The sequence below is a fragment of the Myotis lucifugus genome, unplaced genomic scaffold, assembly GCF_000147115.1.
Source record: "Myotis lucifugus unplaced genomic scaffold, Myoluc2.0 scaffold_56, whole genome shotgun sequence".
NCBI classification, from domain to species: domain Eukaryota; kingdom Metazoa; phylum Chordata; class Mammalia; order Chiroptera; family Vespertilionidae; genus Myotis; species Myotis lucifugus.
In genome coordinates, this window is record NW_005871104.1 from 312,496 (window position 1) to 384,584 (window position 72,089).

At 42.6% G+C, this 72,089-nt stretch overlaps 3 protein-coding genes and 1 non-coding gene across 5 annotated transcripts in view; 1 reads left to right on the forward strand and 3 right to left on the reverse strand.

Annotated features, from left to right (window-relative positions):
- Positions 1–8,395, forward strand: part of PWWP2A (PWWP domain containing 2A) — a 34,088-nt gene extending 25,693 nt beyond the window's left edge. The window contains 2 exon segments of the mRNA XM_023754065.1: positions 4,611–4,730; positions 6,964–8,395. Coding sequence (XP_023609833.1) covers positions 4,611–4,730; positions 6,964–6,977 — 134 coding nt within the window. The 3' untranslated portion in view covers positions 6,978–8,395.
- Positions 8,396–15,914: 7,519 nt separating this feature from the next.
- TTC1 (tetratricopeptide repeat domain 1) lies at positions 15,915–48,660 on the reverse strand. 2 transcript variants are annotated; one of them, XM_006089058.3, is made up of 8 exons: positions 48,547–48,660; positions 47,039–47,401; positions 31,957–32,017; positions 30,760–30,872; positions 26,686–26,722; positions 24,652–24,800; positions 21,653–21,707; positions 15,915–16,518 (listed from the first exon to the last, which is right to left on the reverse strand). In XM_006089058.3, the coding sequence occupies exons 2-8, from the start codon at positions 47,369–47,371 to the stop codon at positions 16,385–16,387; spliced, it is 882 nt and encodes a 293-aa protein (XP_006089120.1). In that variant the 5' UTR covers positions 47,372–47,401; positions 48,547–48,660; the 3' UTR covers positions 15,915–16,384. The 2 variants fall into 2 exon arrangements, with proteins under 2 accessions (XP_006089120.1, XP_023609842.1); XM_023754074.1 differs by lacking the exon at positions 15,915–16,518 and adding an exon at positions 18,763–18,822.
- A 10,506-nt stretch (positions 48,661–59,166) lies between these two features.
- LOC111826137 lies at positions 59,167–59,271 on the reverse strand. The gene has a single exon (XR_002829387.1). It is a non-coding gene; the product is annotated as a U6 spliceosomal RNA (small nuclear RNA).
- Positions 59,272–65,308: 6,037 nt separating this feature from the next.
- Positions 65,309–72,089, reverse strand: part of ADRA1B (adrenoceptor alpha 1B) — a 49,771-nt gene continuing 42,990 nt past the window's right edge. The window contains exon 2 of the mRNA XM_023754076.1: positions 65,309–66,436. Coding sequence (XP_023609844.1) covers positions 65,931–66,436 — 506 coding nt within the window. The 3' untranslated portion in view covers positions 65,309–65,930. The remainder of the gene's footprint in view (positions 66,437–72,089) is intronic.

A 72,089-nucleotide genomic window follows, 5' to 3' on the forward strand; every position in this document is an offset into this window, starting at 1 on the left:
TTTTGACACTTAAAAAAAAAAAGATAATTTTATTGATTTCAGAGAGGAAGGGAGAGGGAGAGAGAGAAACATCGATCAGAGAGACTCATTGATTGGCTGCCTCCTGCATGATCCACACTGGGGATTCAGCCCGCAACCCAGGCATATGCCCTGACTGGGAATCGAACCATGACCTCCTGGTTCAGAGGTTGATGCTCAACCACTGTGGCACATTGGCTGGGCTTGGACACATTTATGAATATGGAATCCATTTAAATTGTTTGTTATGAAGTTAATTACATTAGTTTCCAAAACTTAATTTACATTAAGTTACATCACAATTGCCCCATATTTTCAAATTTGTGTACTTTTCATTTTTTTTTTTTAATGTTAGTACAACTAATGGAAAACAAACGTGCCTTGACACAGGTAGAGAATTAGAATACAATTCTAAGATCTTGTGTACCACACTTTGGTAGGAAACAAGAATTTTTATATTATGTCTTTAAAGTCCATGTTGGGATGAATTGAACAAAATTTTCATGCATCTAATTAATCTCTGAAAAAACTAATGACCAAACTTGAATTTTTTTCTTATAGATTCCTATGTTCTGGTACAAATTAAAGATTGGTTGTGGGGAAGTGTAAAGTAAAAGAAGAAACTGTAGACTCAAATGGTATCAGGATTTATCAAAATACTGAATTTGTGAGTCAAAATTCTCATTTTCTAACTGAATGAGATGTTTGTAGTATATGTTGTCTAACTTACAGGCTGCCTTCTGTTGGACATTTGCTTGTAAAACATTTTTTTAAAACTGATGTTGATAACAGGCTTGTTTAAAAATGCCTGGTCTTAAAACTTGGTTTAAACATGAATTAAGTATTTTTTCAATTTTCTTTGTATCATGAGAATGAGACGGTTGACCTCCTTTTATTGCCTTAGATATCTGAGTCTTAACCGGAAATCATGATTTAAAACTTCTTAAAATTTTTTTCTATCCTGTAGTGAGTATTTAGAAGGAAAACCAGGTATTCCATAGCTAAAGTGTTAGGCTGTTATCACTTTTTTTCCTTTTTACACAAACTAAAAAAGTTGTAATTATAATGTATATCAAGCTTTAGCCGGGGTTTCAAAAAAAAAATTAAGATAATTTTGTAATCCTGTGTCCCTTAGTGCCCTCCAACACAGAGATTCACCTAAAAGCTTTTGAACAAGTCCTGAACAAGTCCAGAAGGAACAATCCCTCCCAATGCCCCTCCCGGTGAAATAGAGAAGCATGGTGCTTGCTTGGGGAGAATGTGTTGTAGAAATGTGAGTGTAAAAGATGGAAATGGATAGATAGCTATGAGCGTATAACTTGACTGATGCAGGTGAGTCTGAGCGTTCATGAACATTTTGGCGCCGGTTGTGCTTGACAACATGAGGCTTTTATTGATGAAAGGCAATCTCGTCCACTTTCCAAGCACACAGTTGAAAGTACAGTCTCTTGAGCCAGATTTCCTAGATGCAAAGGCTGCCTTGGGTCTGTCACAAGCTGTGTAATCTTAGGCAGGGTACTCAATGTCATTGCCTGTGAAACGGAAAATAATAGCACTTCCTCATAATGTAATTCCTCATTAAACCAATAAACTGCCTGGTAGAAGACCTATGTAAATACTTGCTGTCATTACCATAACCACCACTTTCTGTGAATGGGATAGAAATTCCTTTCAGGTAGTTTGTTTTTTTGTTAATCCTCAACTGAGGATATTTTTTCTATTGATTTTTAGAGAGCAAAAGGGAAGGGGGAGAAAGAGAAAAATCACATGTCAGAGAAACGCATTGATTACCTCCTGCACGCACCCTGACTGGGGCAGGGTTCAAACCTGCAACCCAGGTAATTGCCCTTGACTGAGAATTGAACCTGAGACCCTTTGGTGCTTGTGCTGACACTCTAACCCCTGAGAAACACCAGTCAGAGCTCAGGTAACTTTTGATATCCTGCAACATACTGACTATAAATGAAAGAAATGTTATAGCAACATTATATGAAAATAACAATAATCATAGTGTAATCATCCACAGATATCTATAAGTAGGTATGAATTATTTCCAGCAGGCATGTGGAGGGCTGCTGGGTTGGAGGTCATGGGACTTATGGTGAAGGGAGAAGTGTATTAACATTTCAACACTTGCCCCATTCATTTGCGGATCACATAAATCCCAGGAGTCTATTACTTGCGGGTTTTCTCCTCTTTTATGCCAAGCACAGGGCCTGACATAGCAGAGATGATAGTCCACTTGTGAGTGAGGAAGAGGGATTCTTGTTCAGACACTGATGTGTACTAAGGACTAGTCACCATTTCAGAAGCCTGGCATTTCCCACATCCTTTCAGAGAGGCTTGAATGAGCAGGTGGGGCTCAGCAGAGTAGAGGTCCTCCTAGGATAGTTTTCCAAAAGTATTAGAACCACAAAGCTACCCTTGTCAGCTCTGGGTACTGTAAACTAGCTGATTTGCACAGATGCTGTTTTCCCCTGGGACCATGGTGTTTCATTATTTTAATATTTTGTGGAATGGTGAAAAGTGGACATGAATTTGAATGTTTCCTCTCATTCCCCCCCCCCCCCACCTCATTTTTTTTTATTGCTGTTGGTATGATTTAGTAAGAGCTGTTTCCCCTTTCTAGGAGGGAAATACTTCACATTCCAAGGTCTTGATCCGTGGCCACATTCTCTGGAGTGTAGTCATTTTTACTCATGGCTCATTTTTGAGATGCTGATTACAAAACTGATTTTCCTCCACAATTTAGCTTTTCGAAGGAAATCTGGCTGGGAGTAGCACATCTAGGTGTGACTCCTAATGTTCTGGTTAGAAAAATACTAAGCCTAGATGCCAGAATGTCTGTTGTGTTGATGCTTTTATCTGTTTGTTCATGTTGCAGCATGCTAAATTGTATTAACACGTTAAGTCGTGTCAGTCACTGGTGACTGACACTATACTTTCCACCGGACCGGTCAGTCACTGGTGCCGCCAGCACATCGTGAAATCGGGTAACGTGGGCTAAACGGAAAGGAAGACAAAACAGGCTTGGCGCTTAAAGTGTTAAGAGAAAATTCATGTTGAGTGCTCAGCAAGATGATAGGTGCATGTACATAATCTTAATTCTTTAGTTTTTCATTCTGGGCTTTGCTCTAAGAGTGTGACCTCCTCTGCTTCCTTCTTTCATGCATCCAAAAAGGAGACGAGTGTTTACTTACCCTGTTCTGAGTTGTCCTTTTATCTCTGCTGCCTCCCAGGAACGGTTGCCTTACATTGTCGCATATAAGCTTTGACTTAATGAACAAAATAAGTAATTCCAATAAAATGGCTTTCAGGAGGGTGTCCCTCCATTTACTGTATCACAGTCAGGGCTCCCTGGCTTTGTCTAATGGATCTTGTAGGTGTGGTCAATATCTAAAGAACCTTGAGACCCCAAAAACCTATGTGTGTGGGGGGGGTGGGGGTGGAGGGGGAGTAGCAATGCACAGGAAAAGATGGTCATTCTTTGATGCAGATTCTTGACTTTGGCCTAGAATGGAATAGGAGGTTCTTTAGAATGATTGTTCAAACCTAAAAGCTGTTACTTATGGAGGGAGAGGTTGAAAAGAAATTCTCTTGTGCATTCAGATTCTTTTTCTTCTTGGTGTGACTGCTGTTGGGTTGTAGTAGTATATTTAAGTTTTCCTGTGAACAAAAGGGTAAAAATCTCATTGTTAAGCCTCATTTAAGGAAATAGTTCTGTTAAAATTCAGAATTATGTTTATAGATTAGGTGTATAAAATTTATCCTTTTCAATGTCAGAAAAGCCTTTTTAAAAGTTTTGATATGTTACTGGTTCTGGTTTAAGTTAGCATTTAAAAAATATTGTAAGGACCAAACATTCTCTAACTCAGTGACCCCAGAGTTAACTATAGTGATTTGATAAATGATCTGTTAATACTTAAAGTAGGGAATTAAGCAGACAAGCAAATACTACTGTGTTAAAAAATAAGGCTTGAAATAGCAATCTTTCTTTTGAAGCTTTCTCACTTAGGCATTCAGAACAGAGACTTCGAATACTATCTTGTTAAACTTGTGTTAAGCAGATATTGAGTCATTGATTCAGGTCCCTGAATAGTATGCACAAGTGGTCATTGGCATTAAAGGAGAAAGGGATTTAGGCACGTTTTGGTCATTCTGCAAAACAGGGTCTCATTAATGTTGTGATGTGGTAGGGATGGAGACTTCAGCCCTTGTTGAATGCTAAGATCAGGACTATTCCAAGACTATTCCAATACTAGGCTAGTAAAATTTTTGTCAGGAACGTTAAGTGCAAGTTAGCATTGGAGGGCAGCATCTTGGTTGTGCCTGAAGGCAGTTTGCTGCTGAATTGACTTGGGCCGGAGAGTGCCCTCGCCTGGCTAAGGCTGGTGTGTATACACCTCCTCTGTTTTCCTTGGTTTACAACCAAAGCTTCACATTTTGTGAAGCCAGTAAGTTATGTAGAATAAATTCATTATGAAAATTCCACTGAATTTTGGTCATATTTAAAATTTTTTTTTTTTGTAAAATGGATTAAAAAGAACTCAATGACTTCTCTACTTTTGTTAACTTGGTTTTTTCTACCATAGGTCTCAACAAATGGCAGCTATTACATCAGACAGTGACGAATCCTGCTGCTCCCTTACAGTGTCTGACAGACCACTGTGGATTCAGACTGGGAGCATTGACGTTAACAGTGAGACGGGCAGGTCTGTCTGTGTTCAGCTCTGCCAGAGTGAAGAGGGCACCATGTCATCACTTGATCATTTCCAAAGTAGATGAGGCTAGATGTAAAAATTCATTAGTTCTTTTTCCTTAGCTTTTCATTGGTAGCTGCGTATCCCTCATGTAGGCGATCGTTTTAATGAGTCAAAATAACTTTTCATTTCGTGTTACCTGCTGTGCTAAAAAGTAGAGCCAGCCTCCTTCGAGCTTCCATGAATTGAGAGGAATTTTTCCTATGGTGGTAGAAGTTGGGTGTCAGATTGTAGAATTATGCCAGATAGCAACTGAGCCTCCGTGGATGGTCAAATAGTGGATTCCTTTATCTTTTCACTATCTCAACCTTTCTTTCTCACTTTTATATTCATTACTTTAATTTTGTAGTCATTTCTTCTTACTGTATATATAAGAATATATATATGTTCATATATATTCTTAGTGAGTTAATCTCAAAACTGTCATTTACAACTCAGTGGGTGGAAAGAGTGTGGCAGTGTAGTTTTAATTTATTTAAGCACATTTATGAAAACTTTGGATAATGCCTGAAAGGCTTATTTTGGTCTCTTAAACAGGAGGAAAGGTTTCGGGATTCCGTTGTGCTGCTTTTGAATTTGTGATCTTTTTTTTGTTTTCCTGAATTAAGGCTATTTGTTGGGCTGTATTGCTGCATGAGCTGTAATGTGCAAGCTGGGTCAGAATGGCACATTTTGGATGAGAGGTTGAGGCTGGGAAATTATGGACTCTTACCTGTATAGGGGTGGCAGCTACCTTAAAATGATCTCTTGAGGGAATAGCGTCTTTGTTTTTATTCTGCATCTGTCATGTGAATAGTAAGATCTGCTACAATCCTTGACTTTCCTGCCAACTTGAATAGGCCTCACTCAGATTGAAGCCAATTATTGACAGTTATAAATAGGAAATGGAAATGTACATGGGATTCGCTAGTTACTATTTTTCTCCTTAAATTTATAAAGGATATTTACTACCAAAGTTCTGAGTATTAGTATAATTCTGAATATTTATTATTACATTAGTATAATATCTTAGTTTTAGAAAATAAACACTGCTCTTAGCTGAATGTGAAATTTTAAGTGTTAATCATTCTGGTTCTTTAGAAGCAAGGACTACACCCACCTTCCACTCTGATGTGTGCTGTGTTTATGGCTAGAAGTAATTTTTCATTGCTTAGGAAGATAGAATGCCCTGTGGGATTTATTTATAGGCTTTGATCCAGTAAGTGAATGAAGCATGGCAACCGTTGGAAATTTACCAGAACTCTTTCTCCATGTTAAGAGTGGGAAAGACATCTACTGTGAAATGTTTGGAAGTTAAATATTGGGAAGAATGGGGATTTTTCTTTTATTTTTGCATTCTGTATTTGTTTTGTCTGTTATCACACTGAAAATACCACATCTTTGGTTTAAAAATACGTTTGACCAAAAAACTCATTGTTCTCTCCACAGATCACCTCTTTTGGAAGTCAAACTCCTATTGATACTGGGGATTGTAGAGGATTTCAGTGGGGTTTTTTCCACTTCTGGTATTAAAGGCAGGTTGGAATGTTAGGCATTCTGGTTATGGTATTGGTAGTAATTTTCATAAGCCTTGTCCTTTCTAATGTTCTGTTCAGAGTCCTGCTTTTTGTAGGAGGACTGGTCAGTCTAACCAGTGTGTACAAGTTGTCTTCTAGGACAAAATGGTGCTCTTTTGATGCCTCTGATGTTCGTGTCTACCTCTGGGGAGTCACCCCCCACCCTCCTCTTTTTTGCTCTTGGTACATGTGTGGACAGTGTGATCTGCAGCGGACTTTGACATAGCCAAGTTTTGTATATAAATGATTCTAAGGTCTGCAGGTAGCCTGTGCTAAAGCCAGGCTGCTGGTGCTTCACAGCAGCTAAGCTGGCTCACAAAGCTTCGTGTTGTAACCTGTGAAATGCAGTGTAAAGAACAAAGCTACAGTTCCCTTTCTTTAGAAATTTTCAAGTGCAGATTGATAATGTGAAGATGACAACCATTTTATTTCTGTTGGAAAGAACACGAATGCTTCTGCTGGTTTAGAGTGGCAGTAAGTTGTTTGGTCAAGTTTAACTGATTTTAAAGAAAAAAAATCAGTTGTGATCTCACAATCTATATAGGGCTTAATTAAACAAGGACATCACTTTTCTTATATAATTACTTGTGCTTAACTACATTTTCTTCCTTTTCTTTACTATATTTCAGCACAAAGACATTAGCAGGCTGCTGGTTTCGTGGACCTGTACCACAGTGACACAGAGAACACCAGAGCACCAGGATTGAATGAAATTGGAGACTCAGATTTTTAAAGCTGCACTAAGAAGTAAATGTTCAGGCAGTGGTTAAAACCAACAGTCTCTAAAGGGCACCTGTAAATTGTGCTGTAGTAAACAGAAGAAAAGGTATTAGGGGAATGTTTTCTAAAACAAACTAAACTATTGCAATAAATTATGCATGAGATGAGGAGAAAAGTGATGTGAAATACGCACACAAGAACTCATTTTATGTGCGAAGACAGTTCTTTTGATTGTGAAGTTCTTTTCAGGAGTTTGGACAGACCTAAAAGGCATGGGATGATGGCAGAAATGTTGAATTATCTTTCATACTAAAACTTTGTTCTTTCTCCAAGGTTTATGTTACTCAGTTCAGATATGAGCAAAGGTATTTCTAAAATGACTCGCCTGTGAAACCAGTGGTCACATGTGCTGAGGCCAGTGTTTCCCTTCAGGGTGCCCCTGGAAACGACAGGAAAGATTTAACATCATCCTAAAAGGATGGTAAGGTACCCCCACCCCACTCACCCTGAAAATTTGGACCTTTCTTTCATAAAGCAGGGCTGTATTACCTTAATACATATTAAGATGTATTTATTTGCCACCAGTATTTTAACATTTTGTGCACATTTTCATAACCCCATTCTTAACTTTTAAATTATGAGTCAGAGTAGATAGGCTAGTGTTGATCTCAGAGTGATGTATATTCTGAGATCTAGTTCTGAAATCTACTGAGCTGAAAAGGCATTTACTCTTCCTATCGTTATTAATTTTATTTAGATCCCAAAAGGTGAAAAATCTGAATTCTGATGTGGCGCTCTCCCCCCAGAGAGCTCCTCTTTCTGTGTAAGTGCAAGAAATTCTTACAGGTGTCAGGTGGGGCTTGTGCCTGGGGAACTGGCAGCAGAAACAGACCCATAAAAGATGGTGTCAGGCTTTTCATGAATTCTTACCTTTGGAAAATACGTATTATAAAAAGAACCCTTAATTTTTCTTTTTTAATGAGCAGAGATAACCAGATTGACCTGTTAGTGCTACATTTTTAAGGTATTTTATATTTGATGGTGCCGTACTTTTAATAATAAATACTGAAGTTTTTTAGTGGCAATACCAATTTATTTTTTAAACCTGAAAGATAATCCTTATTGATTACTTAATACAAAAAAAAAAAAAAGCCAAAAAACAATTCATTTGAAGCAACATAACTGAGCATTTGGCTTAAGTGTTCAAACTTTCCATAATCTTACTGTATAGGTTTGGAATTACTTAACTCCACACTCAGGATTAATAAAAGGTTCTGGGGGGAGTTTTAGAACATTTAATATACCTGACTAAGGACTTGTTTCACAACTCAAAGAAGAAAAGGTAGGCACTCTCATTTCTGTGAGTTGAATACAAATCCTAATTACACTGTAAGTAATTAAAAGTTGTGATTGCATTCTAAAATTGTCTTTTTTGGAAAGTATTTATCATGAAGTCATTATACATATGATGAAATCTGAAAAAGCTCAGGAACTATGCCAGCAGGGAGTCTAAAGATTACAGGCCTCAGTGGCACCAGACTCTCTGCCCATCTTGTCTTTAGCTGTATTACCACCAGCAGTACCTTCCAAACTCCCTTCAAGAACCAGACAACTCATGTCATGTGAGTTGTATAATCAAGAGTTTTAAGTAAGCTTTAGCATTATTTGTGCAGAGTGATGGAAATGATAAAAGGCAAAAAAATTGAGAGATCAGGCTTTAAGGACCTATTTTTTCTCATGATAAATTCTCAAAAGATGTTTTGTTATAAACCAGATTTTTCATTTAAAAAAAATGAAACTTGGTATTTAAAATCTAGGACATACCATGTTGCTATTTCACTTTCATTGCTTTAGTTGCTTAATATTTAAGCTATGCTTCATGCTACCTTTGTATTTCAAATCTTCAGAAGCCTATTTCATTTTGTAGACTTGAATGACAAATTTCTCATCTAAAGTATGCTGAGACATAAATGTTAAAAGAATGTTGTGTAACATCCAATAAAGTCTTGATATTTTTAAAAATTTAGTTTTTAAAAATTTAGTTATTTATAAACTATTTACTTTCTAGGAGTTAGGTTTTAAAGGTTATTGAAATTCAACCACTAGTTGTCCTTTAAGGAGCTGTTTTAAGTAGCATTGCTTCCTTAGGAGAACCTATAAGTTCTTAATCACTGGAGGGATTTTATGGGACTTCTTTATGTCTAAGGCTGGAAGAATGTGAATGATGGAAACAAATATCTACTGGTGGGTTGTTTGTTTAAAGGAGTCCTGCTCTTACGGATAATTGGTTGCTTCTTTAAAAGCCCAGCACATCCAATGTGAAAGTGAGGTCAAGTGTTTGATCAGAAACCACTCAGCTGTCAGGGAAAAAGTAGCCTCTTAAAACTTACCAGACAATTGAAGTTTTTCTGCACTGACCCAAAAACTTAGGTCAGTGTCTCCCGCCCCCCCGCCCCCCCCCCATTTGTGTAAAGCAATCCTTTGGAAGGCTGCCAGTTTTTCCAGAGTATACATGGAGTCTTTAATTGCAAACATTCTCCCATTTCAGCTTATCTAAATGAGTGTAGAAAGGAGGCCACTGGAATCTGGTAATATCTTTTCTTCCTCAAGTTTCTCACTAACGATAAGAGAACCAGGGAAGATAAATAAGCCATGAGCTCAGGATCTGGAAGGCCTACACGAGATCTCTCTCCCCTACCTCCATACCATGGTATCCACCTGATGGTGTCATGACGTGTGCCAGTATGTTTACAGACACAACTACCAGATACAGGGAATGAGGGATGCAACCCATGCATACACTTAGGATCTTATTCATGCCCTGGAATCGTGTGGACTGTACCAGCACCTTCCTGGGCATGGTGGGTATGTCACTGCAAATATGCACTGTGGCTAGAAGCTGTTTTACTGCTTTTATAGCTCATTTTTCTTTCAAGTAATGATGCCTCCCTCAGTAGTCAAATAGAGCATGCTGTGTTTTTAAAGCATACTTTTCTCTAGTGATGTGTCTTGCCAAATCTCTGCTTATTCACAATGAAATTTCATGGCCTAACAACACCTTTGCTTAGATGTCAAGAAGGTAATGAACCTGGGCTGAAAGAAGATACAACTCAGGAATACTGTGCCAGAGGAAGGAAGAGCTGGCCAAACACGGAGGCTAGGTTATTGTCCTTAAGAGTTAAGAACACTTCTGGGTTAGCCCTTTCATTATTCCCTCGTGAGGCATGTGAGTAGAAGCTTCTAACATTGGTGATATTAAGAGAAAGATGACATGGGTTCTAATCTTAGTTCTATCCAAGATCTTCCTGACAGAAGAACCAGGCCTGGCCGCACTGGCTAAAATGGGGTGCGGAAAAGAAGTGTCTCACTCAAGCCCTTCCTTTTCTCCTTAGCTAAGGCCCAAAACATGGGAGACAAGGGAATCTTTACTTGAGCGAAATATTCTACAATCTTGTGTTTTTGAATTCCAAGCTCAGCCCCTAACTCCTGTGGATCCTAAGTCAAAGCAGAAACCTGTGCTCTAAAGAAGATGAATGGGATCAGCAGCGTGAAGAAGTGGAGGGAGATGACTGTGTCCGGCCCCAGAAGAGCATAGCTGGCCTTTAGTAAGACAGAACCACCTTACAGAAGGCAGTGACGGACAATCCCTCACATGTTTAAATGCAGCTGCTTTCACATCTGTAGAAGACGGACTGGAAAAGCTTTTGCAGCAGCAGCTGAAGCTCCAGCCTTTATGCCAACTCCGCCAATGGCAGAACCCAATACAAGTGTTACACAGCCCTAGGAAGTTATCAGACCTTTCCTTCCAGTTGACTTTGCGAGGCAAATAGCATTCTATTTTGGGACCATCAAACCATTCCTACAAGTCTTGTCTACATCTGTCGTGATACCTGAGCATAGCAGCCCCAGTGCCCGATAGGAGTTCCCATTGAGATAGGCCATATTTTTCAGCAAGCCAGAAACTAGTAGCTGGGACTGAGTCATGGCCACAAATTGTTAGCTATGGGCTTCCTTGGCAGTGGGGCAGCAAGCCCTGCGTTTAGCTAAGGGGAAAGAAAATGTGAGCTTCCAGTTTCCCCTTGAGTGAAAGGAAAAAGAAGGTGGGCCGTCCTATTTCTAGTTCTGGCTGACAGAACCCGTGTGATGGAGCCTATTTCTAGATGGTGGATGTGAGGGTTGGAAAATTATAAGAAAATGGCATATTTTTGTTGTGGAATATTTCAGACACTTGTAGAGGTACAGCAGCATAACAAACTCTATGTACCCATCCCTAGTTTCAACCAGCTTGTAGCCAGGAAGACTGAAATTTCTGATGCTTTGAAATATGAGGGCAGCCTAGTCACTACTTTTCATAAACTAATTTTATAACTAGTTTGCCCCTTGAAGGGTTGTAAGCAGTTATTCTTAGGCTCTGTGGTTATTTTTTACCACAGCACTTGGGCTGGCTAGTAGCAAGTCATCCATTTCCCATTCTCAGTCTAGTGTTGGTTAAGGGCTGCTCTCCCCCAACACAGGAAGTGAATGGAAAATGATCGCTTCTCCTCTGTACAGCTTTAATTGTGCAGTTCCCTGAAGGAACAGGTTTTCTAGTCACTTCTGGTAGAACGTGCACACATTTCCTTTTTTAAAGGACCCAGATGACAGGAGGACAGCCTGTGACTTCTGTGGTGCAGAGGGGGCAGGCTGAAAGAGACAAGTTGCTCAAACTGCTCCAAGGAGGTTTTTCTAAGGTGGCAGATATGTACCAAGCACACAACATAGACCGATAGGAGTATTAGAGAAGTCAGGGGTGAATTAGGGAGTGAGAGAGAAGTGGTCACAGAAGGCAACATGAACAGCAGCCAGGCTGGCAGCCACCTTGGCTGCAGGTTCACAGGCTGCACCCACGAGACTGCTGGGGCTCTAGGCTTTCCCTTTATTTAAAGGGCAAGCTTAAGATAACAGGAAGTTTTGCTAAACCAGTTTATAAAAGACAAGATTTACAGATCTGCTTAGCTGGGGCATCAGAGCTGATATATCTTTAGTCAGGTTTACATTTAACACCTGCTGCTGGTTCCCCCAGGAAGCTAATCAAATAGTAAAATGCACTACAAAAGTCCAAGTCTGCTCTTCCTGATTCTGTCTGGATTTTAGCTTAAGAGCTGTTTGAAGCTGTTCAGCAATCGTCTAGAGGTCAACTCAGAGACCAGAGGCACACCACAAATAATCCCAGGCCTAGCAACATTTCCTGGGGGCTGTGCCCTACTTCAACTACACAAAATATTAGAAATACACTCGGCATTTATGAATTAAGCATTTGTGACTTAGACAATACCTGAGCCATCTGAGTGTCCAAGTGTGAGGGCTTGTCATTTTACTGAAGCGCAGATGTGGGCCCAGGGCTGCGATGTCCAAGTCGTTAGCTAGTAGGTTCGGCCACTCCCCAGACTCGCGTTTCCTCACCCAGTGTGACAGTCTCTTCCTATCAGCACAATAACTTGTAAAACCATAGGATATTGGGGGAGGGGTAATGGAGCCAGAGGATAGAAATAACCCAGATGAATTGCTTGTGATGCAAGGGAAACGCATGCAGAAGGTCGTTTCTAGAAGAGGCTGGATTTCAAGAATAGAATTTCGGTTCCAAGATGTGAAGAAAACTACAGAAACCACTAGCTGGTGTGAATTTATAGTAACAGTCCCAGTTTCCTGGGTAAGCCTTGTACAGAGGCTCCAGTGGATGGAAAAGCTGCTCATGTGAAAGTTGGAGAGGTGATTGAGAGACAGTGCGGACATATAGAGGACATGAGATTCAATGGAAATGTGATCTGGGAGAAAGTGGGGAAGCTGACGACACTAGAGGACAAGTTGGAGATTTTTGAAAGTCCCAAGACAAATCCTCACAAATATCGAAGATGCAAAATTGAAAATTTAAAATCAGAAGACATGCTTACAAGCCAGGTTGAACATTTCAGTATCTGAGGACATTCTACATGGCTACACGGGATGGGGCGCACCTGATTTTAAGGGGCTTTCTTTACAAACTCTTCTTTTTTAAAGTTCTTTATTGCTTAAAGTATTACATGAGTCTCTTGTTTTCCCCCCATTGACCTCTCCCCCCGCCACCCTCACCCCCACTACTGTCTGTGTCCATGGGTTTCACTCATATGCACGCATACAAGTTAAGCTGCGATTACTGAATTCACTATTGAGAAATCCTAGCTGAGCCCTCCAAAGTGGTCAGAACTGCACACCTATGCATACAAAAAACTGCAGAAACTGAACACTGGAACCCAAGACAAGGGCCTGACGAGGTGAAGACAACAGGTTGTCTTTCATTGCCTCCCACCACATTCTTTGGGAGGTGAGAAGTAGCACATAAACCTAAGCTGACATTTGAATCACTTGCTGGATCTTAATATTTTGAGAAAAGCTAGTTGCTACTTATCTTGAGATAACATACTGGTTAGCAGCAAAGGAGACATTTTAAAACACAGGTACTAAATAAAGAGCACAGAATCTGAACACTCGGATAGTGATAGTTCACATCGAGACCACTTATTGAGCAATGTCCTTTCAGACTAATTTACTAAGTTTCTAGTAGAGCAGCAGTGCTATTTTGAATGTAAATATGGCCCTTACCTTCTAGGACAGCCGTGGGCAAACTACAGCCTGTTTGAAATGAATAAAACTGAAAAAAAAAAAAAAGACCGTACCCTTTTATGTAATGATGTTTACTTTGAATTTATATTAGTTCACACAAACACTCCATCCATGCTTTTGTTCCGGCCCTCCGGTCCAGTTTAAGAACCCATTGTGGCCCTCGAGTCAAAAAGTTTGCCCATCCCTGTTCTAGGAGCTCTTGGTCTATTCATGGAGGCAGATAGGTTAAAAAAACAAAGTATGTCTTTGAGCCTTCAAAAATACTCTAGAACAGTGGTTCTCAACTTTCCTAATGCCACGACCCTTCAATACCTCATGTTGTGGTGACCCCCAACAATAAAATTATTTTCGTTGCTACTTCATAACTAATTTTGCTACTGTTATGAATTGTAATGTAAATATCTGATATGCTATTTGTGTTTTCCAATGGTCGCGACCCACAGGTTGAGAACCACTGCTCTAGAAGGAGATCCAAAATTATTTTGATCCTTTGCAACAGCATTGGAATAATACATACAATGTCACAGTATGATTACTGTAAACTTTGGCATACTTGTTTTGGTTGGAGGAAGGCATCACTGAACTTTAAATCATACTTTAGCAGCAGAAGGCAAACAGGCTACCTTCCTTCCACTAATATCTACTTTTCAACAGTTTAAAGGTTCTTCTATTGTCAAATGTTTTCAAAATGTTTGAATCTACCTTTTCCCCCCAGATTTTGGAAGTAGAGAAATAACAGTGGTACATAAAAACTTCTAGGATTAAGCAAACTTCATTTCTTGCCATATACATTACTTGGCCCACTCACTAGAGGCATTTAATGTGGGCCTTGTTTGGTATCCTGTATGATTTCAGGAGCGCGCGCGCGCGTGTGTGTGTGTGTGTGTGTGTGTGTGTGTGTGTGTGTGTGTGTGTGGCGGCTAAAAAGCAACACCTCTACACCCTGCAGGAATGGTAGTGTCTTCACCAGGGCTGTTTCTAGGCAAACAAGATTCCTATTCCTTGGAGCTCAGCTAGTCCTTCAGGAATCTCAGTCCCAACCTTTGCTTAGTCTCAGCCATTGAACTCAAGTCAAATCTAAGCAAAATATAGTCCATAATATTTTCATAGTAATATTAAGGGATTATCTGCTTTTTTTCACCATCATTCTGTCATGAGCATGCAGAATTTTCTAGACTACATGATGTGATACTGTGACAATGAGAATCTTCTATCAAGCCTCTTGTTTAAGAGATTTGCAAATATGTAGAATGTCACTCATTAAAATGTGTTTTGATTTGGAAGACCTTTTTCTAGAAATTTTTATATTAACATGAAATGTGTTTACTTTTAAAGAATTGACTAAATATTTAAGAAATTTGTTTTAATTCTAACGTACATATCAACAGAATACTCTTTAAATGTTTTGGAGTGGGAAGGGGTCTGAGCACGACTCCAGCCCGACATGGACGCGCAAGAAGCACTTGTCACTGATGCTGCACCACCCAGTTTTATGTTTCTGTACATGCGCAGGATTTCTCACACCTTTGGGGGAAAATTTACCATAAAAGAATAAAAAAAATAGCAATATTCTTTCTCCCTCTCCCCTAGTAAATTCTGTGGAGAATTTCTTTTCAATCTGGGAGATAAGCTTAGCAAATCAAAGTCAATACTGCGCATAATTCCACTATCCACAAAGCAACAGCCTAAAGGGCTTTGAGAAGAGATCAAAGAACCAGCACAATCCTTAACATGTTACTTAAGTTATGCATGTACTTCATTTCTGAGATGAAGCATGGCACTGCCTTTGTCACAAACCAGTAAAACTGGAAGCTTTTCACCAGCATCAACTAATGAATAAAAAAACCCCAAATAAACACCTACCTTTGAAACCTCTGGGTTCACGTAGTCTAAAAGAATATTTTATTCTGGGATTCACATATCACCATTCCTGAATGAAGCTATTTTAAGTTGAAAATAAGAGATGCTTGGTCAAAAAAAAAAAAAAAAGATTTCATAATATCTGGAAACCTGGGGAGGGCCAAAGCTTGAGGTGGTTTCTGAAGTCAAGTACAGGGTAGAATGGTCAACTCTTTCAAGGTCATCCTCAAGGTGGTAACTAAAACTTCGGGCAAATCTGTGGAGTCCAGTAACAATGACATTGCCTGAACACTGCTCCCAGAGCCAGAGAAGCCTTCTGCTTCAGCTGTCATGGGGACAAAATTCACAGGCTCAGACTGTCACAGAAAGCATTTATTACCACAGAGGAAATCGGGAGCCCACGCCTGGCAGCCTGGGCAGTGCGTGTGATTGGGAGAGGGGGCAGTAGGCAGGACCCCATCAGTCATGTCTGAGCAGTCTCTGACCAGCAGGTTTGCTGGGTCCAGGAGAGCTGGCGTCTGGGCTTGTATGTTTGTATGGCTCAGGAGGTCAGCCTTAACAGGCTCCTCCTGGACAAAACAAAGGACAGCCAGAACCAGGGACAAGAGCTGCACAGACACCAACTTAAAATGGAAATCAGATTAGGTTCATTACATCAGGACGTACATTTCACCCTGATCACAAAACACAAGGAAGGGTGCACTGGACTCTACTGGATGGCCTTTGAGATAAGATGCTTTTAGAACGTAAACATTGGCAGGGCCTTTCCCCTTGCTACCAGCAAGCAGCACACAATTTACTAGCCAGCTTTACAAGTTACTGTTATCTCTGTTATCTGTTATTATTTGGGTTTTGAACAAAATTGATGGAGTAGGAGCCAGTAGAGGAATCCTGTTTGATCTGGAAATTTTCTGTGGAGAGTCCAAAAGGTCGGAGAACCAAGTTCCCAAGATCTTTTAGTTTACCTGCAATGTAAAAGCAAAAACGCAAATAAATATGGGGAATGAACAGAAGCAGGAAGACCCCCATTGAGCTTGCCTTACTATCCGATTACAAAATATAAAGAGCATCTCTTGGTAGTTACAGAAACTCCTGCTTTTAAATGATGAGGCCTCAGTCCCCAACTCCCCCTCTGGAGTGCAGTCACTTCGATGCCATCCACCCTGGAACCTGTGTGTACATGAGCGGGAGGGAACCCAGCTGGCTCCTAGGAGAGCAAAACTTCCTGTCCAAACTGGCCAGACCCACCAAAGGACATAGACCAGTGGTTCTCAACCTTCCTAATGCCGCGACCCTTTAATGCAGTTCCTCATGTTGTGGTGACCCCCAACCATAAAATTATTTTCGTTGCTACTTCATAACTGTAATTTTGCTACTGTTATGAATCAATGTAAATATCTGATATGCAGGATGTATTTTCATTGTTACAAATTGAACATAATTAAAGCATAGTGATTAATCACAAAAACAATATGTAATTATATATGTGTTTTCCGATGGTCTTAGGCGACCCCTGTGAAAGGGTCGTTCGACCCCCAAAGGGGTCCAGACTTTCAGGTTGAGAACCGCTGTCATAGACTCTGGGGTGAGTGGTGGCCGAATCACCTGCTGCTCCCGGGTAAACAAGGGCACCCTGCCAATCCCCACTGCCTGGCGGTGGGACACAGGCCTCTCCATGTCTGTTCTCTAAGAAACAGCAGCAGCCACCTGCTGAGTCTAATTCCACTTAGCAGATTTCTACTGAACCTGATTTCAAATTTAAGAGCCTCCTACTTTTCAACATAAAGCCTCAACTTCCACACCAAACTCATCACTCTCGGGGAAGGGGTGATCTCGTTCATTTGCACAAGCCTGTCAACCTCAATAGTCCAGCCTTCTCTCCCCAAGTTTCAGGCTTTAACTACCGGCGACTTCCTGTCCTAAAGCCAGAACTGAGACACATGGTGTAACCAAGGGATTTTATGCTGATTCTATATACAAGGAAGTCATGGAGCTTGTATGTCAATAGTTGAGGGAGTTTCTAGAACATTTGAGAGATTCTTAGGGATTTATGGGGCAAAGGGATGGAATATTTGAAACCAGGAGTGTTTTGGAAAATATTGGCTAGGATGAGTGAGAAAGCAGTTTCAATCCTTTCTAAAACTGTTCTTAATTTTTCTTGCAGGTCTGCTTCCAATGGAGATGAGAATGGGGGTAAAAGGGAAAGAAACCCCAATCACCAGAGGTACAGGGTCCTCCCACCTTATCCCTGTTAGCAGCTTTGTCCCTCTGAGGCCTCCCATCTTGAAGTAAAGCCCAGGTAAAGAACATGAAGATGTCTGCCCTTCAAATGTCCAGGCCTGCACTAATATCTCATGGAAAGAACTTTTGGTTTCATTCTAAGATTTATCCCTCTGAAGCTCACCACATTCTGAGAAAGCTCCAGGAACGCAGGGCAACCATTCTCCAGGCAGGCTTCCCAAACATAAACCTGGAACGCATGCTCAGTGCTTCTCTTTAAGGAGCATCACTGGCGTAGAACTTGTCCCTGCACACAGGGGGTAGCACAGAGCATGGTCTTGGTAGAGGAATGCAGGAATGGGGGACCACAGCAAGCAGAGACAAGATGGGGCATCCTCAGGAAAGTGTCACCCAGAACTTTGGCAGTCTGTCTTGGCGTTGAGGAGAGGGAGGAAATGAATATTTTAAGAAGCCCAATAAAATGTCCCTGCTGGCATAATCTGTGGCTCCTCTGACACAGCGAGTGAGCATGCATCTTGAGAGTGCCAAGAGGGCAATTTCATTTGGAGGAACCCCTGTCCAGAGCCACTACCTGGGTGGAGGGTTCATTGCAGGCCCCTCCCCAGGTAGGCAGGAGTGAGCAGTGTGTCCAATGGGCGGAAAGGGAGGGGGGAGGGTGCATGGCATCAGGTTTAGGTTCCCACAAGCCAGGCCCAGCGTCTATGGTTCTTGTGTCATAGGGAAGGCCACTGATGGTTAAGTACTGAGCTTTTGGGGTTGTTAGTGCTGTGACCAGAAGAGGAGAGCCTGGAGGGGGCTGACAGAAAGGCAGTGCCACATTGTGGGAAAGAGGCCATTTATTCACTGACCAAACATCTGAATGTCTACGATGTTGGGTATAGCAACTCAGAAATCAGAGGGAGCCAGTCGAACCTAAGGGAACAGCGAAAAACTTTCTGGTTGGACCAACAAGTTTCTAGCATCTGAAAAGTTCACCTTTTGCTGTTTAAGATGATGGCAGAGAAGCACCTTCAGTAACGATCATCCTCCTAAAGAGATGCACAATCACACACATGAGTTTTCCTGCTCTTTAAGAGTCAGGTTGGACACTCAGACAAAAAGCAGCTTCCTTGTGCCTAAGACAAGCTCATTCGCCTGTATGTGCCACACTTTTCATTGGTGGCCAAATTCCACCCCCACCCCGCCATCCGGGCAGTAATCAATAAGGTTTCCCTATTCCCCCTGTAGCCAATCTGGCACCATCACTCAGCCTGACTTTGGGGAGCTCTGTCCAGGACACCTATTTCCACCTCATCACATCACTGACCACATGCCTGAGATCCTTCAAACCTCAGATTCCCTGGCTTTCGTGGCCATGAGGTTAATCTTTCCAGAGAAAAGGACAAAAGCAAACACTCCCATTGTGACCACTTTCCTCAAATATGAAGCCAATCGGATCATCCTGTGCTCAGCAAGGACTGTGGCACTGGGGCTGAGGCCACCTGGGTCCCCACTCCTGTTCTGATGACATTTATAAATGACAGGCTAGGAAGGGAGGGAAGAGTATGTGTTACCCATTCCGAATTTCAATCAGGATTTTTCCCCCTAAGGAGGGGGGTATATAAGTCTTCTTTCTAACAAAAGAAAGTCAAGTTAGAGAGAGAAAAGAAAAACCTGAATAAAAGCTCATTTTGTTCAATAACCACATAACTTCCTACACCAAGCAGTTTTTAAAATCTTTAACTACCAGTGCTCCAGCAGAAGCTATCATTCCCACAGAAACTCGCACAAAAAATCATGCAAGTCCATGGCAAAAGCTTGCTCCCCTTCTAAGGAAGTGACATTATTTTGCACTCAGAATGACCACCCTCCAAGGCTCTCACGGCACACGGACCACAGCCACGCCACCCGTGACAAGGAGGGGAGAACACCCAGAAAGCTCTTGTGGGGCTGAGTCCATGCAGAGTGACTTCTCTCCTCCACACTCCCCGATGGCAGGTAACACCCACAAGCAATACTTTGTTCATGACCCTTATATTCATTAAGAAAAAAGAGTCCAGCTATTAATACTATTCATGTGTAACAACACACCAGTTATTACTTACCAAGCAACTTAAATTGTTTAAGTCGGATGGGAGATTTCATTACCGAAGCAACTGAAGGAATTAATTCAACTTGAATATTTCATATGGAGGGAACAATATAAGTAAAATCCAAAGCCATAAAGATAGGGTTCATTAGAATTTACAGTGACGGGGACAGATGGAAGTTTTGATCCCAGCTGCCATTGACGACACAATCAGGCTCAGTTTGCACTCATTCCTTCACGGTTTTGCACAAAGCCTGGAGAGCACTGCCTAGTTGCCTTTCCCATATCCACTGTGGTCATCCATAAAGCCATCTCTTTCAGCAGGAAGTCTAGCTCAACTAAATGCACTTACTTTTTTTTTTTTTTTTTGGCTAAAATAAAGCATCACTGTTAGGAGAGAAACACTCTTTTTTGACAAAAGAGTATCTCCAAAATAATTTTTCTGCTCAAACATGGTGTAAAGTTTAATTAAATAAGTAAATTAGAGAAAGCCTTTTGGGGAGAAACAGGGGAAGGCTCTAGAAACTGCCAGTCTGAAGCAGCTCTCCCTGGAGCCTGCGTCCAGCCAGCAGGGCCGGAGGGCTGTGGCTCGCCTAGCCCATGGTTGGCAAACTGCAGCTCTCGAGCCACATGCGGCTCTTTGGCCCCTTGAGTGTGGCTCTTCCTAAGCCTTAGGAGTACCCTAATTAAGTTAATAACAATGTACCTACTTATATAGTTTAAGTTTAAAAAATTTGGCTCTCAAAAGAAATTTCAACCGTTGTACTGTTGATATTTGGCTCTGTTGACAAAATACCACGTGCGGGCATGCACGTACAGTGCGATTGAAACTTCATGGCCCATGTGCAGAAGTCGGTATTTTGTGGAAGAGCCACACTCAAGGGGCCAAAGAGCCGCATGTGGCTTGCGAGCCACGGTTTGCCAAGCCGCAGTTTGCCGACCACTGGCCTAGGCTAATGGGCTCTTCTCAATCAGCTCTCCTGTCAGAGTGAACCGTGGGGAAATTTGTTCTCATTCTCTGGATCCCAACACTTACAGCTCATAAAAGGCCAGGCTCAATTTATTATAAAAGATTTTTCCTTTAGGCACATGTGACTGCATTATATTAAATATAAGTCATGTGACAGATTTAGAAAATATTCGTAAGGAAGATCCTATACTCGATCTTGAGTAGGGAAACATCAGGTTATAAGCAGAATATGCTGGGCAGACTGTTCATGAGAGGGCTTCTCCGATTCCAACTATAAATCTGGCAAACAAGAGAACTAACTAAAACATGGATCAAAAGAATCTATTTGCCCTACCCTCCACTCACAGCCTTTTCCCCACATCCCCGTTTACTCCTAATCCCTGTCTTCTCACGTACATTTCCTCAGAGACTCAGTGCATTTTCAAAACAAATTCCCTCGATTCTGCCATGGTATTGGCTGGTAGTGACTGCATCCTAATGAATTTAAAGCCTTAAGCTGTTTACTCAGTGAAGAAACTCAACTGTTTTCATGATACTCATGATCTGAAATACAGGTTGGTGGTATCCCAGGTTGGGAACTGTGTTTGCATTCTTATAGGCAGGGAAATTTTCAAGAAAAATAAACAGCAGTTTGGGTTCTGAAAAGCTGACACCCTCTGTAAACCACAGTGCTCCTCCTGGAGTGAAAACAGCTAAGAGCTCACTAGCCCCACGGAACTGAAATTAAAGGCCCAGAGGTTGTTTCAAACTGTGGTGCTGTCCCTGGGACCCACACTTCCCAGATCCTTATGGTCAAGAGAAATAAGGGAAGCAAACTTACCTAACATCTCTTCCTTCAGTCTTTCATTTCGTTCTTCAATTTGCTTAGGTAATCTCTGAGGGAAAAGAGGAGAAACCGGGATTGGTAAAAAATCCCTCAGCTTTATTTTGAATTTGAGAAACATTAAAAACAAATGTGAATGTGAGATAAGGTAAAGTGAAGATATGTGATATTAAATAAAAAAGCAAGTCTTTGTTTGTGGGTGAGCCACACGAAGATAGGAGTTTTGTTTGGTTCACTGCTCTATGTTCAGTTCTTGGCAACAGTGGCCCAAGGAAAACCTCAATAAAGATGTGACCAAATATATACACAAAAAAATGTCTGAAAGGATACCTACCAGAATTTTACAATGGTATGGATACTTAGGTGGTGGAATTATGGGTGATATTTTAAATATTTTTGCTCATTTATATATTTTTTACCTTGAAGTCCTTTCTTTAAAGAATCTAATTTACTGAGAAAGAATCGGATCGATAATGGATGTTTTTCAACCTTGGCACTATTGGCATTTTGGACCAAGACATTCTTTGTTATGGGGTTGTCTTGTGCACTGTAGGATGTTGAGAGCAACCCTGGTCTCTACCCACTTAAGACGTCAATAGTACCATTCCAGTCATGACAATGTCTCTAGACACTGCCAAACGTCCCTGGGAACCAGATCATTCCTAACTGAGAACCACTGATCTAGATTAGAGTCTCCTCTGGTCCCTTTTAGCTCTGTAATTGGCCCCAAGTACTCTGGGATTCCAGTAATAACTCTATTATAAGAATTAAAATAAATTATTTATACATATAAAAACTAGCATAAAAGGCTTCCTTTCACAGAAGGCTTAAAACTAATATGACAAGGATAAAGGCTACCAAGAATTTGGCCAAGGTTTTAAGTATTCCGTTTCATCATGTCAAAGTTAGTTGATCTTACCACCATTCAGAGATATGTTAAAAGTCAAATAAAGAATTAAAACTGGTTTCAAATTGCTTATGTATTTTAATTATCCAAACCAGGCTGTCTCCCATTACTCCATTTCTAGATAAATAAGAGATCTGTTATTATGGAAGGAAGTATGTATAAAAACAGAGCAAACCACCTAGGATATTAATGCGAAAAGATCAGTCAACACTTCTCAGGTTTGCTCGGTAGAATAATCGTTCCAAGAGATAAGTGAGAAATCCTGCAGAGCTGGGCAGACAGGAAATAGAAACAAGTGAAGGAATCGGCAGAAGGCAGTATGGAGCATGTGGCCAGCAGTGGGATGGGAGAGCTCTAGCCAGATGGTGCATGCAGGAGTTCAAGAAGAACCCTGTATGTCCACATCTTCCAATTTTTAAAAAATATATTTTTATTGATTTCAGAGAGGAAGGGAAAGGGAGAGAGAGAAACATCAATGATGAGAGAGAATCAATGATCGGCTGCCTCCTGCACGCCCCCCACTGGGGATCGAGCCCACACCCCAGGCATGTGCCCTGACAGGGAATGGAACTATGACCTCCTGGTTCATAGGTCGACACTCAACCACTGAGCCACACTGGCCAGGCCTTCCTATTTATTTTCAAGAAGAGTATGCTTTGATTTTTATCTAGTCAAATCTTCCCATTTTTCAATGTTGACAAGTGGCCTCAATTAAAAAAAGAAACAAAAAGCTGGCTCAAACAAAACATGTCTGTAGATCCCCACCTCCTGTCTGCTGGCCCATGCTCTCCCAGGTGGGGCTCAAGACAGGCCTCTCCACCCGAACGGCTCTCTGCAGAGGGTGGCAGTGAAGAGAGCTGTTTAGTTAAAACCAGGTTTCTCAAATTGATTTGAACACCATTATTATGGGGTAATATCATATGCACATCCAATTCAGTAGTACATCCTTTAGAATATATGCTGCTCTATGCATTAGGGACAATCACAGAGTGGTTTTAAAGGTAAAGTACAAACCTGAAGTTGTTTTTAAAGTGGGGAAGCAGTAACATTTAGCTAATTTACAACTGACATGAAAATATTATAACATCTAGCCCAGCTGGCATGGCTCAGTGATTGAGTGTTGACCTATGAACCAGGAAGTCAAGGTTTGATTCCTGGTCAGGAAACCTGCGGGCTCGATCCCCAGTGTGGGTCATGCAGAAGGCAGCCGATCAATGATTCTTTCTCACCATTGATGTTTCTATCTCTCTCCCTTCCTCTCTGAAATCAATAAAAATATATTTTAAAAAAATTATAACATCTAGAAGCAAAAGGAATGCAGTGTCGGGGATAAGATTAGAAGTCATTTTAAGAAAGACAAGAAGGTTAGTTTAGGATAGCGGTTCTCAACCTGAAGGTCTGGACCCCTTTGGGGGTCGAACGACCCTTTCACAGGGGTTGCCTAAGACCATCGGAAAACACATATATAATTACATATTGTTTTTGTGATTAATCACTATGCTTTAATTATGTTCAATTTGTAACAATGAAAATACATCCTGCATATCAGATATTTATATTATGATTCATAACAGTAGCAAAATTATAGTTATGAAGTAGCAACGAAAATAATTTTATGGTTGGGGGTCACCACAACATGAGGAACTGTATTAAAGGGTCACAGCATTAGGAAGGTTGAGAACCACTGGTTTAGGATCTGTTCAATTGCAAATGTGTTAGGCCTATGACAATAAGTAGAAACTTGGTGACTGAATAAGAAAAAGGATGACAGGAAACCAGACATTCCTTACCTACAACACCAAGCCTCACTTTGGTCTGAACTGTACTACAGTGCACAAGACTGTCCTAGTCCAACAATGAAGTAAGATTTCTGTCTGCCCTAGAGACGAAAGGTTTATACAGGTAACACACTGAGAATGGAGTTTAAATGGTTAATGGTGAGTCTCTGGCTACCACTTTCAAGTTCTGTTGCCCATATATTGTGATAGGCTCCTCAAAAGTATAGAAACGGAATGCAGTTGTGTCCCAAGGATGTTTTAAGACTCACTGAGTAGCAACACAAGGAAAAGAAGAAAAGAATGAGGTTTACCATACAAGCTTCCCTGGCTTGGTGCACTGATGGGTCTTTTTCTAGAATGGACTTGTAGTCTTCCAGGGCTTCATCGAGCTTGTCGGTGCTCTCATATAGCTCCGCTCTCCTCAGCAGGGCCCTGATGTAACTGGGGTTGAGCTGAATGGCTGTAAAAGGAGAAGAGGTCATTGTTACCATGAAGGAAAAGGGCCTATACATACTCGGCCATATCAAGTTTCTTAACCCTTTGTACGGCATAAGAGTCTATAGACACAAGTAGGATGGTTTCTGTTTTGGACATGTGGCAATTAACTGGTTAATCAACCATCATTCAGGGTCTAAAGCAGCGGTTCTCAACCTGTGGGTCGCGACCATCGGAAAACACAGAGCATATCAGATATTTACATTACGATTCATAACAGTAGCAAAATTACAGTTATGAAGTAGCAACGAAAATAATTTTATGGTTGGGGGTCACCACAACATGAGGAACTGTATTAAAGGGTCGCGGCATTAGGAAGGTTGAGAACCACTGGAAAGGAAGAGCCATTTGTCCAAGGCTATACCTGGGGCCAGCAAGCTTTTTCTGGAAAGGGCAAGACTAAAGATTTCAGGCTTTGCAGGACAGTCTGTCACAACTACTCAACTCTGCTATTGTAGCATGAAGCAACCAGACAGTGCCTGAGCAAACAAGGCTGGAATGTTCCCATAAACCTTTACTTACGCTGAGATTCGACCTTCATATAATTCTCATGTGTCACAAAATATTATTTCTCATGGATATTGGTTTAACCAAATCCAAACACAAATCTGGAAAACACTGTCTTCCCCTTCCTCTCATTTTCCTGACATGGCTCCTCCTCTTTGGTCCGCAGCTGGAAATGACTGTTGTCCAGTGTATCCCCTGCTAACCAAGCTTACAAGGCATTTTCTCATCATTTGGTTACAGAGAAAGGAACTCTGAAAATCAGCAGTTTGTTCCTAATTTAAATTTTTCAAAGCCACATATCACACTCAGATTAAGGTTAAATTCCTTCTTCCAAACAAAACTACATTCAGAATTAGTTCCAGCCCAAGACAGTAATAGATCAGAAGTAGTTAGCTACATTCTAATGTAGCATAGTTTAATTCAGATACTAAAAAGAAATACAAAATACAAAGAAAAGAAAGCCCCAGTAGAGAAGATGATGAATTAATGTAAAGAAAAAAAAAAAAACCAGAAGAGAGAACTCATGCTTACTATGAGAGTTGGACTAGACAGCATAAGGTTCTTTCTAACCCTATGGTTTTCTCAAAGAAATTATTATCTAAAGAGAGGAAAACAAACAAAAATATAAATTATGAAGAGTAATAATTAGCTAGTAAACCCCATGAGTAGTAAGATGCAAGGGAAAGTGATTATGTATATTCTCCATACCAAGCTGGTTAGAAAGGTAAGAAAAACGCCCGTCAAAAATTTTTTGAAAACAAAACAATAGTGATCCTAAGTCTAGGTGTCTCTAAGTTGGTGGGATGGAAAGAACCTGATAGAACTCAGATAAAAAGTGGCAAAGTCTTGATTCAGTGTGTGGAACCTGAAAGGGTAATCAAAATGATGGCAAGTAGGTTTAGAAGAATTATTACATCTGAAGAGTACCAATTCCCGACAGAAACTGCCCCTTACTCCCCCAGCCTCCAAACACACAGATCCAGATGCCCTGGTAGCAGCTAAGATCTTCCGTTTCAATTTCAAAGTAAAGTAATTTGGACACTATAGGACGTAAATTCTGTTCCAGCAGATTCTGCTGCCAAGGTAGCTCTGAATTTTTCTTCACGTATTTATTTATAAGCCAAGATAAACGGACTCAACTATCCATTCAAGAGCACACTTACACTACGGTGACTACAACATAATACCGCCGAGAAGGGCTAAACCACAAAGCTGCTTCTTTAAAGGCCTCAGAGGAAGGGGGCAAGGTACAGGTGCACACCCAACCCAGAGCCTCTCTCTCTGCTGGGCTAGCTGAGGTGAGGCTCTTAATGTTAACAGGTAACAAGACCAAAAAGTTGTACCTTTGCTGCAGTCACTGATGGCCATCTCTTTCTTGTCCTAAAAGGAAATATAACATTAATACGTGTCACCCTGGTTCTGTCTTAATAGTCCAAAGGCTCAATGAAAAAGCTGATCATTAATAACTGCTTATGGGGATGCAGAATGCTCTTCAAAGAAAGCACACAAAAACATGCAACTTACTTCCAAACTAAAGTTCAAATATGGTGACTTGAAAGTCTTCTGCTAACAAAATATTCAAGTAGCTTCTTCCTAAATATCTTAAAGACTGTTGTCATGGATCTATTTGATTTGCACAATGCTTTATGTCAAAATGCTGATACTGAGAAAACTTTGTGATCAATAAACAGGGCAATGACTAAAATATGGATAACTGAATTAATAACCCTCTTCTTTGGCTAGCTGACTCAAGGTAGGATCTTCTAGAAAGTATACAAATGGTATGTCTACAATAACACAGTGTGGCTTGTCATGCAGTCTCAGTTAAAACCTCAACGTATCCACTGATGAAACAAAGATACACGACAACCTACCAAATGAGACCCCTCGCTGATTGAGATGCTGAATCGAGAAGCATGGCACAGCGGACAGAAGACCAATGTCGAATGAACCTGACTCTTGTTCCAGCTCTGACACCAACCTGCTGTTTAACTCCCCAGTTCTAAAGTATCTATTTCCCCCAATTAGTATTCTATAATATTACAGAAATGTTAGTTCAAATAAATGTTCAACAATTCTGTAATAGTTACTGTAGCAAATACTAAATATTTTGTAGACTATTTTAGAGCAATGTCTACCAAATTGAATTTTAGGATTTAATTAAAAACAGTTCCAGGATGGGGAGTGAAGGCTGAATGGGTGCAGGGTGTCCTTCTGGGGTCATGAAAAAGTTCTGGTACCAGATGGTGATAGTTGCATAACATTTATCAATGTATTTAATGGAACTAAACTGTATGCTTTAAAAAGGTTAAAACGGTCAATTTTTAAAAATATATATATTTTTATTGATTTCGGAGAGGAAGGGAGGAGGGAGAGATAGAAACATCGATGAGAGAGAATCATTGATCAGTTGCCTCCTGCATGCCCCCTACTGGGGATCGAGCCCACAATCTGGGCATGTGCCCGTGACCAGAATCGAATGCAGAACCCCTAAGTTAGCAAGCCGATGCTCTATCCACTGAGCTAAACCAGCTAGGGCTAAAACAGTCAATTTTTTGTCAGGTGCCTTTTACCCACAATAAACACAGAAGGTTCCAGAGTCATCTGGAAAACAATGCATTATATCTCTTCCAATGTTCACAGCAATTCACATATTAAAAGTTCAAAGAAGTCTTGTAGTAAAGAAATCTGTGTAACTTTGTATAAGTCAGGATTTCCCCAATATATTAGCTTTCTATAAATCCAGGACTCACAATTTCATATCTTAAAGTTCTGAAAAGGAGTGGCTCTTTACAACTGATGTGCACATCTGCTGTGATGGTATTCTTTGTGCCCCTAAGTAAGCCTTATTAAGCTGCAGTGCGTCTTAGGAACAGTTGACGCCTTTGCGGATCAGGAACAGTGGCTTTTTACTGCAGAATCCTCTGCTTCAGGCTGAGTCTGCTAACAGCTCAGGGGACCCAGGTGTTGCCTGCTGCTTAGAGTGAAAATCTGCAAAGTGGGGCATGTGGAAAAAAACCAGAACTTCTTTACCACCCTTCCATAACTTCTATTAGTCTATATATATATATATAAGTCAAAGTACATAATATATAAGGAATGTAGTTTTAAAAAACTTAATCTGCTCTTTTAGGGCTCTCTCTTGTGGAGGCAGGCACAGACCTGACACTCTGCCCTCAACCGTCTGCCTTTTCTCTCTCCAGACATGAAATGTAAAGCTTGGCCGGGCGCATTCAGTCAGGGATGCTGAGCCTGCAAACTTGCCTTTCAGAAATTCTTCTTAAAGCAGTGAACCCATCACCTCCGTGAATAAACTCAGAATATGGTCCTTAATTGTTCAAATGCATTAATCCTGGACATTTCCAAGTTACCAATTTTTGAATCTTCTTAAAAATATCAAAGAGTGCAACTTAAAAGAACAAAACAATCACCCATCCACCCCACTGGCAAACCTATCTTTTGTAAAGGAAATGATCACAGAGCAACTCTCTCCTGCGTTCTCCTCGCATGTGACAAAGACCACACATTGCCCTAACTCAGAACCAGGTGATTATACTAGCCCGAGCCTAGCAATACCAATAACTTGGCAACTGTGGAAACAAAGAATCCCAGTCCCAGGAGCCAGATGGGCATGGTGCATTTCCTTTGACACTGAAGGTGCCCTCAATTCCATTTAGCAATGACAACTTCCAGTCTGAGAACGGGACAAGATGTCTCCAAGAAGCAAAAGCGAAATAGGAGAGTTTCCAAGTTAGGTGTGAGTTCTGACTGATGCTGGATATATTAATGAGTAATGTTTAAATACACTTAATTATTTTATTTCCCCTAATATGTCTGTTTATATACTCTAGAATTATTCTCTAATGCCACATGCATCACCCCCAAACTACTTCACTTTGGAGACTGAATCCAATAATAAAACAAACCAAGTTCTGGTTTTAAAAAAACAACATCTTTCTGCACAACTAAACCATCCTGGATTCCCCCCCCCCCCCCCCCCCGCCTTTCTTTAAACCTGGTTATCCAAAGAGACTTTGGTAGCAGCACTAGAGAATTTCAGGCAACGTCAATGAGAAAGTGACGTGGATACCTGATCTAAACAAATAAAAAGACCACTCTGCCCAAGCTAGGGCCTGCTTCGTGGTTGCGTACAGGTATGTTACATAACCCACTCTTTGAGCTTTGGACACAAGTAACCATAGTTAAACAAGTGTAGTGTTTTTTTAAAAAACTCCTATCATTTCAATCCAGCAAAATCTACTATGTTAACTAAATAGGAAATCAGACAAAACTAACTTTTAATACCAACATGGTACAAAAGAAATACAACTACACTCTTTTCTATTCTACATTCACCCTGCTACACCAGGTTCTCGAGCCTTTAGAAATGCAAAATGTTCCTGAACTTTCCCTGACTCCTATCTTGCTGTTAAGGGCACCACTCATTCCAACTGGTGGACATTTTTCTCCACGTCATACTTTCAACAGGAAAATCAGACCCTCTGGAAGAAGCATCGAGAAATCCCAAGTTTTAACCAGTGCTTCCCTCGGGTCTTTATCTAGACTCCCAGAGCCTAAAACAAGCCGTTGTAGCTATTCCAAGCCATGCGCCACTAAGGTCTTTGCTTCATTAACCTTCCCTAGTTTGGTGGAAACTTTGGCAGTCTTCTTTCTGTAAAGTGTTCCCTCAGCCGCTTTAATGAGGAATGTTAACAGTAATCTGACTCAAGCTTTAAAAATACGTTTCTATCTTTCTTGTGCCCTTTATATCAGGGAAATATATGAGCAGGAAAAGGGAGACACCAACGTTAAGGCCCTATGTGAGTTTTTGGAGAGAAGCTATCCTACAAATACACTGCAAGTCCGTGTGCTTCTTAAAAAAAGAAAAGGTCAATGTGTGGCGGGCCGGCACGGCCATAGCATACTCAGCCCCACATTGGGCACCTCATGTGCCACGCCAGCTCAGCCAGGTTCGGTGACCCTGAGAGGGGGCGCTGAGGGATTGAGAAAAGACAGACAAGAGAAGAAAGCTGGGTCTGGGTGGGACGCTGTCCTCTCTGATGGAGAGATAGCGAGAGTGCCACGGACTGCAAGCCGTGTCTTTATTTTATAGCCAAATTCCACGAGGCAAAGTAAGGGCGTGGTCAAGATGTTTACAACATTCTCGTGTGTTTCGATCCTACTCAATTACATGCACCTGAACTCTATCAAGCCTACATCACTCAGACACGTGGGGCCACGTGTGCGGACCACAGGTTCAAGCTTACAACTATAGCTGTTGGCTATAATTGCGCCGGGAGGGCTTTGCCCTCCAAGCTGGGACTTGCACGTGGCCATGAGAGGACTGTGCCCTCTCATTAGTCCGAGGCTTGAACCTGTCCAAACATAGTAGCCACTTTCCACACAATGTCACATACCTGTTTCATCCTTGCAGCAGCTCTATTTGAAAACAGAATAGACCTGTCTTTCTGGAAGCAGGATGGGCACATTTGAAGGGCTTGGCTGTAAGAACGTTCAGCTTCTATGTAATCTGAGAATAAGGTAAAAGGTGAGAGGTTATTATTTTATTCCTGATAGACTGTCTTCCATAGGATCTCAGAGTGCATAGCCTTCCAGTCACAGGACAAAGGTCTCCAACAGAACACTCCAAACGTTCAGCTTCCATATGGCTTATCAATTTAGTAAGGAGCTTTGAGAGGGGTCTGGGAACTGGACAGATGAAAGAGACTGAAGTCTGGGATTAATGGCCTGTTGACTAAAGACCTTAAAAGAGAAAGTGGTAATAAATTTATATATTCATTGCCACACAGAATAATCAGGGTCCTAAAGGAAAATTGTCTATTCACGCCTTTCTCAGGTTAGAAATACTTAATACTAAAATACAAAGAGATACGTTTTCAAAATCAGAACCATTAGTTCTCTTAGAACAACAGAAGTGATGACTGATTAAACCAGGATGTAAGAAACAAATTTTTAAACCTAAAAATAACTAGGGAGAAATGTTACTACTCCTAGATTTTTAAAGCCATCTACCCTTTATGATGTGGCAAAGGCTATCATAAGATCAAACAGTTGCCCAAAGTATTGGAATGAGCCCGACTTATTCCTAAGTCTATGGAGGAAACCCAGAAGGACATGAAGAGCACCTCTCTGCTTACAGCATCCAAAGAAAAAGGCACATGAAAGCGCAGCCCAAGTACAAGCAGGATTCCTCCCTGGGCCCTGCCAGACCCGCGGCTGGTTTTTATAGGCTATTCAAAGTGAGGAATGGGGCCCTGGTTTTGCAGCAGTGCAGCAGAGAGCCTGTTAACATTCCAGGTTAGAGATCTCCAAAGCCACAGCTGAAGAGTTTTCCTCCCAATTTCTGGATTTATAGAGATTGGATTATAGAAAAGAAGAACTATGCCTGTGTCAAGAGACACATGGTAACTGGTCACTGTCAGCTGAGAACGATTTGAACCTGGTAAAAAACAATATTGTAAATGCTGGAAGGCAGAATGTATTGAAAGCAGTTTATTTGCTAGTTGTTTCCAAATGTTCTTTGGGGCTTTCTCCAGACTCTACGAAAGAAAAAGAAGAGTGAGAAGACATCAGTGCTGAAACCGTTCTCTTACCTCCTTTCTTAAATTGCTCATTTCCCTCCTCCTTCAGTCTAGTGCTCTCTTCTCTTCTTTTCTAAAAGAGACCAGAGATTGACAGAATTTGTCACAATATTACTGTAAGTGAACAAAAAAGGTCAGCTTTCTTTACATATCAGCCTATTTAATAGGCAGCAACTTGACTTTTAAAAAAAAGTGTGTATGTATGTATGTGTGTGTGTGTGTATATATATATATGAATATGTATATATACACACACACACACACACATACATATTTATATTTCAGTGAGGAAGGGAGAGGGAGAGGGAGATAGAAACATCAATGATGAGAGAGAATCATCAATCAGCTGCCTTCTACATGCCCCACACTGGGGATCAAGCCTGCAACGTGGGCATGTGGCCGGACCGGGAATCGAACCTGTGACCTCCTGGTTCAAAGGTCAATGCTCAACCACTGAGCCATGCCGGCCTGGCGAGCAATTGACTTTTGAGAATTGGGTCAGTTCTACCTAAATCTCCAACAGATATAGAAAAAAACACATAACTACCTGGCTAATCACCAACACATTCTTGATTGTGTTTAAAATGCAAACCGTAGGTTTCTTACGTTTCTATCTTTTGCACAGAATGGTAATTCAGGTATCATTTAATTTCTATTTATGCATACTGAAACTAAGCAACACATCCACTGGTATACACACCACTGTAAATTCAAAATCCGGATCTGGTGTTTATTGATCGCATGATCTTGGATGACTTCCGGATCTTTCTGAGCCTTACTTTCTTCATCTAAGAAATGAGGCTTTAATACTTTTATGGACTAATGTGATAATGTACATAAGGCTCCCAATACAATGCCTAGCAAGTAAGTGTTCACTAAATATGAGCTATGATTTTTCTGTAAAATAAGTAATTTAATACTTACTTAGCTACAACTGTGGTTTGTGTCATGAAGGAGACACAGGTATGATGGCAGAGTGCATTGTGGGGGGCATGCCTCACCTGCAGGGTCAGGGCAGTATGCTGCCAGCAGGCTAACAGGAGGAAATTTGAAGAGACCTAGATAAACAAATCTCCCTTTTCTTAGCTTCTTCTAACAACTCAGAAATTCACACAGATGGCAGAGCACCCATCAAACTCAAAGGCCAAGTGAATGTTACTCGGCAGAGCAAAGACTACACAGGCCGAGTCTCTGTGCTTCCAGCCCGATCATCGGGGAACACAAGCAGAAGCAGCAGAAGTAGCCCCCCACTTGCCGCCTTCTGACAGTGTTTTTTTTTTTGTTTGTTTTTTTAAAACAAAATCTCCTTCATTCTTGAGTCTTCTGACTAAATAAACATTTCAAAGGCAGGAAACACAGTTAGCAGGACATTTCACTTACAGGAGAAGCCTGGAGCCTAAATAACTGATACTCTTAAGATTAGAAACCAAAGTGAAACTGTTATGTCTCTGGAGATTTGTAAATATGCTGCTGGGTGCTTCCCGATGCCTTGTTGTTATTATACTCCGGATGAAATAGAGCACTTGATGAACCTCAATAAAGAGACTAAACGGTAGGTATACACTGAATTTAATATTTATGGTCTCTACTATGTGCTAGATGCACAGCAGATACAATAACTCATTTTTAGATATAATATATCTGAAGAAGGGCTATTCTAAGGAAGTAGAAAAAAAATAAAATGGGAGGTGGTGATGGAACTCAAATATAAGCATAGAAAACAGACAGGAATCAAGGCAGCTCAGTTAAGTCAAGAAGTAAGAAGACACTAAGTGTCCTTTAGCTGAAGAGTCTGGACAAGACAGGCTTGTAATAGCAGCAAATGAATCCTAACCATTCCTCTTTCTTTGCTCCACCCAGATTCAAAGTCTGGATCAGTGGCATCAAATGAGCCAAGTGTATGTCACATGCCTTGGCTGTCACACAATGGAGTGAGGGACATTGAGTACTGTCACTCAAGATTACAACACAGAAAAATTCCTCCAAATATGAAGGGGGGTTGGATGCGTAAGCCAAGAAAACTCCATAATAAATCTAGTTAAGAGTTATTTCAACCCTGAATAGCTAAAGCAACCTTGAGAAAGAACAAAGCTGGAGGCATTTCACTATCTGATTTCAAACTCTTTTACAAAGTTATAACAATTAAGACAGTATGGAACTGGCATAAAAACACACACATAGGTCAATGGAACAGAGCAGAGACCAGAAATAAACCCAAGCATACATGGTCAATTAATTTATGACAAAGGAACCAAGACTATACAGTGGAGAAAGGACTGTATCTTCAATAAATGGTGTTGGGAAAACTGTATAGCCACATACGAAAGATCTTGGTGTTGATTTTCTGAATCTGACATCAAAAGCAAACACAACAAAAGCCAAAATAAATAAGTGGGTCTACATCAAACTTAAAAGCTTCTGCACAGCACAGGAAATCGTCAACAAAAATGAAAAGGCAATCTACTGAATGGGAGAAAATATCTGCAAATCATGTATCAGATAAGGGTTGATATCCAAAATATATTTTTAAAAGCTCATACAACTTAATGGCACCCCCCCCCCAAATTTTCATTAAGAGAACCCAAACAGACATTTTCCCAAGATATACAGATGGCCAACAGATATATGAAAAGATGTTCATCATTAGTTATTAGGGAAATACAAATCCAAACCACAATGAGATATCACCTCACATCTGTTAGAATGGCTATTATCAAAAAGACAAAAATAAGTGCTGGAGAGGATGTGGAGAAAAAACCCTCTTACACTGCTGGTGTAAACTGGTGCAGCCACTATGGAAAACACATGAAGGTTCTTTAAAAAATCAAGAACAGAACTACAATATGACCCAGAAAGCTTCTGGGATCTATCCCCCAAATTTGAAAACATTTATTCATGTACCTCTATGTTGACTGCAACACTTACAATAGCCAAGACATGAAAACAACCCAAGTGTCCATCGATGGATGACTGGATAAAGAAGATGTGGTACATATATATAATGAATACTACTGAGCCATAAAAAAGATGAAACATTGCCATCTGCAACAACATGGATGCACCTTAGAGTATTATGCTAAGTGAAATAAGTCAGATGGACTCATGTGGGATATAAAACAAAAAGCAACAAATGAACAAACAAAACAAAAATAAACTCATACTTACAGACAACGGAATGCTAGTTACCAGAAGGGAAGAGAGGTAGGGGGAGGGCAAAGTGAGGAAAGGGGGCAAAATGTATGGTAAGGGAAGGACACTAGACTTTGGGGTAAGCATGCAAGAGTATACAGATGTTGAATTAAATGTTGTACATCTGAAATATAACATCCTATCTAATAAAAGAGTAATATGCAAATTGACCATCACTCCAATACACAAGATGGCCGCCCCCATGTGGACACAAGATGGCCTGCAGGGGAGGGCAGTTGGGGGGGACCAGCCCTGCAGGGGAGGGCAGCTGGGGGTGACCAGACCAGCAGGGGAGGGCAGTTGGGGGTGACCAGACCAGCAGGGGAGGGCAGCTAGGAGCAATCAGGCTGGCAGGGGAGGGTTAGGGGGTGATCAGGCTGGCAGGCAGAAGCAGTTAGGAGCAATCAGGCAGGTGAGCAGTTGGGGGCCAACAGTCCTGGATTGTGAGAGGGATCCCAGATTGGAGAGGGTGCAGGCTGGGCTGAGGAACACACCTGCTCCCCACCCCCATGCACGAATTTTGTGCACTGGGCCTCTAGTTTATATAATATTATTAACCAATGTTACCACAACAAATTTAATTTTTAAATTATGAAACAATTTCAATTAAGGTAAAAGTAAAGCCCTATAATTATTAGCAAATTCAGTCCATTAATTTTTAAAAAAATATATTTTATTGATTTTTTACAGAGAGGAAGGGAGAGGGATAGAGAGTTAGAAACATCAATGAGAGAGAAACATCGATCAGCTGCCTCCTGCACACCCCCTACTGGGGATGTGCCCGCAGCCAAGGTACATGCCCTTGACCAGAATTGAACCTGGGACCTTTCAGTCCGCAGGCCGACGCTCTATCCACTGAGCCAAACCGGTTACGGCTCAGTCCATTAATTTTAAATTAACACACACATACACACACCATATATCATTGTCCAATAAAGTTCTAACAGTGAAATGAAAAGTTGGTTTCACATTAGAAAATATATCAATGCAAGGTAACAAGTTAAAAGAGAAGATATGTTCTCATGAATAAATGCACCACAGGTCTTAAATAGATTATTTATTTACTAGAGGCCCAGTGTATGAAATTCATGCACGGGGTGGTGGTGGGGGGGTGTCCCCTCAGCCCAGCCTGCACCCTCTCCAATCTGGGACCCTTGGGGGATGCCTGACTGGCTCCTAATTGCTCGCCTGCCTGCCTGCCTGGTCGCCCCCAGCTGCCCCTCCTGCTGGCCTGGTCGCCCCCAACTGCCCCCTATGCCGGCCTGGTCACCCCTAACTGACCCCCCCGCCAGCCTGGTCGCCCCCAACTGCCCCTCCTGCTGGCCTGGTTGCCCCCAACTGCCCCCCCCTGCCGGCCTGGTCACGCCATGCAGCCTGCTGTTCAGTATTAGGTCATCTCTCACTAACCCCCTGCCGGCCTGATAGAAGGCAGCCATCTTGTGATGGTGTGAGGGTTAATTTGCATATTACATCTTTATTATATAAGATTTATCTTTTAATCTTTATTGTTGAAAGTATTACATAGGTCTTCCTTTTTAAATATATTTTTAAAGTTATTTTAAAAACACAAATTCTTTAGAGAAGGGCAATTCAAGTTAACGGAGTTTAATGTCCATCTTTTAAGAAATTTCTATCTCCTCTACTTTAACTCTAATTTGCAGCTACTTTTTGATCTAAATCTGTTCTCAAGTGCCAACTCATCAGGAATGTTCTGACCACTGATGAATCACTCAGCCTACCAGGTTAGGCTCTTGTAAAGTGTGTGTGAGTGCATGTGTGTTAAGAGTTTAATCATTCTTTAGTAAATTTAGAACATTAAGACCCCAATGGGCAAGGCACGCCCAGAAGGAATTACTACTGATTAAGGGCCAACCTGAGCAGCCAGCCCAAGAAAAGCTCATGGAGTCTTTATAACTAGCACCAAGAGTTGAACTGGCAGAAGGGCTCCATAACATATTTCTATGGCCATTATTCTCAGGAAGGCATTTCATTTTTTTGGCTGACCAATCACAACTCGGTGACCTATTAAGCAGCAAACACTGGAAAGAAGCCGCTGCTTCCACAGATTGTGTAAAGTGAGGATTAATGCAATTATCAATATCATGCTGAACATCTCCTTGGAAACAGCTAAAAATAGCACTCTGAAGAGAAAGCTGCACCAATTCCCAGCTGTGCCAAGAGACTAACTTGATTCCAGTACAAAGACTAGGGTTTATTCTGCTGCTGGAACAGTCTTTTCCCGAAGGATGGCATGCATACTGTGTAATGGTACTGGAATCCAAGGGCAGATTTTATAGTGTTAAGTCTTATTTAACATGCTAAGTGCCAGGGGCAGTCACACATAAATGACTGCTGATATTCTTCAGCATTATCAGGTGCAAATCAGTCCAAACTCTGGTCTAATGTGGTTAGGAGACTCTCACAGGGCTCAACAATGCCTTTTAACACATTCCAGAGAGGCCTCACAGAGAAACATCTGCTCTAGAATTCCATTCCATAACAGTGGGAATCAAAGAACTTTACAGGGCTCTGTACTCCTCACTCATCCCCATCACTGAAAACTCAGGGGAAATAGTGACATCAGTCTGCACTGTACAATCATCACAGGAACTGTCAAGGAAAACCCCAAAAAGACAATGCCCTTGATAAATGCAGTTTATTTCAACAGTTATTACCACAACTTCAAACTTTTCAGCCTGGTATTTAAAGTTCAGTACAACATACACTAGTATAGCATCTCACTGCTTAAAATCTGCTGTCACATACATAACTCATTTGCTTTGAAGACAATCCTAAGAGGAGGGCATGGAAGTATTTAACTATCAATTTTACAAGTAAGCAATCAAGATAGAAATCACTTGTTCTTTATACTACATTAAACTTTTATTGCAACCTACTCAACTTCACCTCCTGCTACCCTGCACAAGTCCTCTCTTCTAGACAGTCTGATTTCTTTGTTGTCTCTCAAAACTCACCATGCTTAATTTTCTTTTTTTTTTAAAATATATTTTATTGATTTTTTACAGAGAGGAAGGGAGAGAGATAGAGAGTTAGAAACATCGATGAGAGAGAAACATCGATCAGCTGCCTCCTGCACATCTCCTACTGGGGATGTGCCTGCAACCCAGGTACATGCCCCTGACCGGAATCGAACCTGGGACCTTTCAGTCCGCAGGCCGATGCTCTATCCACGGAGCCAAACCGGTTTCGGCACCATGCTTAATTTTCATTCCATTCTTTTGTTTATTCAAACAATGCCCTTGTTTCTCTTCCATATCTTCCCCTGACTGTCCAAACCAAATTTTCCTATTTTCCTAGTCTAGCACAAAATCTACCTCCTCTCCAGGACCACCTTTCACTTCCTTCCCACATGATCTTCCTTTGAATGCAGACTGTACATAATTTCTCTACTTTGGAAATTCAATTCTGCTTCAAAAAAAATGTTTTTAATTGTGAGATAATAAAAGCACTCAAAAAAAAATTTGGAATGGTACTTAATGCTTAAATAGTTTCATGGGTTGTAAAACACTGCACACCCCTTAGACCTGGGCAAGAGGGGCCCCTGTGAAGGCCTTCTGACCACAATCTTCCTCCCATGGGCCCTTTTCAGACCATGCTCCAGGAGTTCCTGCCTACATCTCCCCAGTCCACTTCCAGGATCTACATGGGCCTCTGCCTGGGTCTGTCCGCATGCTTTAGGTCAGTGAATACAACTGACTTAAAGAACTTTACTGGGCTCTGTACTCCTCACTCATCGTTAACTTGGAGCTTACAAGTGTATATGCCTTTTATCACTATTTTAAATATATTTAAAAATAACCTTTGAGGCAGAATTGAATTCCCAAATTAGAGACACTTTTTAGTCTGCATTCTAAGGAAGATCATTAAATTTATTTTAAAATATTCTCTTAAATAATCTTGCAGTGAGCATGTATTTAATAGACAACAGGGAGAAAGCCAAGAGGTTCACACCAGCAATTTCCATATTGTAAATCTATCAGCAGCTTTCTGCTGCCCCCTGCAGCTTTGTAAAGTAATTGCTACAAATGAATCATGTTTAAGTTAAGCATAGTCACCCAGAGACCAATCACATCTAGGTAAAGCAGCGGTTCTCAACCTGTAGGTCGAGACCCCTTTGGTGGTCAAATGACCCTTTCACAGGGGTCGCCTAAGACCATCCTGCATATTAGATATTTACATTACGATTCATAACAGTAGCAACATTACAGTTATGAAGTAGCAACGAAAATAACTTTATGGTTGGGTCACAACATGAGGAACTGTATTTAAAGGCCAGAAGGTTGAGAACCACTGCGGTAAAGGAAGGGTTGAAAAAAAATACATACTGGTTAAAGGGCTGGAAAATGGAGGCACATGCAACAACTTTCTGCTTGAGTCCAATCTAGGTGGGATGAGAAAACTATACACTGAAACTGCAAGGACACCAGCCCCACGAATTATTCTGAAAGGGAATTCTTCACCGTTAAAAAATAAACAAATGCTCAAGTCTTGTTTTCTTTGAAATTGGACATCAGTTGCTTTCCACATACACATTTGTTTTTTCCACAAATCCCTTCGAAGCCCTCTACGAAGCCTGGAGGGAGGATCTCTGGATTTAAGCTGTAGTGGGAACCTGACTCTCATTGTCTTATTTTGCTGAGGAGAGATGATTCATCTATGAGGAATTAATCTTGAAAATATTCCCTTGTTTTTTAACTCAGAAAAATTCTATTTCCAAAACCTCAATTAATAGAAATAAATTTTCTTATTTTGGTATTGCTTAAATTCCACCCAGTAAGTCCTCTTTAGACACTGAGCACATATGAGGGTTAAAAGAAAAAAATCCTATTAGTAAACTATTCTTCTGATGTTGGATGCAGTCAATATACCGGTTAGGTCATTACTTCGCTCTGGAAGTTTAGTCATCTGTATCAACCTGGCTCTCTGGCTCCCAAGTGTGGCCACAGTTCTCCCAATATCAAAATGACTTGGGGATGCTTGTTGACGAAGGAGATCCCTGGCTGCCACCCCACCAGCCTGTGGTCTCAGACACTTCTCAAGGCTTTGCACGGTTACAAAGTTTCCTGTGATTCTTAGGCACAATAAAGTTTGAGAAGCACTGAAGGACACTTTACCTCTTCCATCAGCAGGTAATCTAAAGATAATTAACTTCCAAATGTCTTGGAGTAAACAAGCCTTATTTCTCCTGGTTTAAACTCAGGAACAGAAATCTAAGGTCCCTTCAGTTCTTAAATTCTAGGATTTCATTTAATCATTTGTCAATAGCGTTCATAAACCTAATACTGGTGAACTCTAAGAAATTAATAAATAAGACAATCTTAGTTCCAATAAATCAGAAAGATTTTCCTATGAGGTTAACAAAATATGCAGGCCACTATAGAAAACCAACCAGGAGAATGTTCTCTGCAAACACGCCACTCTAACAGCACTGGTAACATTATAAAAATAATGCAATGAGGTAAGGTAGCAGAAACATGGAAATCAGAAGGATCAAGTACGATAGGATTTAGGAAAAATGAGAGGAGGAAAAGGATGGATATAAAACGTCTGTTCTAAACCAATACTGCAATAATGGTTCCTGGTTAAAAATAAAACAGTCTTAGAGGAAAGAATAATCCTTTACTTTTCCAGAGCCTAAGGAAAATGTTTTAAAATCCCAGAAGCCATGCGCTCTGGGTCCATGTTCACCAAGTAAGACTTCTGTATCCCTTACTTACATGGATCTATGTATGTATCGACTATGTGTAAATGAACACATAGCAACTGGCACTACGGAGCAAACCCATGAAAATGGCTAAATCTGCATTTTGCTTACAGATTAACTTCATCTTGACTCTGGCTTATCCATCTGTTTCCTATTGGAATAAGCTTGAAATTCCTTATCACGACTCAGTGTTCCATAATCAGACCCTCACTTACTTCATCACCTCACCCTCCTCCTCAATCACTACTCCAGCTAACTGGCCTGGCTCTTTAATTCCTTGCATGCCAAGGGTATACCAAAGCTAATAGTTACCTTAGAGCCTTTACATGTTTGTTAACACATCTGACTCCTTTTTCCCTCCAAGTCTCTGCTGAAATGCCCCTTCCCCAGATTGGCCTTTTCTGATCTGGAATGGTCTTCCCATCCTCCCAACCCTCCCTACCCTTCATCACTTCATCTTATCTTTTCCATACCTCCCAACTAGAAATATACTTATGAGTGAAAAGAAACTCCCTCCATCTTTTTCACCATTGTATCCCTATGGACCTCAAACAATACCTGGCATGTGGAGAAATGCAAATATTTCTTGAATAAATGAATGAGATAAAAATCTCTATAACTTGTAAGACCAATTACTGGCCCTCATGAGGAAGATAACCATATGGTCCATTCAACAGCTATTTAATGAAGAAAGACTATGTGCAAGGTCCCGTGACTGTGGTCCTGAAACTGTTAGTGTGCATACGAATTACCCAGGAAACCCCCACTGAGGCCTCCATTGTGACAAGTAGTCGATAAAAGGCAAGTCTCTTGCAGGATCAATACCACCACAATACAGTATATCCTATAGGTCCCAGTACTATAAGCTTCTTGTGTCATAAGATTATAGTAATAATTCTCATCTCCTACCAGATCTGTCCTTTACCTCAGCCAAGCCTTCCAGAATCACTTATTTGCTTCACAGATCTACTACATCACAAATGTCAGCTAAAATCCCATTCCTCTGGGTCATCATGTCTACATTTAGGTTTTCACAGTTAAGATTTGTTGCTGAAATAAAAACACACATACACAAGTGCTTTCCTTAAGAGATTTTGCCTGTTTTTACCAAATCTTAACTGCCTTCCTCTTCCTTAATTCCTCGTGGTTTATGAATTCTGCCGAGAACTCACACTCTTGAGCCTAGATTATCTTCTCAGCCATCGGTCAAGTCGAGTCAGCTTGAATAACAGACTTAGGCTATTAACTGCTACGATATTTTGAATTAAAAAAGGTTCGCCACTTGCATCTATAGACACGTATGGCATACAAATGGTTAAGGGCCTCATGCTCTACCGACTGAGCTAGCCGGGCGCCTCAGACTTTGGCTATTGATACTTAATTCTGCCCAAGAGAGACATTCAACAAAATACAGATGTTATGATAGCACTTCTTTCTCAAATCCTCAAAGGTCAGTTTTATGTGCTTTCAGTAAAAAGTCCATCTTGGTTGTCAAGAATCAATTTTTATTTACATTCTCAAAATGGAATAACTTTTGTTGTTGTTGATTATAAATGTAACACATGCTTACTATAAAAAGCAACTATTGCAAAACTATATTAAAACGAACTTCCCCCAAATCAGACCCCTCAAAGCTACCCATTTTTCCTAATTTGGTGCATATCCTTCCAAATGTTCATGTATAAGCATATTTTCACATAGGTCTTTAATTAAAATGAACAATCACTGATGTCCTAAGACCTAACACCTTCCTTGTGTCTCCTCTAAGCTCAGTACTCACACTGAACACTTCTGTGACTAGCGTTTCTCCCACCCCAGGTAACTCCAACTCTATGAGGACCACCAGCTGATGTCCTACAATTTAACTCAACTCTGACACTACCTACTTAGAAACAGCAGCAGATCCCACAGGTTAAGGGGCTCAGTCCCCACAAGACTGGCCCCACACCACGCCCACTTCAGATGCTAACTTTAAGACCAGGCTGTCACCTCTGCTTTTGACCTACTGGCTCTCACTTGGAGGTTCCCATGACCTAATCCTCAGTTTCAATTAATTTGCTAGAATGACTCACAGAACTCAGGGAAACAATTTCCTTACTACATAACTGGTTTATTATAAAGAATGTAACTCAGGAACAGTCAGATGAAGAGATGCATAGAGCAAGATATGTGGGAAGGGGAACATACTAGTATATGCTCCTGAGTGTGTCACCCTTCCAGCACTTCCATGTGTTTATCAACTCAGTTCTCTGAACCCCATCTTTTTGGATTTTTAATGGAGGCTTCATTGGGTAAGAATGACTGACCAAATCTTGGGTCATCAGTCATTAACTCAAACTCCAGCCCCTCTTCCCTTTCAAGAGGTAGGGGTGGGTGGCACTGAAAGCTCCAAACTGACAACCAGACCTCATCCTTAGGGGCTTTCCAAAAGTCACCTGTTAACATGAACTTAGGTGTGGTTGAAAGGGGCTTGCTAAGAATAAAATACACCTTTATCTCTTATCACTTTGGAAATTCGAAGGGTTTTAGGTACTCGGTGCCAAGAACTGGACAATAACCAAATATATATTTATTACAAATCATATTATCACCCCTACTTAATTCATTTAACACTACATTACAGGCATTTTTCCATGTCATTTCTAAGATTTGGCTCCTTCTTAATGACTTCATTGCACACTACTGCATAAATATGCAAAAACATTTAAAGTGATACCCTCTAACATTTCTAGTTTTCCAAAATTATGATGCTGCAACACATCTTTCTATAAACATCTGTTCATATCTCTAATAACTTCCTTAAAATAAATGATAAGAGAATCAGAGGTTTAAAGCTGTGCTGTCCAATATGGTATTCACTAGCCACATGTGACTATTTTAATTAACTAAAATAAAAAATTGGAAAATTCAGTTTCTCAGCTATAATAGCCACATTTCAAGTGCTCAGCCAGATGACTGTTATTTTTTAATTAAATTTATTGGATGACATTGGTCAGATGACTGTTAAAATGCGGTAGCCGATGCCCAGTGGCTACCGTACTGGACAGTGTAAAAATAGAACATTCCCATCATTGCAGAAGGGTTCTATTGATAGCCCTGGGTCTAAAGAAAAAGTTCATATAAAAATATGATACCTATATCCCATAAAAATGATGTAGCAATGTTAACTCCCAACTCCTCTTTCTTGTCAATATGAGATCAATGTTCTCACCTAATACATGAGAGAAAAATGGTTTAATTTACATACACATTATTAAAGTCTTTTCACATTTTTGGGCCATTTGTGCTTATTTTTGTTGTTGAATTATCTGAAATTTGTCCATTTTAAGAATCAAGTTTAAAGACATCCTGTTCCCAATGACCTATAAAACCTAACCTATGTGCAGCAAGCAAAGAGACATTTCTTCAACTGTTTTCCTAATAATTATTTCACAAAGATATTTACCAAAACAGCATAAAAAATAGCTAACAGTAGTACTACAGTTAGCTAAAGGCTGTCTGCACTCTCATAGGTTGTTTTCTTACAGTGAAGTTAATGGTTTACATTTCTATAAAATAATGGCTATCGCTAGCATATTATTTCTAGGAGATATTGTTATAAACTTTCAAATTAAGCTATGAAAACATATGGGATGATATAAAGTATATAAAATGTTTGTTTTTTAAAAGTGATTATATTTATACAAAACTCTGGAACAGGAAAAACCAACCCATGGGATAGGAATCAGAACAGTGGTTCCCTTGGTTGGTAGGGGTTGGGAGAAGGAATGAATGGTCAAGTACATAAAGGGAGTGTCTGGCATGATGGAAATGTTCTTTTTAAAAAAAATGTTTTTATTGATTTTGATAGAGAGAGAAAGGGAGAGGGAGAGAAAGATAGAAACATCGATCAGCTGCCTTCCGCACACCCCTGGCCAGGGATTGAGCCTGCAACTTGGGCATTCCCAGACCAGGAATGGAACCAGGGACCTCCTAGTGTATAGATCAACACTCAACCACTGAGCAACACCAGCCAGGCAGAAATGTTCTCTTTCTTGATAGGGGTGTGAGTTACATACAGCTGTCAAAATTCAATGAACTGTACAGGACAGAACATAAACAGTTTCACTATATGTAAATTATATTGAATTTTTTAAAGTTTAAAAAGTATGTGCTGTTTAGAATATATAATTGATAGGCAATAAAAATTTTAAATATTTCTAGAACTTAAAATGTGATTTCCTGGCCAGGAGAGACAAAAAGTTTTGCAAATTGGAAATGGGGTGCAGACTATGTATAACACTTGAGCCAAACCACTCAACTGTCAAACCAACAACACTAGAAAATTCACTGTAGCCCTAACCGGTTTGGATCAGTGGATACAGCGTCAGCCTGGGGACTCAAGGGTCCCAGGTTCGATTCCGGTCAAGGGCACATACCTTGGTTGCGGGCACATCCCCAGTAGAGAGTGTGCAGGAGGCAGCTGATCGATGTTTCTCTCTCATCGATGTTTCTAACTCTCTATCCCTCTCCCTTCCTCTCTGTAAAAAATCAATAAAATATATAAAAAAAAGAAAAAAGAAAATTCACTGTAATATCAGGGCAAAATATATTAAGGCATCAGAAAATTGCTACCATTTAAACATACATATTTTTCTAAAGTCTACACCAGTGATATGGAAAATGAACCAAGCATTCACTTTCTGGAAAATCATTTCCCTAATGTCATCAAATAGCACTTGATTTAATTTTCCGAGTCATTTCTGCTGAGGAAGTTTATGAACTTGACTCATTTTTGCCCTTTATCCTCCTCTACTGGTGGCATACACTAGCACAAAAGCTAACACATGCATGTTAAAACCAATAGATTTAATATCTCGGCCCATTACCAATCTATCATAACCTGTTCAGCAAGTGAGCTCCTCAGAGGCTAAACTACAGGTCTTTTGTTGTTGTTAATCCTCACCCGAGGATAATTTTTCCATTGATTTTTAGAGAGAGTGGAAGGGAGGGAGGGAGGGAGAAGATGGGGGGGGGGGGGGAGAGAAACGCTGATGTAAGATAGATACATGGGTTGGTTCCCTCCCACATGCCTAGTTGCCTACTGCACACCAAAGCCAGGGAATGAACCTACAACCCAGGTACATGCCCTTGACAGAGAATCGATGCTCTACCACTGAGCCACACTGGCCAAGGCTAAATTGCAAGTCTTGTTCAAGTTCTGTGCAGACAAACTCAGATATTTTTTTTTAATTTAAATTCTTTCCTGTTTAAAAATATTACATATGTCTCCTTTTTCCCCCCAAGCTCAGATATTATGGTAACTCTTCAAAGGACCTTGCTCATGAGATCAGAAGGACATATGGAGGACACTAAGAGGAGGGGGCCCAGAGGCAAAGAAGCAGGAAGGTGTACACTGTATTAGTGTATTGGCTTTGTAAGAAAACAGCTAATTTTGTTATTAAATTCTACATTATATTTTCTTTGGCATCAAACAGATCTGGGTTTGAGAATCAATTCTGCCATTTATTAGATGGGTGATCTTGGGCCAGTTACTTTACCACTCTGAACTCTGTTCTCTTACAAAGGATGCTAACAGCATTTGTTTCATAAGGTGTGTTGTGAAGATTAAATGAAAACACAAGTAACATTTTTAGCTCAGCAGCTGGCACATTATAGGTGCTTAACAAATTATAGCTTCTATCATTATAGCTACTATCATACACAATTCCGTTTCTTGAGAACACTATATAAATGATACAGATCCCAGAAACTCCCCTCTAACCACCACCAGGATATTCAGGCAGTCATTTTTTGCTAACAAGGTACTAATATAAATAGGCAGCATTCCATAATTTTAAAATCTAACAATGTCCATTCCAAGAATTTCAGCAGCCAACTATAGGTAAGGTCCCCCCAAAAACTAAAAGGTTAGAAAATAATTATACAAGATGAATATAAGAAATCAAAGGTCACAGGAAAAAAATAAAATAAAATTTTTTGCTAAGCAGACACACTCTATGCTTCTCTGTCATGCTACTGACTTATCTCAGATGCATCACTACTAAAGCAATAAAGACACAGATGGGCAAGTTATTCTTAACCACACATGAAGCGGTGTATGATACAGTGTCAGCCCCATTTATTCACTTTAAAAAGCACTTTATGTGGCAGATCATGCACAGTAAGTAAAATACTTACCTGTTTCTCTTCATCTGGCATGTTTTTTTCCAGTTCGATTAGGTATTCCTCGTCGAGTTCGGAGGAATTCACATCATCATCAGGTTTGCTCTCAACCTTGTCCACTCCTGGTTCCTCCTTCTCAAATGAGGCACTGCAGTCGTGGAAGTGCTCCTCTTCGCCCTGGTCCTCCTGGGGGTGGGCCTCAACATCCTTGAGCAGCTTGCTCGGGGGCTGGTGATCTTTGGGATTAGAAACTGAAGGACCAGCACATTCTGCTTCCTGGGGATCTGAAACTTGCAAACCACTGAACAGGTCCTCTGGAACCCTACAGTTTTCTGACTTCTCCCCCATGCTGAACCAGTGAGGGAGGTGAAGCTGGTTCTGGAAAAACGGAACACACGTTGGGCGATGGTGCTTATATTCAAACACAATCCTCTCACACCCAAGCAAACTTCTCCATCAAAGCTCAAAACACACCCTAGCTGCCTTTTGTTAGAATTTATTATATATAAACAGTATCAGGAGCCCATGAATAATGCCAGATACCACTTTAACCGATATCCCTTTCAGAACGTCTTATAAGCAACAATAAGGGACCGATTTGAATGTGACTTCTACTTTCCAATGCTCGGAGGTTGGCCAAGAGCAAAAGAAAGGCAGAAGCTAAAACAATGGCAAGATAAATGAAGTGACCCGAAGGTTATTCAGAATGAAAACCCGGGCTCTAAATAAGAAACTACTCCCTGTCTTTCCAGTACCACCACACAAAGGTCAAGAATGAGTTTCTGGGGTAACCCATTTTGGGCTCCCTCCCTTGCAGCAGGAAGTCTGCATATCTCCCCCAAGCTTGGCCCCCCCCTCCCCGCAATAAATTTTGTTTTCTTCCCCTCCCCAAAAGAGTAAGTTTCTGGTGGAACTCAAAATGCAAAGTGATCACCAACTTCACCCCAATCCGAGAGACAGAGCCCGTGCAGGTTAACGTGGAAGGGGGGCCCTGGCCCAGGTGGTCCAAATGAGGGTCCCCGTGGGGGTCAAAATCAGGCACTAAATAAGAACGGTTCTCAACCCTGGGGGCACAGCGCAACACCTGGGACGCTTTAGTCCAGCTTTTACACCCCACAGATTCTGACTTATCGGTGTCGCTGGGTTAGGGCATCTGTCATTTTAAAAAGGCGTCCCCGGTGGTTCCAATGTGCAGCCCACTGAGAACCACTGCGGGAGACGCTGAGTCAGACGTCGCAGCCCCACCCTTTCGGTAGCAGCAAAATTACACCAACGACCGCTGGGTCGCGACGAACCCAAATTCGCCCCCGCTCGTCCCAAGCAAACTTAAAAAAACAGCACTATCCCAACAGGGAGACTGCGCCGCCACAGCAGTGCTCCGGTCTCCCCGCTCCCAGGTCTACCGGAAGAACGCAGGCGTCTGAGGCCCCGGTTTTAAGAAGGGGCCACGCCGCCCTTCCCAACGGTTCGTCCCCCGGCTGCGTCCCGCACCGACAACTAAAAACACCCAGCTGGCCACTCACCGCTTCACAGCTCCTCTCCTCACCTTCCCAGCCTCCGAGACCCTCTACTTCCGCTTAGTCAAGTACACTTCCGTCGGCGCCGGCCAATGGCGTCGCTGTTGGTAGAGCATTCTGGGAAATGTAGTGGAACGGCGCGATGTGACGTCACCGTACGGCAGGATTACCCGTGGCGGCGGCCATCTTGCGTTACGGCAAGACTCCGCGTCAGCACAAAGGAAAAGAGGCCGTCTCTGTGGTGTTCCTCTCCCTCCTTCACCTGACTGCCCTCACGCTAGCCATGTATGGAGGAATCCTGAAGCATAAACCTTATCCAAAAGCAAAGTCTTCCCTCTAATGGTCTTCAAAGTGTGCCTTTCAAGGCCCCGCTATATCAAAACAGTTTTCTAATAATACTGTTACTTGCCTTCCCCATAGTCCTTGGTGGAGTTTTCCAGAGGCTCAGCGGACTGGGTGCAGATCGCGCTATGAGAACCAGCTGTCTTCTATTAAAGCCAAAGATTTGCAAGCATGGAAAACAATGCTCCTCTTTTCACTACATGTAGTTTGTTTTGGAAAATATTTATAAAAAGATTATTTAAAGTTAGCGTATAATGGGTGTAGTGTTAACTTTAAAACACTGTAGTATTTACTGACTCATTTAAGTTTTAATTTCTAATACGGTGAATATTGACAGGTGTAGCCCACATAAACAAAAGCTCTCTGTGCTCCTCAGTAATATGTAAGAGGGTGATGAGGTCCTGGAACCACACGGACCTGCTGACCTCCCCGTTCATCCGAGGAGTGCTCATCAGACACCAGGAGCTCAGAGGTGAGGTTCCCGTAAGGGAGCCAGACAGGTAGCCGGCAGTGGCAGCAGAGGACTAAGTAAGTTTCTGCAGTTCCTTGCAGAGAGAGCTGGAGGGGCTGTTTCCGGAAGAAAGCAAACTTGTTTTTTGAATTTATGTCTACATGAGGTTATTCATACAATTCTATTTTTATGCAAGTCAAAAGTTTTAATATACCAAATGTAAACATTAAAAATGTATAAAAAATTTGAAACTAATATTTTTAATTTTTAAATATAGCAGGAACTTCGTAAATATAAGTGGTTAATCCTCTTATGACTTATAAGAAGTGCAGTTAATTAAATTTTGGTGATTTTAGGAGCAAAATAAATAATAAATATCCAAAAGTTCACCCATGTGTCCAGAAAGGCGTAAGAGGCTGGTCCAAGAACAAGGGGGGACCTATCTTACTTTAGGATCCCCTAACGCGTCTTACCTATAGCTGTCCCAAATGCTGGGCATTGAGGAGACACAAGCAACGGTTTCCCCTCTTTTGAACAGGATGGGTGACTTGCCTAGAAACGTCAACAGAAACAGATACCAGAAAACAAGACAGAAACAGAAAGCAAGTGTGCACAATACAGTTAGAAGCTCAGAAGGCAGACAGAGGGGAGTCTGGATCCAAGAAACACCCAAAAACTCCACGAGAAAGTGGTGAGCGCAAAGAGTTCTGTGGGTACCAGCACCTGGTTGCTCACCGGCCTCTGGGTTGCTGGGGTTCGTCTTCTTTGGGTCCCTTTTCAGGTGCCATGAAATGTCAAAGGTTCAGAAATAGCCAAAGTAGAACCCATGAATCACTGAAGTAGAAATTAGTAAAAATCTATCGTGCACACACCAGACGCCCTCAAACCAAAACACAGAATGAGGCGCAGGGATGGCCCATTGTTATAAAGCAGCTTATATAGCGAACGAGGAAGCGGCGACTGTTTATTCTCCGCAGCGATTGGCAATAAGCTAAATTAATGACTAAACTGGTTTTATCTGCTCAGGGAACCCTCCAGGCTGGTCTCCATTTGCTTTTCATTTGAACAATCAGTAGCTGAATGCTGCTAAAGTATGGAACATAAAGCAAGACACAGAGTTTTACAGATGGAAGCCCACCTGTCAGTTCCTGGGACCTCGGAGATTTCGTCTCTTAGCACTCACGGCCACTCTAAAAGGAAGAAAGGCTTCTCATCGAGAGAGCGGTTCTGGGGTTATTTCCCAGGGTAGAGACCTTGTGTGTCTTGTTTACAGTTGCAAGTTGTCAGTAAACTTCCTCTTAGCACATGGATGAATGATCTTTCAGGAATAATGGTCAGAACACTGTCCATTCAGTGCTCTGGTGAGTTGCATAAAGAGATTTTGAGACTTCTGGAATTACCTTATAGGATTCTTGTAAATGGTTTCATAGTTTATCTAAAACACAGAAAGGAAAGTGCTTAAAAAAGAAAAAAAAATGCTTCCCTATTAACACCACTTAGCACAGTAAGTGCTCAATAAACATTTGCTGTTACTGTAATCTTTATTACTCACGAAGGCCTCACAGTATTACCACCATTATGATCAATTATTAATAGTAATAGGAACTTAACTATTATTAGTGCTACTAATGATAATTAACAATATTATTAATAGTGATAATATTTGTGCAGCTTTCATTCACATCCCCCAAGACAGGAGACTGAGCACCTAAGTTTGTGGAAAGAAGGAGGAAGCTGAACATGAATGAATAAGGAATGAATGAATGCTAGGCACCAAGTTAGACCCTGTGGTGGGTACAGCAATAAATCAGGAGGGTAGTGAAGGAACCATTTTCTCTTTGTTTTTCTTTCTGGGGGAGCAGCGGGTGATTTCTTAGTGTTACAATCAGTAAGGGGCTGCCCTCTTGGTCTGTGGCCAGCTCTCCTGGGAGCAGGGCAGGGACTAGGGAGAAGTGAGCAAGTGTCAGCATGGCGGAAAGTGATGGAGGATACAAGAGAAGGAGCCTTATATGCAAGGTGGTCCTTTGGGTCACAGCAAGACAAGAGGATTGCTGCCCAGTATGGGGGTTAAGAGTGATGGTTCTGCAGTCAGATGGCCTGAGTTTGCTCTGCCTTTTAGCGGCTGTGTGATCTGATCTCGGACAAGTCACTGAACCTTGATGCCTCCTTCGTAAGGTTTCACTAGGCTTAAGTGGGATAATGAACCTAAACCTGGCACACACTTTAACTGGAAAGAAATTGTTTTGTAGAGAATCTGCAGGCAGAGATGGAAATCACTCCTGCCTCCCCAGTGACTTATTACGCCCACACGGTGCTAAACTATTGGGAGGTTCTGTGCTTATATGCTCCCTAGATAGAGATTTAATAAATCTATGCTATACTGGCTCAGTCCTTTCAGCGCCCAAAGTGGATATATTAATACCACGAGGCTTACTGAGCCTGGCTTTGGGAATAAAGCTTTCTACTCTGGGACCATTTTTCATCTTCCCCCAGAGTTGGGGTACCTGAACTTGCCATAGCAGGTCCAAATCCAGCAACAGTCGGGGATGCCAAAAGATTCCTCAAGGGTGAGATGTATATAAAATACATAATTTAGATGGAGAGCCTGTATAGCACTTCTCAAAGATGCTATTGCTCTTTATTCTTTCCCAGTTCCAATCCTCAAACTGAGATTTCTCATAGGAGACACAATCAAGAGTTAACATTCTGAGCATTTAAATACCTATATTTCTGTTTTCCCCTAGATCAGCATGTTCACTAGCAGTAAGATATGAGTCATAGATGTAATTTCAAGTCTCTAGTAGCAGCATTAAAAACAGTAAGAGAAGAAAAATTAATTTAAATAATATTTTATTTAACCCAATATGTCCAAAATATTATTATTTAAACATGTAATCAATATGAAAATTAACAGAATATTTTACATTCTCTTTTTCATACTAAGTCATTGGGATCACGTGTGTATTTTACTGTTATAGCACATCTTAACCTGGACATTAAGTTTTCATTGAAAATACTTAAATCTATATTCAGATTTCATAACATTTATAGTTAGAAAAGTAGATTCATATATCCAAGTTTTAAAAAATATACTTCCCAATGACTGAATCAAATATTAGTTTTTAAATGTGTTTATTTTTAAAATATTATTTTATTGAATTTTAGAGAGAGAAACACTGATGCAACATCAATCGATGCCTCTTGCATGCCCCCTACTAGAGATGGAACCCGCAACTCAGGCATGTGCCCTGACCGGAATCGAACAGGCAACCTTTCCGTGCACAAGAGGATGCCCAACCAACCGAGCCACACCAGCCAGGGCTAAATGTAAGTTGAATTTAATTAAAATGAAATAAAATGAGAAGTTTAAGTCCATGGTTGCACTAGCCACATTTTAAATGCTCAATAGCTGCATAGAGCTGGTGTCTACTGCATTAGATGGGACAGGCTTAGACCTTCCAGAACAATAGCTAATGGACATGCCTAGAGAACCACTATGTGTCAGGGGCTGTGCTCATTATGTAAAGGGTTGTGCTCATTATTGTAAGTCTTACCTACAACTTGTAATTGTAGATAATACCCACAATAACCCTGGCCTCCCCGCTTTCACCCTTGCTTCCTATCCTCCCTTCACCATTCAGTCAGCAGCCCGATACTTTAACAACACGAATACCAAACAAGTCTAAACTATTTTCATTGACTTCCCACTCTGATTAGAATAAAATCTAAAATTCCTTATCACGACCCCTAAAGCGCATGCGATCTGGTCTCTGCCTACCTCTCTGACCTCACCTTGCACCGCTCCCTCTTGGACACTGTGCTACTCTTTGTTCCTGAAATGCAGTCTCTCCCCATCTCCTTGTGCTCAGTGTTTCCTCTCCCTGGTGCTGTTACCAGCTCTTCCCATGGTTTGCTCATTCTCGTTCTTCAGCTCTTACCTCAATCTCATTTAAGCAGCTCACTCTATTATGTCACCCTGTCCTTTTCCTTCGTATCTTTTATCACATCTGTAACAATCTTAAGGATTTCTTTACTTGATTATTATAGTTCCCTCTACTAGACTGTAAGAGCCACAAGGATCGAGAGCTTGTCTTTCTTCCTTTCTTTGAAATTCCTAGAGCCTAGCACAGTGCCTGGTGCACAAAGAATATTCAAATATTGTATAAATGGATGCCATCGTCAGGTATTATTATTACAAATTATAAGGTGGAGGCTCAGAGAGGTTAAAAGTTTTCTCCAAGGTCACACAGCTAATAAAACAGACCAAGGACACAATCCCAGGTCTAGCCACAAAGTATATTTTTCAAAAGAGGTGGCAGATATAGTAACCTTAACTGCAAGAAGGAGAAGGGGCCTTGGAAGGTGATCTATATCGATACAAATGTATATGGATATACACTTGGCAGGAAAATTCAGCCGTTTTTCAGTGTCAGGCAAATGGCTCAGAGCCTGGTTAAAGATGAGGCCTCTGATGCTGGTGATGGATGGATAAAGGTACCAGTTAGGAAGGAAACCGACTTTCCTGTCATTTGTCCAATTATCCCTGCGTTTAGAGGTTGCAGAGAAAATGACTTGTTGATCTATGACTTTTTTTTTTTTTTAACCATGGTATAGTGGCTCACATTTTTCCAAGACAATTGAGGCTATATGACCCATGGTGAAATCTCATTTTATCTCCTTGTGTTCTTAAGTAGGCTCATCCAAGTGCACTTAAGGTGCATTTTCCTCCTTATTATTGAATTTTGTCCTAGTTCTATCCCAATCTGGCATCAGCAATTATATGGCTGTAGCAGGACACTTATCTGGAAGTAACAGAAAAACATCAGCATCTCTGGGAAATGGGGCTAAAATGGAATAATTTAGTAACACTCAGTGTTTGCTTAGCGCTTCAGAAGCTGACCCCATGTAAGTGAATATGCATACGCTCTGCAACTGAGCGAGCTTAATGTAGATTACGTTGGTTCTCCTAGCGGCTCTGAGCGAGACAAAGCATGCATGATACCCATTTTACAGAAGAGAAAACTGGGGAGACCGAGAGCCGAAGGGACGTGTTCAGGATGACCATGATAGCTAGTGGCAGAGTTTCATTTACAGTCAGAGGGGCAAAGAGATCTTCTAGCCAAGGAGGTGGTCTCATTTGTTCCAAGAGTTCCTTTGGCTACGAAACCTATGGGCACTTTTAAGAAAAATGGTTTTTAATATGTTTTTATTGATTTCTGAGAGAAGAAGGGAGAGGGAGAGAGGATAGAAACCTCAATGATGAGAGAGAATCATTGATTGGCTGCCTCCTGCATGTCCCCTACTGGAGATTGAGCCTGAAACCCCAGCATGTGCCCTGACTGAAAATCGAACCGTGACCTCCTGGTTCATGAGTTGATGCCCAACCACTGAGCAACACTGGCCAGGCCAGAAAATGTTTTTGTGTGTGCATAAAACAAAACACACAGGATTATGAGGAAAATAAATTATATTGCAATAAGTTACTCAAATATTTAATCACATTTTTGAGATACATGTACTTATAAGCACATTAAATATGGTAGGTGTAATAAATACCATACTTTTGAGGTAGTGATGATCAAAAAACACTATTTTAACATATCTAAGCTACTGTAGTATGCTAAAAAAAATCTCTGCTTTCTTTTGGTGAAAAGTCACAGGTTCTGCTAAGATTAGTGTGATCTGCTGCCTACAGTCACAATAGAAGGAAATGCTCAATTTTAACTAGAGGTTAGTGGAAACAAGAATATAATATTTTTTCACCATCCAGATTCATGACCTTCTTTCTTGAATTTTATCCATGGCCTTGTGGGGGTCTGTAGACCCCCATGTTAAGAACTCCTTATCTAGTCTAATTCCTCATAAAACAAATGAGAAAACCGAGGGGCAGAGCAGGAAGGTGATTTATCTAGGACAGTGGTTCTCAACCTTCTGGCCCTTTACAGTTCCTCATGTTGTGACCCAACCATACAATTATTTTCGTTGCTACTTCATAACTGTAATGTTGCTACTGTTATGAATCGTAATGTAAATATCTGATATGCAGGATGGTCTTAGGTGACCCCTGTGAAAGGGTCGTTTGACCGCCAAAGGGGTCGCGACCCACAGGTTGAGAACCGCTGATCTAGGATTACTTAGCAGTGTACTAGTAATAGCAGGCATTAAACTAGAATCTCAGGGTTGAAAAGACATTTCTTCAAGGCTGTTATGAAAAAATCAATGCAATAATCTATGTAATGCTTAGCACAGAATCAAACATGCGGTAGCCGTCAGGCGGAAACAGTGACCGCACACACAGCAGACGCACAGATAGGACTTCCTGGAAGTCTCCTTAAAAGGGGGACAGAGTCACCTGTATGTACCGTTTGCCCTTGTCCCTTTCCCCTCCTGCCCGGAAGAGAGACATTATGGCCACGTAGAAGGGACACGGGCCTCTCCTGACCCCACGAAGCGCCACACTATCTATTCCTTAACTGCCGACATCTGGACTTCTCATGTGAGAGAAACAAAAAAATCTTCTGACTCGTCCAAACCACTACTACTTGGATCTGCTATGTGCAGCCAAACTCACGCCTTGACCGACACACACCTCTTCCTGGCCCGGTGACCAAGCCTCTCTGAGCCTCTCATCTAGAAGAGCACCATTTAGGGTTTCTTGGCAAGGATTCAAGGAATCAAAGGATGCAACGCAGTGCCAGGCATATTAAATGCAGATGTTGTTATTGCTGTTTCAGTGCATTGCTGTTCAACGCGCTTTCTACCACATTGGCTCACAGCTTCAACCCCCCCCCCCCCCCCCCCGCCCCGCCTCAAAACATGGCAACTCAGCCTGGATTAAATGCCTATCACAGAAAGGAACAGCTTATGAAAGCGCTGACAGAGACAAAACACCTAATAATTAGTGGCTAACAACCACACACACGGAAGCAATTAGGAGGTTTATATAAATCCAGGGAACTGAGGCAACTTCTCATTTATTCCTCAGATTTCTTGCATGAGCCTTGGAGATGTTATTTCTGCCACAGAGCTGACTTCACAGGGAGGATGTGGGATGAGAAGTGAGTGCAGAGGTTGTGGGAGGCTGCAAAGGACCTTCAGACTTCAAAGCCCCTCCCCTTACTTCTTGCTCCAGTGGCCACTCTGCTGGACCTTCTGCCATCAGAGCTGGGGACCAATGCGGAGGGGGGGGGGTGGTGTGCGGGCATGTGTAAGCCCACGGGCCTAAGAAGGGGTCAAAGGGTAAAGAGGGACCGGAAGTTCCTAAAGACCTACGTCCAGCCTACAGTCTGGTCACAGGATGGAGCTATTTCCCCTCAGGGCCCTTTTCCTCCCTTAGCACTGACAGATTGGGGCCCACTTGGCAGCTAGTGCCTGCAAAGTAGGCTTCCTGGGGGACTCTCACACTCGGGCTGGGTTGCTTCTTTAGATGTACCGGGCAGGCTAAAACTGGTAACCCCTTTCAATTAATATCCTCTTATCATCATCTTTTAAAATAATACCATTTTAAAACTTCAGGTGGAAGAATAGGACTAACTTGGAACCTATCACCACTCCCCAGAAATGATATTAACAACAGTGTGCTGTGTGTCCTTCCAGGAGATTTCCATGCCCTGTCTATTATAGACTAAACTGTGTCTCCCCCCAAAATCATGTGTTAAAACCCTAACTCCCAATGTGACTGTATTTGGAGATCAAGCCTATGAGGAATAATGAGAGTTAAAGGAGATTATAAAGGTGGGGCCCTAATCTAATAGGTCTGATGTCCTTATAAGAAGAGGAAGAGCCCTAGCTGGTTTGGCTCAGTGGATAGAGCGTCAGCCTGAGGGGTCCCAGGTTCGATTCTGGTCAGGGGCACATGCTTGGGTTGTGGGCTTGATTCCTGGTAGGGGGCATGCAGAAGGCAGCCAATCAATGATTCTCTCTCATCATTGATGTTTCAATGTCTCTCTCCCTCTCCCTTCCTCTCTGAAATCAATAAAAATATATATTTAAAAAAAAAAAGAAAAAAGAAGAAGAGGAAGAGGCACCAGGGATACACACCCACAGAGAAAAGGCCATGTGAGGACACAGTAGAAGGCGGCCACCTGCAAGCCAAGGAGAAAGGCCTGGTAGAAACCAACCCAGCTAATATCTTGGTCAGAAGACTTCCAGAACTGTGAGAAAATAAAATTCTGTTCTCTAAGCCACCCAGCCTGTGATATTGTATTGTGGCAGCCTGGCTTAATATGCTGACTTAATTATATGAGTACATGACTAATATACTTAATTATATAAGTACATGAGCAGGACCATTTCTCAAAATACTACATTATGCTTAACCTCTCTATTTTTCCCTTCCTCCTTTTACCAAGCAGGCAGTCAGCTTTTGCAATTCCTTAGCTCAGGGGTGGCTAATGTGCCCCCTTCTGGCGGGTGGGGTGGGACTGGGGAGGCAGTGACACTGACAGGCATTCTTCTTGTCTGTCCATCCCTTCCCCTGCTGGGGAATTCTGAGGAGTCGCAGCAGATCCCCAATCACCCCCAGGGTCAGCTCGAAAGGCCTTGGACCAGAAGCCAGCTCCTGTCTCCTCAGCTCTAATTTCCAAACTGTAGGCCTCTCGGGCCGCTCCCCTTGCCCCATGATGGTGACACAGTGACAGGGTGGGGTGAGTAGGGGCTGGTACAATCTGAGTTCTTAGCGAGAACTTGCCCATAGCCTGTATTTCTCAAGGGTTAATGGGTTACAGTTTCTAAGAAGTGACAGCAGTAAATGAAGAGTATACTTCAGTCATTAGCATATTCACATCGTGATTTTTGCTATTTCTGTGGTCTTCTATTATTGACATAAATCTTAAAATATTTTAATCCTTTACTACTTGATAAAATGTATATTAAAAGGAAAATTTTATGTCATCCGCATAATACCAGTGCTACTTGCTCTAAAGAGAAGTTCTCCGGGACTCTTACCCCTCCCCACGTGGGAGTCCGTTCTGATTCTTTCCCCTTCCCCATGTGGGAGTCTGTACTTGTTCTTCAATAAAGTCCCACCTTTGCTATACCAAAAAAAAAAAAAAAAAAAAAGAGGAGTTCTCAGTAAAAGTAAATACAATGAAAGCAGGATTATTGAATTTGAGCTCTGGGCCTAGTTGAAGGTAGGACCCTCCACCGGCAAAAAGATGACGACCCGCTTTATTGCGGTGGTCTGAAGGAGAGCCTGCAATATCGTCGAGGTATGCCTCTATTAAAAATGTTTTCAATCTTGTCTCTTCCAATAAAACTGGTCTTGAGGAGATTCCCACATTTATCCTATAGCTCTGTGGAGTCCCTGGCCCAGCTCTGGATAGCCCAGGTAGGAAAATGCAACCTGAATTTCATCTTCCCCACTAGTCCCACAGCTCTCCTGGGAAGGGGCTCAGAGGTAGGCTCACCTCTCTGACCCAGGGGACGAGGTGGGTAAAGCCACTTCCTCAGTGTGAGGTGCCCTTTCTGCCTCTTTGACTTGTCTCCTGCAGAGGGGGAGGGCCAGCGATGCAAAGCCCCTCAGCATTGAAAAGGACTGTGAGTATGGGTCTCACACCCGTGGGGTCTGAGGCCTGCTGAGATATGTATTAGTTCCCTATTGCTGCTGAAACAAATCACTACAAGCTTAGAGGCATGAACAGCACAAATGTATTCTCTGACAGTTCCGGAGGCTGGGAGCCTGAAAGCAGGTTCCCCGAGTCCAAGTCAACGTGACAGCAGGTCCCTCTGGCAGCTCCAGGGGAGAATCTGTTTCCTCGCCCTTTCCAGGGTCCAGACACTGTCGATATCCTTTGGGTCCTGGCCCTCTTTCCACATCTTTATTTTTATTTTTGTAAAATGGAACGGATCACGAATGTGTGTGTGTGTCATCCTTGCCCAAGGGTCATGCTACTCTTCTCTGCATCTTTAAAGTCAGCAACGCAACATCTTCAAATGTTTTTCTCTCCATCCTTCTGGGTCTGTTGCCACGTGTCACCTTTCGGCTGTCTCTGCCTCGGCTTGTGTGCCTCTTGCTATAATGACACTGTGATGCATTATGTCCACGGGATAGCCCGGGGTAATCTGCTCAGCTCTGTCTAGATCTTTAATTGGATCACATGTGCAAAGTCCTTTTTGCCAGGAAAGGTAACATTTTCGAGTCCAGGGATTAGGAGGTGCACATTTTTGGAGGCCCTTATCCAGCCTACTACAGACTATAGTAAATTTCAGGTAAGGTCCAAGAGGAGAAGTAACCGGTCTGCTTGGTCACCACTGACTACCAATGGCTTGCGCGTTGCTGGGCACATAGTTCCCAGATCATAAAATAGTAGTTCGACTTATGAAAGCTGTACCGCACTCTCCCAAGGTGCTACCTTCTGCCCACTGTTCAGGAGGTTCCCAGATCCCCTGAAGCCAGCACATACTAGTAACTCCAAGCTAAGTTTTCTTAACCCAGATTTCTAGAATGTCTGGCTGCAGCTGAAACGCCAATGGGGGTCCGAGGAAGTGGACAGAGCAGCGCAAGCTGAATTGCAAAGCAACTTTGTTCCTAGTCGCCTAGGCGCGCCGGACAGCAGGTGGCGCCTGGGGCCGCCTGAAGGCCGAGTCTGTCCTGCTCCGAGCACCTGCGGAGGGAAGGGGGCGTGGAGCCGCCTCGGTCACTGCGGTGTCTAAAGAACTGTTTCCCAGTCTCCGCACGTACCGAGGAAGGACGCCACGCTCCGCTCCGGGAGGCGAGGAGCAGCTCCGAGAGGCTTCGTCTTCTTTGCTGCATCTTCTTTGCCGGATCCGCGATCAGAGCTTCTGGCGGTGGAAGAAAACAAACTGGACACCAATATGCACAAGCCTGCAAAAGGAGGAAACTGCCACCTCCCGTGATTTAAAAGGCCCGAAAGCAATTGCTGTTTGATTTCTGGAAACAGGCTCCCTGAGCTGCTTACAACACTGGCCCCGGGGGAGGGAGGAAGCAGCTTTTCCATCTCAGTGTTTAGCCAAGTGGGTCCCTGCAGGGGATCTCGAGGGGGAGTAAAACGTGGTCCTTTTGCTGAGGGGGTGCATGCTCAAGCACAGTGTTCTAAGGACCACCTGGGAATCAGCGCGGCAGGTAGGAGGCGCGCTTCATACCCTGCAATGGACTCGCGCCACTCCACATCACCTCGAGGTCGTGGTGAGTGTTGGTGGTGGAGATGATATTGGTGGTGGGGTGGTGGGAGGAGGTGCTGGGGTGTGGTGGACTGCATTAGCTATATGCACTGGCCCTCTCCACACCTGGTCGAGGCAGCATGCACATACAGGAAGCATCTCAGTACTGATTCACCCTTCAGATGGGGATCCATGGGACCTTTGGGTAGTGCCGCTGGATGGTATTTTGTGCTGCTCATTCATGTTTCTATCCCCAACCCCCATCACGTTCCCTTCATTCAAGCAGGCAGCAGGCTTTGTGCTTCAAAGTTTCAGGTGAGGCGTGAACAGAGGGGATTCAGAAGTTGCAAGGTTTCCTGGCTTTTGTTTTCTAAAGTCCCAGACCAGAGAGAGGGCAGAGTTGGGGTGGGGTGGGGAAGGAGAAGGGCCCTTGAAGAAACAAGGTGAGAAGAGCTTCCTTCCATACAGAGATTTATCCCGGCTAGGAGTGTGCAGAGCAAGGTCGGTCGGCCCTTTGATTCAAATCCTCGTCTCTTCCACCTGGAAGTCATACCGTCTTGGACTATTACTTAAACTTTTCTAAGCCTAAAAATGAGACAATACAATGCCCACCTCATTGATGTGCCCTAACATTAAGACTTTAGTCCCAAGGTTCTGAGATATTGATCCTTGTTATGGGCTGATTTGTGTGTCTCCCCCCCCCCCCACCTCAAATTCATATGTTGGAGTCCTAGACCCCCAGTACTTCAGAATGTGATTGTATTTGGAGCCAGGGTCTTTAAGGAGGTAAATAGTGTAAAATGAGGTCATCAGGGTGGGCCCTAATCCAGTATGATTACTGTTCTCGTAAGAAGAGGACATCTGGACACAGACACACACACAGGAAAGATTATGAAGTCACCCGTTGAAGACGTCCATCTATCTATCAGCCTCAGAAGAAATCAACTCTGACGACACCTTGATCTGGGACTTGCAGCCTCAACTGTGAAATAACAAATTACCGTTGTTTAAGCCATCAGTCTGTGGCACTTCGTTATGGCAGCCCTAGCAAACTAACATAACACTAAACAAACTTCGGAGGTCCTCAAGGTTGAGCAGCAGAAAGCTGCCTGTCCTAATTTAAAATATTTTTAGGCTTAAAAAAAGGAAATCCTGCCATTTGCAACAATGTGGATGAACCTGGACAGCATTATACCAAGTAAAATAAGCCAGACATAGAAAGACAAATACTGCATGACCCCACTTACATGTGGAATCTAAAAACACTGACTTATAGAAGCAGAGAGTAGAATGGTGGGTGCCAGGGGCTGGGGGAGGGGAAAAAGGGAAGTGCTGTCAAAGGTACAAAGTTTCCAGCATGTGGGACAAATAGCTTCTGGAGACCGAACACACAGCATGGTGACGATGGTTAACAGCACTGGATGGCAAACTTGAAATTTGCTAAGGGAGTAGATCTTAAACATTCTCACCACAAAAAAAGGTAACTATGAGGTGATGGGTATGTTAATTGGTTCGAGTGTGGTAGTCCCATTTCACAACGTATATGTATATCAAAACATCACATTGTAACCTTAAATATATACTAGTACAATTTTTATTTATCAATGGTACCTCAGTAAAGCTGGGGGAAAACAATGAAACCACAAAGCATATCCTTCCTGGCCCGATTTTCTACGTTTTTCCTATCATGCTCTCTGTCTACTTTGCAACTCAAGGCCAGTAGGTGCCAGACCTCAAACCTTGCCCCGCATTTCACCAGCTCTGTCGAGAGAGAACGAACACTTGCTGGGTATCAGTTAGGTACTAGGGTAACGGTTATGAAAGTGAATTCCAGGGGCAGATCTTCAGTCTTCCCTTTGTTTCTAGTAATTTGTTATGAAGTAACAAACTCATAACTTTTACTAAATTTCATGTTTACCCTTAGTTTAGGTCGATCACCTCTTTGAGTAATACGTTTCTTCACACTGTAGGACACAAAATTCTTGTACTGTCATAAGCTTGTGTCTTTTTTCTTCAAGGTAGACCCTGAGTCCTAAAACACTGGAATTTGATTAAAAAAAACACACACCGAATTTATTTTCTTTGTCTTTTTATTCAGATTTTCTAAACTTTTGATATCAAAGTAAATAATTGAATAATTAATATATCTGCTAATAGCTACTGTTTGTCGGATGTTATTCAAGTGACTGGCATGGTGTTTTACCCTCATGATTTTATTGGACCCTCCAAATGTCCCTATGAAGTGGGTACCATTATTATCCTTATTTATTAGTTAAGGAAACTAAGATTTAGACCCAGGTCACGAGGTCACACAGCTACTACATGGCAGAGGTGGGATTTGAGCCCAGATCTGGAGGATTAACAGTTATCACACCTCCCCGAACCACTTACCTCTTTGATTGGCAGATGTGTCCTTGTGCCTCAGTGATAACAAATGACTCAGCAGTGCTTGGGTGGCCTGGGAGAATAAAGTAGGGCTGCTTTGCTGCCAACTAGAGTAGAGAGGACCTGTTTGCCCCAGAGCTCTTGAACTGTGGGCCCTCCTGGGCCTGACCACAGGGAGATGACCTGGAGAGGTCAGCGTAATGCAGGGTCTGGCTGGGGGTAGGTCTGGAACACAGCATTTTTGGGGGATGCGAGTCACGGCCTGGTAAACCTCCCTTCTGGAAAGAGGCAGGAGGCTGCCACTGCCTCCCTCTGCTGCCTGTGTGGCCTCCAAATACCAGTAATGTGTGAGGTCATCAGAACTGAGTGGCTCAGGAAATGCCTTTGGTGCCTGTGGCTTCAGATATCTGAGGTCCAAATTATAACTTGCATCTGCCCAGTGATTTACAGCTCAGTGTTTATGCCACAATGATCTCATTGACTCCTTTTGGCGTCCTGATGGACTGTGATGGTCATATCCATTTGACAGATGGGGAAACGGACCAGAAAAGGCAAGGTGAGTGCTCAAGGTCACAAAGAGTGCCAACTTGAACCCAGGCCCCACTGATTCCCAGTCCTATTCACTTGTACTGGACCAGTAGTTTTCAAACCGCACTGTGTGGAGGTCTAGGGTGCTTGGGCAGGCCAGAGGCAAGGACTGAGGAGGAGGTGGAGAAAGAAGTGGCCCACTTCACTCTGGGCCACACCTACATCAGGATTCTGTGTAAGGCTGGTTTGAAACATTTGTGTTGCTAACAAAGTATTTTCAGAGGATTCCCCAAACTTCTTCTTCCCTGGGAACTGGATTCAGGCTCCTCTTTCTCTACAGGGGCAAGAAGAGACCTGCTTCCTGTTGGATGATGCACTCAACTCCAAGATGGCAACACGTGGGACTGTAAAAGGTACTGGGTCCAGTTTAGTGTGATGTGGTCACATTATTCATCTTAGTCTCCCCCTCTGTAGAGATGAGGGCTTGGCCTACATAATTCTGAAAATCCAGTTTCGCTTAAATAACCTGGGGATCTGGGCTATCAGGCTTAGTTAATCAGATCTTAAACAGGGGCGAGTCACCTGAAATGACATGAAAATGTAAAATTTTTTTGTATGTGAATTTTTCTGTAAGTATATCTATAGTTTTCATCAGAGTCTTAAAGCAGACTGTGATAAAGAACTCTAGCTTCCCAGGACTTTTTTCTTTTTCTTTTTTTTTGGCAGAACTGCTGGGAAATCATCTTTTTGGGGGGAGGGGGTGTTCAAGTAGTAAGAATGATATGAGAAAGCTATTTGCAGAAAGGAAACAAGGGCAACATATAAAGATAAGCAGAGCTAGATAAAAGAGTAAGAGCCCATAAGTTTTGTTTAAGCCCCTAGATCCAGCCATGCCTGATACCCCTCACTTTTTTTCAGCTACATGGACAACTGTCTCGCCTCTCTGAAAGCATTTTCTACTTCAGTCGCCTATAGAATACAAGATAGATTGAGACCCCAGATAGATTTACTATTATTGTAAGAGGCCCTTGCCATTTGAAAAAATCGTGAGGCTCAACTTAGAAAAAGGAAAGCAGTGAGAAAAAGGGATTGAGGTGGGAATGGATATTCCTTATGCTTTTTTTTTTTTTTTTGAATTGCAGGTAAGAAAAATGCTCCCTATCCTTTATTCTTTTAGCAAACTGGGGGCTTTTAGAAGTAGGAAAGACCTTGGAATCAACCCCATCATTACACGGGTGGGGAACCAAGACCTTGAGAGGGGGTGTGACTTTCTGGAGGTCATACAGTAATAGGCCTGATGCCAGAATGGAGGTTACCTTCTCTGAGGTGACCCACCTCTGTGTGACTTTCCTCAGTGTTTCTTTCCCAGGCAGCCGCCAGTTAGAAGAGCTTAGAAGGGATCTTGTGCCCAGGTGTGTTGCTTGGCCACATGGATCCATATCTTATCCAGAAAATTCTGCAGTCTGGATTTTTTTCAGGTTCTGTGGGCACATGCAAACAATGGAGTGTTTGGCCTGGGGCTGCCGGGAGGAGGTGAAGGAAACCAGCCCATTTCTCTGCTGGGTCCCATCCCTCCCAGGTGACAGACCCACCTAGGGTCCGGTCCAGGATTGGGGTCCAATTGGTCAGGGCCATGCCAGACATTGCCCAGTGCAGCCCACAGTAGGAGGATTTACATTGCTGAGTCAAAGGCAGACAAGCAGGATTTATGGGACAAGTGCAAGGGGTCACTTGCAGCCACAGGGCCAGATCTGTTTAGCTGGGGAGTGGGGGGGAGCAGTAATAGCAAAGGCAGAAATGGATTCCATGGGGCCCCCACAACTATTCCCCACAGCAAGGCCGGAGGGACTGGGACACACTTGCAGGGGAAAGGAAAGGACCCACCAGACCCTGCCTGCCACCCCCCAGTCCCCACCCCATCACAGATTACTCACAGCCGCACAGGAGAAATGATCTTTAATGTCCGACTTTGTTTCCAACTCCGCCAAAGTGCCAAAGTGCCAGCGTTCAGTGTAGTACAAAGAGGGGCTTGAGAGGTACGAAGTCACGAGACAAACAAGGCTCCCACTGCCTCCTGGGCGCGCACTCGCTCTGCCCGCGCCACACACACACATGCAGACCACACGTACACACGCACGGACACACGCACAGACACACGCACGTGTACCCACGTTTAAATACATGTACAGAGGGACTCATTTTTATATATATACACAGAGAGAGAGGCGTAATCCCGGCCGGCGTCGGGTCCCCAGGCTCTCGGCATGCTCGGCCCAGCTCTGCGCTGTACCTGGCACCCATGCCCCTGCCAGAAAAGCAGCTGCCCCTCTCCCCACCCCCCTCCCCCCGTTTCCCCTGGGGCCCGGCTCTCCCAGGCGCGGACCTTCCCCTCCCCTCCGCCCCTCCCCACCACCAGGATTTCCTTCCCAGGGACAGGGGAGCTGCGCGCGCGCGGGGGCCCTACAAGGGCCAGGCGCCATGGGCATGTTGGGTTTGAAGCCGGGCTGCCCGTTGGTCCACGTCGGCCGCGGGCCTCGCAGGCCCCCGCTGCTGGCGTCCCCCTTCAGGTCACGGGGCTTTCGGGCTCGGACAGGAGCTTGAAAGGGAAGAGCGGGCCCGAGTCGCGGCGGCCGCAGTGGTCCGGGGGCTCGGGCAGGCTCAGGAGCGCGCCGGGCGCCTTCCACTCGGGGTAGGCGCACAGCTCGACGGCCGGCGGCGCGCCCCCGCGGCCCAGGTAGCCGGGGCTGGGCGAGGCCGAGGGCAGGGTCCGCTGGCTGCCGCTCAGGCAGCTGCCGCCGTCGTCCAGCGAGTCCTTGCGCGACTGCGAGCGCTCCAGCGAGCAGCCCCGCGTCCACGGCCGGTAGGTGTAGGCGCAGTTGCCCAGGCGGCGGCGGCGGCGGCGGCGCCGGCGGGCGCGGCACTGGCAGCCGAGGATGCGCAGGAAGGCGCGCTTGAACTCCTTGCTGGAGCACGGGTAGATGATGGGGTTGAGGCAGCTGTTGAAGTAGCCCAGCCAGAACACCACCTTGAACACGGTGTCGGGGGGCTTCAGGGTGGAGAACAGGGAGCCTGCAGGGGGAGAGTGGGGGGCACAGGCAGAAAGACAGACAGCGGTTTGTGAAGAGTCAGGCACTCCAGGGGCTCCACCCGAGCAGCCCCCGCCCGCCCGCAGGACCCTCCCTCTGTCTGGAATGCTCGCCTTTCTGTCTCAAGAGGAATGAATGCTACATTCACTTTCAGGGCCAATATCGAAAACTCCGCCTTCGCCCGCGAAAGCTTTCCTGCTCTAGCTGAACAACATCTAAGCTCCTGTAGCTCTAGATTTCCGAGGGCAGCGCTCACCAGTTTCTACTACAATGGTACTAGTCACCCACAACTGCACGCTTCTCTCCGGCCAGAGGCACTCTGCTGGGCACTTTTACTTGTATTGTTTTATCCATCACAAAACACCATGAAGTAGACGCTCATTTACTTCCATGGCAAATATGAGATACATTACAGACCTTCCTGAGAAAGGTAAAACTTTAAAGGCAAAAGAAGACAAGGAAAAGGAAGATCTTTTTGATCTAGGAATGAAGAAAAATGACCTAACTCCTCAAAAAGATAAACTTCAAGAAAAGGGTGGGAGAAGATATTTACAATGTCTAATAAGACAGGTAAATATTATATTCCCAGTAGAAACATGGACAAAGAAAACGAACAGGAAATGTATAAAACAGGAAACCTGAGGGTTAATGAGCACATGACAAGAAGCTCAAAATACTAGGTAGTCAAATAGATTACAATGAAAACCATAAAGAAATATAATTTATATCTGTTAGGCTGGCAAAAATTAGAAAGATGGACGACACCAAGTATAGGGAGAGCTGTGGGGACTTGGGGAGCCTTCTGCATGGCTGGTGGGGGCAGAGGCTGTGAAGACTGGACAAGACCCTAACACCGTGTGGTCCAATTAAGTCTAACACACCTTCTAACCTAGCAGCTCTGCTCTAGGGCATAGATCTCAAAGAATTTTTACATACGTCCATTAGGGACACGTATGAACATGCTCAGGGCAGTGTTGTTTGTGGTGACAGGGAATTGGAGAAAACCTGGGTGTCCCTCACAAGGAATTATGGAACGGCAGAGTTCCATATAATGACCATCAGGAGATGCACAGCATGGAGATTGTGTAGCACGTAGAGGCCCCGATTGACAAGTCCCTATCATAGTATGGAAAGTCTTAAGTACATTGTTCTTTGTGAAAAAAAAAAAATAGGACACAATGAGATTTACAACAATACTATTTAGATAACATGCCAGACAACCACACACATTTTGCAAAATTACTTTCAATTTAAAAAAATACATATTAAACACAAATGAATGACTTAAGGTGGAGGCAGAGGGAAATGGGAACGAGGAATGGGAATAAAAGGAAGTAAATCAATAAAATAAGAATGATGCCCAACACAGACCTATGATGATGAGATGGTATGAATCCCTTTGAATGTGAGGTCCCAAACATTTTATGTTTATATTAAGTTAAAAACAATTTCCATTTTAAACGCAAGGTAACTGAGACTTGGAGAGGTTAAATGATTTGCTCCAGGTCACACAGCATGTTTGTAATATAGCTGGAATTTTAAACTAAATTCTGTTAGAATACAAAATACGTTGTGTGTGTGTACTTTTTAAAAAGTGCTACTAATAATACTTTTTATGGAAAATGAGAAAATATAAGAAAGCAAAAAGAAAAAATATTTTAAAAGTATACATAACCTCTCAATGCCGAGAAATCACATTTTGGTGCATGCACTTTCAGAATTTTTATATGTAAACTAGAGGCCCAGTGCATGAAAATTTGTGCACAGAGGGGGGTGGGGGGGGGTCCCTCAGCCTGGCCTGCACCCTCTTGCAGTCCAATCTGGCTTCCCTCTGTGGGAGGCAACCGGGCAGGCAGATCAGGGGACAGTGCCAGCTGGTCCCCCCATCGCCCCTCCGCCGCCCACTAGTTCCTGCCACCCCCCCATCACCATCCCCTCCCTCTGCCCACTGGCATGTGCCTTGGCTGGCCTGGCACTGCCTACTCACTGGTCCTGCCCCCTCACCGACTGGTCGGTCAGCCATTCGGTCAATTTGCATATTACACTTTTATTATTTAGGATATTTTTTTAAAAATGGGATTATATTTTACAGGATATGCTGTAACTTCAATCTGTGTCTCTAACCATGCCACTCTGCCTTTTATACAGTGACTTTTGTATTCCTGTCTTATCTCCTCTATTAGACTGTGAGCTTCCCAAGGGCCTGGTCAGAAGGATCCCCTGTGAATCCATTTGTTGAACAGAGAGCACGAACCTCTAGAATATATGAATGTGAGGGGCTTCAGCAATCATGTCCAAACTCCTTGTTTTACAGATGGGGACACCTAAACCCAAAGAGTGGCTGAAGATCCCACAGGTAGGTGGTGGCAAAAATGCCACAAAGATTCTGATCTTTGATTTTGGATTGCACTTAGGTCCTCCCCCTTTACTCCCTCGCATGCACTTCACCTTCTTACTATTTGAGGTTTAACCTGTTGTCACAGGGAGCCTTCTACTTTTCTGCTTAGCAACCAGGGATGGTGGCTGAGGGGAGATGGCTGGGTTCCTGGTGCAGGGCTTAGTCAGAGAGCTATCCATCCCCGATGCTAATTAAGTACACTCACCTCTTTTCTCAGCTCAGGGGGAGCTGTGGGAGTGGACTACATTCTGGGTTAGCTTTAGGGGAGGTAGATGAGGTCTACTTTGTGATAAGGCTTGTACCATTAGGTTTGCATCTCACCACCCCAGATACTTCTTTGGATTGAGACACTGCACAGAGGCCCCAGCTGAAATGCAAATACGGCTACTCTTCTCCCTCAGCAGATTTAGGCAGGTCCCCATTGGCTGGGGACAGGGTTTGGGAACTCAAAGACCTGGTTTTGAACCCCGCCCCCCTTTTGTGTGTTGGCTGTTTGACTTTAGAAAAGTTATTTGGCCCTTTCAGACTCAATTTTCTCATCCATAAAATGGGGACAAATAATCTGTTTCATAGGGTAGTTTCAATAGATGAAAACATCCATGTAAAATTCTTGACACAGGGCCTGGCATCTTGAAAATAATACTAATAAATGGTGGCCATTTTCCATATATACTTTATATCCTGGCCTAGTCATCACCCTCTTCCAGGAATTCTGCTCCTCACCTATCTCAGATTGATTTCTTTATTCTCTGCCCCACAGAACATCAACAACCAGATCTTATTCTCTCTCTTTTTTAATTTTTTATTTGAGTCCTAAGTGTTGTTAAGCAATCCCAGGGCTGGCCGAGTCCTTGTTCATCACCAGACATTAAATTCCTGCTGGGCAGGAACCACATCTTTATTTCCTTTTTTTCCTCTCTCCAGATTTTTATTCCAAAATGATACATAAAGGGATGAATAGGTAGAGGACAGAGAATTTTTAGGGCCACAAAACTACTCCATATGACACTATAATGGTGGATACATGTCATTGTACATTTGTTCAAACCCATTAAATGTACAACAGCAAGAGTGAACCCTAATGTAAAGTATGGACTTTGGGTGACAGTGATGTGTCAATGTAGGCTCATCAACTGTAACAAATGAACCACTCCAGTGAGGGATGTTGATATGGGGGAGGCTATACACATGTGGCTTCAGGGAGTACAGTGGGGCCTTGACTTACGAGTGTCCCGACTAATGAGTTTTTCGAGATACGAGCCGAGCCATCTCTCGGCTGATTTTTTGCTTTGAGTTGTGAGCTAAAATTCGGGTTACGAGCCAGCTTCAGATACCCCACCGCTAGTTGGCACAGCGAACGTCACAGTGAACGCCACAACATCAGCCCAGCATCATGTGTCTCACTCGTTCACTTAAAGATTTGACATACGAGTAATTTGAGTTATGAGCTCCGTCACGGAACGAATTAAACTCGTAAGTCAAGGCCCCACTGTATATGGGAAGTCTCTGTACCTTTCTGCAAATTGGGTGTGAACCTAAAATTGCTTCTAAAAATAAAGCCTATTAAGAGAACCTCACTTAAACTAAATATGCAGTACATGCTGAATTTTAAAAGATTACACATTGCAAAAACACTTTAGAATATAGAGTTCAAATAGAGGGGACCAGAGTTAATAGTTTTGTTTTTATCCTCTTAGGATATTTTTTTTAAAATATATTTTATTGATCTTCCACAGAGAGGAAGGGAGAGAGATAGAGAGTCAGAAACATCGATGAGAGAGAAACATCGATCAGCTGCCTCCTGCACATCTCCCACTGGGGATGTGCCCGCAACCCAGGTACATGCCCCCGACCGGAATCGAACCTGGGACCCCTCAGTCCGCAGGCCGACGCTCTATCCACTGAGCCAAACCGATTTCGGCACTCTTAGGATATTTTTAAAAATGGAGTCATACACATACTTTTCCCCAAATTGCTTTCTTTGCTTCGCATATATAAAAGACATTTTCCCAAGTCAGGACATAATCGTGCTACACCACTCCTCCACCCCCTACCTCCTGTTGAATTACACCCTACTGTCTGGATACACAGTTTACCTAACCCTTTCCTAATGATAGCCAAATAGGCGACTTCTCATTTTTAGCTGTTACAAACTGCAGTCACAAAAAGCCTCTTGCATTTTGATTTCTGCACGTTTGAGTGTTTCTGTAGAATGAATTCCTATCAGAGTAATCACTGGGCCAGTTCCACATTCAAGCGAAAGCACTGACAGCTAGCAGACTGCCTTCTGAACTGGTGGGTGGCAGCAGTTCACTCTCACACTGGCTGCGTATGAGTACCAGGGGCCTGCCACCCGAGTCACCTCTGCACTAACACAAGCAAATGATTATTATTTTTGTAAACCACTGTGGTGGAAACCTGATTCCAGGAAGCCTGTGTCTGAAACCTCTGTTTGGTGACTCATATCATTTTGGGTAAGCTGCTTTCCCTTTCCACGCCTCAGTTTCCCTCCTTTGGGTGAGTTGTTTGATCTGGGTCCTCTCTGGCCTTAGAATTCAGCCTGTGAAGTCTGAGATGGAACCCCCCCCCCCCCCCCCAGTCCATCTCTGCAGGGGTGTGTCAGTTTCTCTAGACTCACCACACAGGGGCAGTGTAGGTCTGGGACTGGACCAGCTGGTGCCTGGGATTCCTTGCATATTCCGCCCCATCCCTCCTCCCTCTCCCCCTAGCAGCATAGTAGTTACTGGGAATAGGGGCCCTGTTTGCCACCCTGGCCCACCCTGTTAAGCCTAGTTAATTAAGGAAGGTGCAGAGGATGGGTGGCAGGGATCTTTCCCCCTGGGCGTCCAAACAGACCCTGAGGAGCCCACAGTGCTGCCAGGAGAGGGGAGTAATATCACCAGGAACTGAGGGTTCCTGGAAGCCTGCGCTCTGCTGGACGTCAGCGCTGTGCTGGGCTCTGTGACAGCGCCACAAACTCACTGTGCGTGTCCCTGAGCCTGGCTCCACTTCTACTTAGGACATGGTTTGGTGCTCCCTGCCCTGTGTCTTAGAATCACGGCTTGCCAGGGCTGGGGAACCTTCCTTCATGGAGCTCCGTGAGGACAGGTGACTTGCTCAAGGGCATTCAGCTGGTAAATGGCAGAATGACCATCAGAACCTGCTTAAGTTGCTCATTTGGTTCCACAAACACTTATTGGAGCGTTGGGGTTAGTGGTTAAGGTTCTGTTCAGAGGTC

Bases quoted from the DNA above. Each gene is read 5' to 3' on its own strand.
- TTC1 (XM_006089058.3), bottom strand. From the start codon at position 47,371: ATGGGGGAGAAGTCAGAAAACTGTAGGGTTCCAGAGGACCTGTTCAGT. The intron at 26,723-30,759 runs GTATGTGACATT...ATTTCCTTTTAG, and splicing joins CTGCTGCAAGGATGAAACAG to GACAAGAAAGAGATGGCCAT. The intron at 21,708-24,651 runs GTAAACCTCATT...CTTTTCCCTCAG, and splicing joins AAGCCAGGGAAGCTTGTATG to AGATTACCTAAGCAAATTGA.